Genomic DNA, 67,309 nt, shown 5'->3' on the forward strand with positions numbered 1-67,309 from the left:
TCTGGGTTCACTGGGTTCTAATATCTGGGTTCTAATGTTTTGGTTCTAAGATCTGGGATCTAATATCTGGGTTCTAATATCTGCGTTCACTGGGTTCTGATGTCTGGGTTCACTGGGTTCTAATGTCTGGGTTCTAATGTGTGGGTCCTAATATCTGGGTTCACTGGGTTCTAATGTCGGGTCCTAATATCTGGGTTCACTGGGTTCTAATGTCTGGGTTCTAATATCTGGGTTCACTGGGTTCACATATCTGGGTTCTAATGTCTGGGTTCAAATATCTAGGTTCACTGGGTTCTAATATCTGGGTTCTAATATCTGGGTTCTAATATCTGGGTTCACTGGGTTCTAATATCTGGGTTCACTGGGTTCTAATGTCTGGGTTCTAATGTCTGGGTTCTAATTTCTGGGTTCACTGGGTTCTAATATCTGCGTTCTAATGTCTGGGTTCTAATATCTGGGTTAACTGGGTTCTAATGTCTGGGTTCTAATGTCTGGGTTCTAATTTCTGGGTTCTAATGTCTGGGTTCTAATGTCTAAGTTCTAATATCTGAGGTTCTAATGTCTGAGTTCTAATATCTGGGTTCACTGGGTTCTAATATCTGGGTTCTAAAATCTGGGTTCTGATGTCTGGGTTCTCATATCTGGATTCACTGGGTTCTAATATCTGGGTTCACTTGGTTCTAATATCTGGGTTCACTGGGTTCTCATATCTCGGTTCTAATGTCTGGGTTCTAATGTCTAAGTTCTAATATCTGAGGTTCTAATATCTGGGTTGTAATATCTGGGTGCACTGGGTTCTAATGTCTCGGTTCACTGGGTTCTAATGTCTGGGTCCTAATGTCTGGGTTCTAATATCTGGGATCTAATATCTGGGTTCACTGGGTTCTAATATCTGGGTTCTAATGTCTGGGTTCTAGTATCTGGGATCTAATATCTGGGTTCACTGGGATCTAATGTCTGGGTTCTAATGTCTGGGTTGTAATGTCTGGGTTCACTGGGTTCTAATAACTGGGTTCTAATGTCTGGGTTCTAATATCTTTGATCTAATATCTGGGTTCTAATATTTGGGTTCACTGGGTTCTAATGTCTGGGTTCTAATGTCTGGGTTCTAATATCTGGGATATAATATCTGGGTTCTTATATCTGGGTTCACTGGGTTCTATTGTCTGGGTTCACTGGGTTCTAATGCCTGGGTTCTAATATGTGGGTTCACTGGGTTCAAATGTCTGGGTTCTAATGTCTGGGTTCTAATATCTGGGTTCTAATGTCTGGGTTCTAATGTCTAAGTTCTAATATCTGGGATTTAATGTCTGGATTCTAATGTCTGGGTTCTAATGTCTAGGTTCACTGGGTTCTAATATCTGGGTTCTAATGTCTGGGTTCTAAAATCTGGTTTCACTGGGTTCTAATGTCTGGGTTCACTGGGTTCTAATATCTGGGTTCTAATGTTTTGGTTCTAAGATCTGGGATCTAATATCTGGGTTCTAATATCTGCGTTCACTGGGTTCTGATGTCTGGGTTCACTGGGTTCTAATGTCTGGGTTCTAATGTGTGGGTCCTAATATCTGGGTTCACTGGGTTCTAATGTCGGGCCCTAATATCTGGGTTCACTGGGTTCTAAAGTCTGGGTTCTAATATCTGGGTTCACTGGGTTCAAATATCTGGGTTCTAATGTCTGGGTTCAAATATCTAGGTTCACTGGGTTCTAATATCTGGGTTCTAATATCTGGGTTCTAATATCTGGGTTCACTGGGTTCTAATATCTGGGTTCACTGGGTTCTAATGTCTGGGTTCTAATGTCTGGGTTCTAATTTCTGGGTTCACTGGGTTCTAATATCTGCGTTCTAATGTCTGGGTTCTAATATCTGGGTTAACTGGGTTCTAATGTCTGGGTTCTAATGTCTGGGTTCTAATTTCTGGGTTCTAATGTCTGGGTTCTAATGTCTAAGTTCTAATATCTGAGGTTCTAATGTCTGAGTTCTAATATCTGGGTTCACTGGGTTCTAATATCTGGGTTCTAAAATCTGGGTTCTGATGTCTGGGTTCTCATATCTGGATTCACTGGGTTCTAATATCTGGGTTCACTTGGTTCTAATATCTGGGTTCACTGGGTTCTAATATCTGGGTTCAAATATCTGGGTTCTAATATCTGGGTTCTAATATCTGGGTTCTAATATCTGGGTTCTAATATCTGGGTTCACTGGGTTCTAATATCTAGGTTCTAATATCTGGGTTCACTGGGTTCTAATATCTGGGTTCTAATATCTGGGTTCTAATATCTGGGTTCTAATATCTGAGTTCACTGGGTTCTAATGTCTGGGTTCTAATATCTGGAATCTAATATCTGGGTTTACTGGGTTCTAATGTCTTGGTACTAATGTCTGGGTTCTAATTTCTGGTTTCACTGGGTTCTAATATCTGGGTTCTAATGTCTGGGTTTTAATATCTGGGTTCACTGAGTTCTAATGTCTGGGTTCTAATGAGTGGGTTCTAATGTCTGGGTTCACTGGGTTCTAATGTCTGGGTTCACTGGGTTCTAATATCTGGGTTCCCTGGTTTCTAATGTCTAGGTTCTAACATCTGGGTGCTAATATCTAGGTTCTAATATCTGGGTTCTAATATCTAGGTTCTAATATCTGGGTTCACTGGGTTCAAATATCTGGGTTCTAATGTCTGGGTTCAAATATCTAGGTTCACTGGGTTCTAATATCTGGGTTCTAATATCTGGGTTCTAATATCTGGGTTCACTGGGTTCTAATATCTGGGTTCACTGGGTTCTAATGTCTGGGTTCTAATGTCTGGGTTCTAATTTCTGGGTTCACTGGGTTCTAAAATCTGCGTTCTAATGTCTGGGTTCTAATATCTGGGTTAACTGGGTTCTAATGTCTGGGTTCTAATGTCTGGGTTCTAATTTCTGGGTTCGAATGTCTGGGTTCTAATGTCTAAGTTCTAATATCTGAGGTTCTAATGTCTGAGTTCTAATATCTGGGTTGACTGGGTTCTAATATCTGGGTTCTAAAATCTGGGTTCTGATGTCTGGGTTCTCATAACTGGATTCACTGCGTTCTAATATCTGGGTTCACTTGGTTCTAATATCTGGGTTCACTGGGTTCTAATATCTGGGTTCTAATATCTGGGTTCTAATATCTGGGTTCTAATATCTGGGTTCACTGGGTTCTAATATCTAGGTTCTAATATCTGGTTCACTGGGTTCTAATATCTGGGTTCTAATATCTGGGTTCTAATATCTGAGTTCACTGGGTTCTAATGTCTGGGTTCTAATATCTGGAATCTAATATCTGGGTTTACTGGGTTCTAATGTCTTGGTACTAATGTCTGGGTTCTAATTTCTGGTTTCACTGGGTTCTAATATCTGGGTTCTAATGTCTGGGTTCTAATATCTGGGTTCACTGGGTTTTAATGTCTGGGTTCTAATGAGTGGGTTCTAATGTCTGGGTTCACTGGGTTCTAATGTCTGGGTTCACTGGGTTCTAATATCTGGGTTCCCTGGTTTCTAATGTCTGGGTTCTAACATCTGGGTGCTAATATCTAGGTTCTAATATCTGGGTTCTAATATCTGGGTTCTAATATCTGGGTTCCCTGGGTTCTAATGTCTGGGTTCACTGGGTTCTAATGTCTGGGTTCACTGGGTTCTAATATCTGGGTTCTAATATCTGGGTTCACTGGGTTCTTATGTCTGTGTTCATTGGGTTCTGAAATCTGGGTTGTAATATCTGGGTTCTAATATCTGGGTTCACTGGGTTCTAATGTCTGGCTTCACTGGTTCTAATGAATTTGGGCCTCTCAGGATTCGCCATCCGCCTACCCCCGGCCCCCTCTTCGCCAGGATGGTCGCGATTCCATTAAATAACTGATGTACGTTTTATATTGTAGCGGCTTATAGTGGCCAGTGGACTCGTCAGATTCAAGGTGCCATCGGTTCACGATGAAGAGCCACCGAGGCATCGCCATCTCTCCGGAATCTAACAATCCGAACGGCTCCGCACGCTCCGTCACCTGGCTCCTTCTCCCCGGTGGGCGTCGTTTGGGGCTCCGTCCTCTGCGTTGGCTGCCAATGTCGCTGCATCCCCGACCGATTGAGTTGGTGAGGGATTTGAAGGAGAGAGTGAGGGAACTACTGAGTGAGTGAGGGAATGATGGAGAGAGTGAGGGAATGACTGAGTGAGTGGGAGATCTGATGGAGCCTGAAACACGGGGCCGGTGGCTCGGACCAGCAGACATGGCCGTAGAGACAGGGCTGCAGTCGCTCCAGGTGGCTGCCCGGATCCTGGCCGAAGCCAAGGGGGCCTTCTCAGCGGCAGCGGGGAGAACGCCCCCCATCGGCGTTGGGGATGACGAGGCCCCTCTCGGTCCCCCTCCACCGGAGCTCTCAGTCGTGCCGCTGCATCGCCAGTGCCGACAAACGAAGACGGATCACAACCTGTGCCGGCTAGAAGACCTGCCGGAGGTGGCGTTCGCAAATGTAAAGAGGAAGGTGCTCTACTCCTACATGGTCCGGTTCCACCAACAGGACACCCTGAGGAGCCACAAGGGCCATGCCTGGAGGAAAGCCCCTGCCCTGCGTCTCTCCGGAGAGGCCTCGCTGGAGGCAACTCCACTCCAGCCCGACGTACAACCGCATCGGCGACCTCAGCTGGAGCATCGCCCACGGCACCGTCACCACCGACGCCTCCCCGGCGCGCTTCACCGACACGTCCCCGGAGTGCCGGTTCTGCGGTAAAGTGGAGACGGTGGCGAACCAATACGTGGAGTGCAAGAGCCTGGACTCGCTGTTCATGGTCCTGAGAAACATCCTCCTAAGGTTCAGCCTCCGCTTCTCCCTGACGGTCCTCATCTTTGGATACCCGAAGGGCGACGGACCCCAACATCTTCAGGGGCCGGTCAATGTGCTCGTCGGCTACACCAAGCTCGCCGTATACAGGGCGAGGAAGGTGGCCCTGGAGGGGAAACGTCCGGCCAGCAGCCTGGGCATCTTCAGCGCTCTGGTCGGAGCCAGGGTGTGGCTGGAGTTCCGCCACGCGCGGCTGACCCACGCCGTGCCGGCCTTCAAGGAGCAGTGGGCGCTGGAGGAGGCCGTGTGCTCGGTGGCAGAAGACGGAGAGCTCTGCATGCAGATCTGAGCTACCCGTCGGAGGCCGTTGGACTGCGAGAAGGGCTGCGTGCAGCTGCAGCACTTGTCGGAGTTTAAAAAAGAGAGGGAGAGAGCGAGTGAAAGGGAGAGCGAGAGAGCGAGAGAGCGAGAGAGAGCGAGAGAGTGAACGACAGGGAGTAGGAAGAGAGGGGGGGCAGAGAGAGGGGGGGCAGAGAGGGGGTAGAGAGAGAGGGAAGGGGTAAGGAGAGCAGAGCGAGAAATATTTGGTTAAATCTTTCATTTAAAAAGGGGGGGGGGGGGGGGGTTACGTAAAGCAAAGGATTAAAAAACCGAAATGATGAATGAGGCAAGGTGCCGAATACACCGAGCACCTTCCTGTTTCCTCTGATCGTAAAAAAACAAAGAGTGGGAGAGGGAATGAAGGAGAGGTGGACGGAACGACTGAGTGAGTGAGGGAATGAAGGAGAGAGTGAGGGAACGACTGAGTGAGTGAGAGAATGAAGGAGAGAGTGAGGGAACGACTGAGTGAGTGAGGAAATGAAGGAGAGAGTGAGGGAACGACTGAGTGGGTGAGGGAATGAAAGAGAGAATGAGGGAACGACTAAGTGAGTGAGGGAATGAAGGAGAGTGTGAGGGAACGACTGAATGAGTGAGGGAATGAAGTAGAGTGTGAGGGAATTACTGAATGAGTGAGGGAATGAACGAGAGTGAGGGAACGACTGAATGAGTGAGGGAATAAAGTAGAGTGTGAGGGAATTACTGAATGAGTGAGGGAATGAAGGAGAGAGTGAGGGAACGACTGAGTGTTTGAGGGAATGAAGGAGAGAGTGAGGGAACGACTGAATGAGTGAGGGAATGAAGGAGAGAGTGAGGGAACGATTGAATGAGTAAAGGGATGAAAGAGAGAGTGATGGAACGACTGAATGAGTGAGGGAATGAAGGAGAGAGTGAGGGAACGACTGAATGAGTGCGGGAATGAAGGAGAGAATGAGGGAACGACTGAGTGAGGAAATGAAGGAGAGAGTGAGGGAACGACTGAATGAGGGAGGGAATGAAGGGGAGAATGAGGGAATGAAGGAGAGAGTAAGGGAACGACTGAGTAAGGGAATGAAAGAGAAAATGAGCGAACGACTGAGTGAGGGAATGAAGGAGAGCGTGAGGGAACGACTCAATGAGTGAGGAAATGAAGGAGAGGGTGAGGGAATTACTGAATGAGTGAGGGAATGAAGGAGAGAGTAAGTGAATGAAGGTGAGAGTGAGGGAACGACTGAGTGAGGAAATGAAGGAGAGAATGAGGGAACGACTAAGTGAGTGAGGGAATGAAGGAGAGCGTGAGGGAACGACTGAATGAGTGAGGGAATGAAGTAGAGTGTGAGGGAATTATTGAATGAGTGAGGGAATTAAGGAGAGTGAGGGAACGACTGAATGAGTGAGGGAATAAAGTAGAGTGTGAGGGAATTACTGAATGAGTGAGGGAATGAAGGAGAGAGTGAGGGAACGACTGAGTGTTTGAGGGAATGAAGGAGAGAGTGAGGGAACGACTGAATGAGTGAGGGAATGAAGGAGAGAGTGAGGGAACGACTGAATGAGTGCGGGAATGAAGGAGAGAATGAGGGAACGACTGAGTGAGGAAATGAAGGAGAGAGTGAGGGAACGACTGAATGAGTGAGGGAATGAAGGGGAGAATGAGGGAATGAAGGAGAGAGTGAGGGAACGACTGAGTAAGGGAATGAAAGAGAAAATGAGCGAACGACTGAGTGAGGGAATGAAGGAGAGCGTGAGGGAACGACTCAATGAGTGAGGAAATGAAGGAGAGGGTGAGGGAATTACTGAATGAGTGAGGGAATAAAGGAGAGAGTAAGTGAATGAAGGTGAGAGTGAGGGAACGACTGAGTGAGGAAATGAAGGAGAGAATGAGGGAACGACTAAGTGAGTGAGGGAATGAAGGAGAGCGTGAGGGAACGACTGAATGAGTGAGGGAATGAAGTAGAGTGTGAGGGAATTACTGAATGAGTGAGGGAATGAAGGCGAGAGTGAGGGAACGACTGAATGAGTGAGGGATTGAAGGAGAGAGTGAAGGAACGACTGAATGAGTGAGGGAATGAAAGGGAGAATGAGGGAACGACTGAGTGAGTGAGGAGATGAAGGAGAGAGTGAGGGAACGACTGAGTGAGTGAGGGAATGAAGGAGAGAGTGAGGGAACGACTGAATGAGTGAGGGAATGAAGGAGAGAATGAGGGAACGACTGAGGAAATGAAGGAGAGAGTGAGGGAACGACTGAATGAGTGAGGGAATGAAGGAGAAAATGAGGGAATGAAGGAGAGAGTGAGGGAACGACTGAGTAAGGGAATGAAAGAGAAAATGAGCGAACGACTGAGTGAGGGAATGAAGGAGAGCGTGAGGGAATTACTGAATGAGTGAGGGAATGAAGGAGAGAGTAAGTGAATGAAGGTGAGAGTGAGGGAACGACTGAGTGAGGAAATGAAGGAAAGAATGAGGGAACGACTAAGTGAGTGAGGGAATGAAGGAAAGCGTGAGGGAACGACTGAATGAGTGAGGGAATGAAGTAGAGTGTGATGGAATTACTGAATGAGTGAGGGAATGAAGGCGAGAGTGAGGGAACGACTGAATGAGTGAGGGATTGAAGGAGAGAGTGAAGGAACGACTGAATGAGTGAGGGAATGAAAGGGAGAATGAGGGAACGACTGAGTGAGTGAGGAGATGAAGGAGAGAGTGAGGGAACGACTGAGTGAGTGAGGGAATGAAGGAGAGAGTGAGGGAACGACTGAATGAGTGAGGGAATGAAGGAGAGAATGAGGGAACGACTGAGGAAATGAAGGAGAGAGTGAGGGAACGACTTAATGAGTGAGGGAATGAAGGAGAAAATGAGGGAATGAAGGAGAGAGTGAGGGAACGACTGAGTAAGGGAATGAAAGAGAAAATGAGCGAACGACTGAGTGAGGGAATGAAGGAGAGCGTGAGGGAACGACTCAATGAGTGAGGAAATGAAGGAGAGTGTGAGGGAATTACTGAATGAGTGAGGGAATGAAGGAGAGAGTGAGGGAACGACTGAATGAGTGAGGGAATGAAGTAGAGTGTGAGGGAATTACTGAATGAGTGAGGGAATTAAGGCAGAAGTGAGGGAACGACTGAATGAGAGTGTGAGGGAATTACTGAATGAGTGAGAGAATGAAGGAGAGAGTGAGGGAACGACGGAATGAGTGAGGAAATGAAGGAGAGAATGAGGGAACGACTAAGTGAGTGAGGGAATGAAGGAGAGCGTGAGGGAACGACTGAATGAGTGAGGGAATGAAGTAGAGTGTGAGGGAATTACTGAATGAGTGAGGGAATGAAGGCGAGAGTGAGGGAACGACTGAATGAGTGAGGGATTGAAGGAGAGAGTGAAGGAACGACTGAATGAGTGAGGGAATGAAAGGGAGAATGAGGGAACGACTGAGTGAGTGAGGAGATGAAGGAGAGAGTGAGGGAACGACTGAGTGAGTGAGGGAATGAAGGAGAGAGTGAGGGAACGACTGAATGAGTGAGGGAATGAAGGAGAGAATGAGGGAACGACTGAGGAAATGAAGGAGAGAGTGAGGGAACGACTGAATGAGTGAGGGAATGAGGGATAAAATGAGGGAATGAAGGAGAGAGTGAGGGAACGACTGAGTAAGGGAATGAAAGAGAAAATGAGCGAACGACTGAGTGAGGGAATGAAGGAGAGCGTGAGGGAATTACTGAATGAGTGAGGGAATGAAGGAGAGAGTAAGTGAATGAAGGTGAGAGTGAGGGAACGACTGAGTGAGGAAATGAAGGAAAGAATGAGGGAACGACTAAGTGAGTGAGGGAATGAAGGAGAGCGTGAGGGAACGACTGAATGAGTGAGGGAATGAAGTAGAGTGTGATGGAATTACTGAATGAGTGAGGGAATGAAGGCGAGAGTGAGGGAACGACTGAATGAGTGAGGGATTGAAGGAGAGTGTGAAGGAACGACTGAATGAGTGAGGGAATGAAAGGGAGAATGAGGGAACGACTGAGTGAGTGAGGAGATGAAGGAGAGAGTGAGGGAACGACTGAGTGAGTGAGGGAATGAAGGAGAGAGTGAGGGAACGACTGAATGAGTGAGGGAATGAAGGAGAGAATGAGGGAACGACTGAGGAAATGAAGGAGAGAGTGAGGGAACGACTGAATGAGTGAGGGAATGAAGGAGAAAATGAGGGAATGAAGGAGAGAGTGAGGGAACGACTGAGTAAGGGAATGAAAGAGAAAATGAGCGAACGACTGAGTGAGGGAATGAAGGAGAGCGTGAGGGAACGACTCAATGAGTGAGGAAATGAAGGAGAGTGTGAGGGAATTACTGAATGAGTGAGGGAATGAAGGAGAGAGTGAGGGAACGACTGAATGAGTGAGGGAATGAAGTAGAGTGTGAGGGAATTACTGAATGAGTGAGGGAATTAAGGCAGAAGTGAGGGAACGACTGAATGAGAGTGTGAGGGAATTACTGAATGAGTGAGAGAATGAAGGAGAGAGTGAGGGAACGACGGAATGAGTGAGGGAATGAAGGAGAGAGTTAGGGAACGACTGAATGAGTGAGGGAATGAAGGGGAGAGTGAAGGAACGACTGAATGAGTGAAGGAATGAAGGAGAGAGGGAACGACTGAATGAGTGAGGGAATGAAGGAGAGAATGAGGGAACGACTGAGTGAGGGAATGAAGGAGAGAATGAGCGAACGACTGAGTGAGGGAATGAAGGAGAGAATGAGGGAACAACTGAATGAGTGAAGGAATGAAGGAGAGAGTGAGGGAACGACTGAATGAGTGAGGGAATGAAGGAGAGTGTGAGGGAATTACTGAATGAGTGAGGTAATGAAGGAAAGCGTGAGGGAACGACTGAATGAGTGAGAGAATGAAGGAGAGTGTGAGGGAATTACTGAATGAGTGAGGGAATGAAGGAGAGAGTGAGGGAACGACTGAATGAGTGAGGGATTGAAGGAGAGAGTGAGGGAACGACTGAATGAGTGAGGGAATGAAAGGAAGAATGAGGGAACGACTGAGTGAGTGAGGGGATGAAGGAGAGCGTGAGGGAACGACTGAATGAGTGAGGGAATGAAGGAAAATGTGAGGGAATTACTGAATGAGTGAGGTAATGACGGAAAGTGTGAGGGAACGACTGAAGGAGAGTGTGAGGGAATTACTGAATGAGTGAGGAAATGAAGGAAAGAGTGAGGGAACGACTGAATGAGTGAGGGAATGAAGGATAGAGTGAAGGAACGACTGAGTGTGTGAGGGAATGAAGGAGAGAGTGAGGGAATGACTGAATGAGTGAGGGAATGAAGGAGAGAATGAAGGCGAGAGTGAGGGAACGACTGAGTGAGGGAATGAAGGAGAGAATGCGGGAACGACTGAGTGAGTGAGGGAATGAAGGAGAGAATGAGGGAACGACTGAGTGATTGAGGGATTGAAGGAGAGAGTGAGGGAATTACTGAATGAGTGAGGGAATGAAGGCGAGAGTGAGGGAACGACTGAATGACTGAGGGATTGAAGGAGAGAGTGAGGGAATTACTGAATGAGTGAGGGAATGAAGGCGAGAGTGAGGGAACGACTGAATGAGTGAGGGATTGAAGGAGAGAGTGAGGGAACCACCGAATGAGTGAGGGAATGAAAGGGAGAATGAGGGAACGACTGAGTGAGTGAGGGGATGAAGGAGAGCGTGAGGGAACGACTGAATGAGTGAGGGAATGAAGGAGAGTGTGAGGGAATTACTGAATGAGTGAGGTAATAAAGGAAAGCGTGAGGGAACGACTGAAGGAGAGTGTGAGGGAATTACTGAATGAGTGAGAGAATGAAGGAGAGAGTGAGGGAACGACTGAATGAGTGAGGGAATGAAGGACAGAGTGAGGGAACGACTGAATGAGTGAGGGAATGAAGGAGAGAGTGAGGGAATGACTGAATGAGTGAAGGAATGAAGGAGAGAATGAGGGAACGACTGAGTGAGGGAATGAAGGAGAGAATGAGCGAACGACTGAGTGAGGGAATGAAGGAGAGAATGAGGGAACGACTGAATGAGTGAGGGAATGAAGGAGAGAGTGAGGGAACGACTGAATGAGTGAGGGAATGAAGGAGAGTGTGAGGGAATTACTGAATGAGTGAGGTAATGAAGGAAAGCGTGAGGGAACGACTGAATGAGTGAGAGAATGAAGGAGAGTGTGAGGGAATTACCGAATGAGTGAGGAAATGAAGGAGAGAATGAGGGAATGACTGAGTGAGTGAGGGAATGAAGGAGAGAGTGAGGGAACGACTGAGTGAGTGAGGGAATGAAGGAGAGAATGAGGGAACGACTGAATGAGTGAGGGAATGAAAGACAGAGTGAGGGAATGACTGAATGAGTGAGGAAATGAAGGAGAGAATGAGCGAATGACTGAGTGAGTGAGGGAATGAAGGAGAGAGTGAGGGAACGACTGAATGAGTGAGGGAATGAAGGAGAGAATGAGGGAATTACTGAATGAGTGAGGGAATGAAGGAGAGATTGAGGGAACGACTGAGTGTGTGAGAGAATGAAGGAGAGAGTGAGGGAACGACTGAATGAGTGAGGGAATGAAGGAGAGAGTGAGGGAACGACTTAATGAGTGAGGGAATGAAGGAGAGAGTGAGGGAACGACTGAGTGTGTGAGGGAATGAATGAGAGGGTGAAGGAATTACTGAATGAGTGAGGAAATGAAGGAGAGAGTGAGGGAACGACTGAATGAGTGAGGGAATGAAGGAGAGAGTGAGAAAATGACTTAATGAGTGAGGGAATGAAGGAGAGAATGAGGGTATTACTGAATGAGTGAGGTAATGAAGGAAAGCGTGAGGGAACGACTGAGTGTGTGAGAGAATGAAGTAGAGAGTGAGGGAACGACTGAATGAGTGAGTGAATGAAGGAGCGCATGTCTCCCTTTGTCAGAACACAGAGAGTCACGTGCCAGCGTTGGAAATCCCAACATGCCCATCACGGGGACCAATCTGCCCATAGCAGCGACGTCTGTGTCAGCTCCTCCGTGGTGCTTGCCACTGGCACTTCAATTGCGGAAACAAATCACGCGTCGGGTTTTCCCCGTCTCGAGGTGCTCAACAACGACAGCAAACTAAAACATCTCTGGGGGAACTCCCGGGCGGCGGGGCAGGAGGTTAACAACTCGATGAGGGGGGATTTGGTGCGCGGTGGTGCGCGTGGCGAGTGGCGCTTTTGCCAATGACAGACGGTCGTCTGTTGCAGCATGAGTGCAATCCGCTTGGCACGACGCCCCAGCAATGCCCTGCGCGGCCACCGACTCATCCACGTGGGGGCCGCCCCCCTGCCCAGCGCGGCCCTCAAACCCTCCCGCGCCGCGACGTCCCATCGGGAATCTCGACGCCTCTCGCTTTGTTGTTGATTGCTTTCAGGAGGCTCCCGTTGCCCTGGCATGTGGGGTCATGAATTCCTTACCCCCAGAGTTTAGCTCCTTGAGCGATTCTTCCGCGGGGGGGGCGAGGAGGGAGGCGAGCAGAGGGGCGAGTAGGGGGGCAAGGGGGGGCAAGGGGGGGGACACCCGGCACTGACTCCAAATGGGACACGTGACAAGCCCTGCGTGGTCGTCACCCATGCAAGTACGACACAGGGCTTAGCTTCACGGGACCTCCCTTGCCGGAATTAAAATACAAGAATATGTTTGACCCTTAATGGCAATACAACGGTTGTGTTAAGATATTAAAACACCACACTGAAACCTTTTGCAGGGAATCGTGTCTGCATCCTCTGGTCTAACACTGTTTGAGACGAGACTCTCAAGAAAGCTGTCTCTGGTGTTGACCAATTAGTTTCAAGACAATGCATACACTATGGGTGCATTTATTTCGCTTTAATGTTCACCACAAGTATAAGTGGTTCATGCAGACATTGTTCCTTGCAAAAAGGTTTCGATTTGGTGTTTAAATAACCTAGCACTTGTTTAATCGCCAGAAAGGGTCATACCTATTATTGTATTAGTCCTGCTTGGCTGCCGAGGTGGGGTGGCTAAGAGATGTTAACTACCTCGCCTGGTATGCAGGAGGTTGCGGGTTCAATCCCGACCTTGACGCCTGCTGCTGCTGCTGTATTTTTGGAGTTGGCGTGTCTCTCTCCCCGTGGCCACGTGGATTTTTCACCGGGTCCTCCGGTTTTCCCCACCACACTCAGATTCGACATCGCGCGTTTAGAGTCTTTGGCTGCTGCTATAAATGTCCACACGGCGATTAAGCCACTTCAGTGAGCTATCACTTGTGATGGTCGCTTCTGAAAAGAGCTATACGGCTCAGTGGGCTTGATCTGGTAAAAAAAAAATTAGTGGGTGTTTTTGTTTAAGGCAGCCACGCGTTCAGGGTTGTTCGCGCGTCGCGTGAGACAGCTGCTGGCACGGTTTCACTTCAACATTTAACGTTTCGGAAAATTCATGGTTCCTTATCCTGGATGAGAGCCTCCCCCACGCTGTTGCGGGTCCGTGGGCGCTTATTGACCCCGGACTTCACCACCACGCTGCTCGCTTGCGGATTGGTGAAGGCCGGGGTGGCGTGCGGGCGGGCGTGCGGGCAGGCGAAGAGAGGAGAGCACTACGCCCTCTGGGCTTGGCTTGCACTGCCCTCTGCTGCCCACGGCGTCGGAGAAGGACCCGTGGAGTGGGGACGGTGGTCGCCCCAGCACAATCCCAGCTGAACATGCCTTGAGCCAAGGTCGCGAGTAATGATCGCCCACTTGACCCGGCAGCCTGATGATGCTCGCTTAGGGGTCATCGCCGAGTAACCTCGTGCGGCACAGGGACAGCTGCCACGGCGGGGGGGGGGGGGGGTGGGCTGGGAGGTGTCCTTAGAATGTGTTGAGACGTGAGAAGTGGCTTGTCGCGTGGAGGGGGGCGCTCTTATCGAGCTGTCGTCAATGATTGGCGGCAGCGCGCGCGAACCGGGGATCGTGACACTGTGACCTGGGGTGACTGGGATATGTGTGGGGCGTGCACCTAGCCTGGCACAGGCACAGTGGCGACGTCGTCGTCACGTAATGGCGTGTGGTGGCTGTTGTTGCGTTGGGTAGGTTGTGTGGGTTGTAGGGAGCGGTGGCGCAGTGGTTAGCGCACTGCACTCAAGGAACCCGACGACCCCGAGGCATTCCAACATCTGTGACGAAGATCTCAAGCGGTCTTTTGGGGTCTCGACTCGGTCTTCAATGAGTACCTGGGTGCTGTGTTAACAAACCAAAACCCCACAAGCATTTGTGAGACACAGGCAGCCGGTCACCCAACCTCAATATTTGCTTGGCTAACAAGCCCAGGGCTCTGCAGGGAATCTGTGCGCGCGAGGGAATGTTCAATGCACGTTCAAACCGCGAGGCCGAGATGTCACGGCTCAGGCACAAAAGGCGAATTTCTTTTTTTTTAGTTATACACAACTCACAATCATCATCCGGGTCTTGGTGAAAGAATGTAAATAACAGAATAGAAAAGCGATCCCTTCACGTATCCGTCTCTCCACGCAACACACATATAAATAACAGTTGAGACATGACTTGCGAATTTGATTTATCATCATAACCGCCGATGCTCAAGATTAGAGGTTTTGTGTCGAACTGGGAACCCCATGGCGTAGAGAAAGAGAGGGAGGGCCCCTTGCCTCTGAGATCGGAAGTTGATGAGATGCTGAATGTCAAAACGGGCCCCGGAGTTCGCCCTCAGACGATGCTGCGGCCGCGGTGAAGCCCCGGTAGGTGGCGCTGCTGATGGCGGTGTGTGAAGAAACGCCGCGAGCCAGACGGATATTCGAAGACATTTATTTATTCGTATTCCATTCGACCTCGACGGCTTTGTGCACCAACACCCACTCCGCCCAGAGCCCGCCCAGCAAAGGTGGAGCAGAGCCCCAACGGTTCGGACCACACGCCAACGTAAGCCTCCACGTTGCGCGTCTACACGGCCCCCCGGGGACTGGGAGCGGCGGTGCCCAACAACGCCGCACGCGGTGTCGCCATTCCCTGCAGGGGGGGGGGGGGTGACTCCTGGCAGGGCAGGGTGGGGTGGGGGCGGGGTGGGGTGGGGTGGGGGGTGGGGGGTGACTCCTGACAGGGTGGGGCGGGGTGGGGTGGGGGGTGGGGGGTGACTCCTGACAGGGCGGGGTGGGGCAGCGGCAGGGAGCCCGCAGTGGACTTGGCCACGGGGCCCCAAGGGGGAGGGAGGGGAGGGGGTGGCGATGGGGGGAGGGGGTGGTGATGGAGGGAGGGGGTGGCGATGGGGGGAGGGGGTGGCGATGGGGGGAGGGGGTGGCGATGGGGGGAGGTGGTGGCGATGGGGGGAGGGGGTGGCGATGGGGGGAGGGGGTGGCGATGGGGGGAGGGGGTGGCGATGGGGGGAGGTGGTGGCGATGGGGGGAGGGGGTGGCGATGGGGGGAGGGGGTGGCGATGGGGGGAGGTGGTGGCGATGGGGGGAGGGGGTGGCGATGGGGGGAGGTGGTGGCGATGGGGGGAGGGGGTGGCGATGGGGGGAGGTGGTGGCGATGGGGGGAGGGGGTGGCGATGGGGGGAGGGGGTGGCGATGGGGGGAGGGGGTGGTGATGGGGGGAGGGGGTGGCGATGGAGGGAGGGGGTGGTGATGGGGGGAGGGGTGGTGATGGAGGGAGGGGGTGGCGATGGGGGGAGGGGGTGGTGATGGGGGGAGGGGGTGGCGATGGAGGGAGGGGGTGGCGATGGAGGGAGGGGGTGGTGATGGGGGGAGGGGGTGGTGATGGGGGGAGGGGGTGGTGATGGGGGGAGGGGTGGTGATGGAGGGAGGGGGTGGCGATGGGGGGAGGGGGTGGCGATGGGGGGAGGGGTGGCGATGGGGGGAGGGGGTGGCGATGGGGGGAGGGGGTGGCGATGGGGGGAGGGGGTGGTGATGGGGGGAGGGGGTGGCGATGGAGGGAGGGGGTGGTGATGGGGGGAGGGGTGGTGATGGAGGGAGGGGGTGGCGATGGGGGGAGGGGGTGGCGATGGGGGGAGGGGGTGGCGATGGGGGGAGGGGGTGGCGATGGGGGGAGGGGGTGGTGATGGAGGGAGGGGGTGGCGATGGAGGGAGGGGGTGGTGATGGAGGGAGGGGGTGGCGATGGAGGGAGGGGGTGGTGATGGAGGGAGGGGGTGGCGATGGGGGGAGGGGGTGGCGATGGAGGGAGGGGGTGGCGATGGAGGGAGGGGGTGGTAATGGGGGGAGGGGGTGGCGATGGAGGGAGGGGGTGGTGATGGGGGGAGGGGGTGGCGATGGAGGGAGGGGGTGGCGATGGAGGGAGGGGTGGTGATGGAGGGGGTGGTGATGGTAGACGGGGAAAGGGGAGAGGGGGCAGCGAGGAGGAGGAGGGGGGGGGGGACTCTGGGCCGTGTGGCGCACGGCGTGGCAGAGGTCAAGGGGGGGGGGGGGGGGTGATCCAATCAACACGGACACCGGAGCCAACGTGGACAATTAGCAGCTGTCTCGACTTGTGCACAGAGCTTGCACTTGATGCAAGGAGTCTTGAGACTCAGCGAGGCTCCCGGCCCCGCTACTCAACACGTGCTCGACGGCTCCTGATGCCACCACCAAAGACAAAGATCCCCCGTGTAGCTTTAACAGACTGTTGGGGCAAGTGCTGTGAGCGAGCACCTATGAAGGCCGCCACAGCTCACGGTGGGTGGCCCGAACCACGCCCGGCCGCCTTTGTTTACGCACCGCACTAGGTACTCATTGGAGGCTGAGTCGACCTAGGGGAGGCCCAAGACCGAAATGAAATAATCGTCACCGGTGTTGGCCGTGAGCGGGAATCGAACTCGCGTCGCCGGGTTCGTAGAGCAGCATAGCGCTAACCAACACCACGGTTACCACTTCATCCACAGAGCTGGTCATGGTGTTGATGGTGACTGTGGTGAAGCTGATGGTGACTGTGGTGAAGCTGATGGTGACTGTGGTGAATCTGATGGTGACTGTGGTCATGGTGTTGATGGTGACTGTGGTCAAGCTGATGGTGACTGTGGTGAAGCTGATGGTGACTGTGGTGAATCTGATGGTGACTGTGGTCAAGCTGATGGTGACTGTGGTCAAGCTGATGGTGACTGTGGTGAATCTGATGGTGACTGTGGTGAAGACGATGGTGACTGTGGTGAATCTGATGGTGACTGTGGTCAAGCTGATGGTGACTGTGGTGAAGCTGATGGTGACTGTGGTGAAGCTGATGGTGGCTGTGGTGAATCTGATGGTGACTGTGGTCATGGTGTTGATGGTGACTGTGGTGAATCTGATGGTGACTGTGGTGAAGCTGATGGTGGCTGTGGTGAATCTGATGGTGACTGTGGTCATGGTGTTGATGGTGACTGTGGTCAAGCTGATGGTGACTGTGGTGAAGACGATGGTGACTGTGGTGAAGCTGATGGTGACTGTGGTGAATCTGATGGTGACTGTGGTGAATCTGATGGTGACTGTGGTCAAGCTGATGGTGACTGTGGTCAAGCTGATGGTGACTGTGGTCATGGTGTTGATGGTGACTGTGGTGAAGCTGATGGTGACTGTGGTGAAGACGATGGTGACTGTGGTGAATCTGATGGTGACTGTGGTCATGGTGTTGATGGTGACTGTGGTGAAGCTGATGGTGACTGTGGTGAATCTGATGGTGACTGTGGTCAAGCTGATGGTGACTGTGGTGAATCTGATGGTGACTGTGGTGAAGCTGATGGTGGCTGTGGTGAATCTGATGGTGACTGTGGTGAATCTGATGGTGACTGTGGTGAAGCTGATGGTGACTGTGGTGAAGCTGATGGTGACTGTGGTGAAGCTGATGGTGACTGTGGTGAAGCTGATGGTGACTGTGGTGAAGCTGATGGTGGCTGTGGTGAATCTGATGGTGACTGTGGTCATGGTGTTGATGGTGACTGTGGTCAAGCTGATGGTGACTGTGGTGAAGACGATGGTGACTGTGGTGAAGCTGATGGTGACTGTGGTGAATCTGATGGTGACTGTGGTCAAGCTGATGGTGACTGTGGTCAAGCTGATGGTGACTGTGGTCATGGTGTTGATGGTGACTGTGGTGAAGCTGATGGTGACTGTGGTGAAGACGATGGTGACTGTGGTGAATCTGATGGTGACTGTGGTCATGGTGTTGATGGTGACTGTGGTGAAGCTGATGGTGAATGTGGTGAATCTGATGGTGACTGTGGTCAAGCTGATGGTGACTGTGGTGAATCTGATGGTGACTGTGGTGAAGCTGATGGTGGCTGTGGTGAATCTGATGGTGACTGTGGTGAATCTGATGGTGACTGTGGTGAATCTGATGGTGACTGTGGTGAAGCTGATGGTGACTGTGGTCAAGCTGATGGTGACTGTGGTGAAGCTGATGGTGACTGTGGTGAAGCTGATGGTGACTGTGGTGAAGCTGATGGTGGCTGTGGTGAATCTGATGGTGACTGTGGTCATGGTGTTGATGGTGACTGTGGTGAATCTGATGGTGACTGTGGTGAAGCTGATGGTGGCTGTGGTGAATCTGATGGTGACTGTGGTCATGGTGTTGATGGTGACTGTGGTCAAGCTGATGGTGACTGTGGTGAAGACGATGGTGACTGTGGTGAATCTGATGGTGACTGTGGTCAAGCTGATGGTGACTGTGGTGAAGACGATGGTGACTGTGGTGAAGCTGATGGTGACTGTGGTGAATCTGATGGTGACTGTGGTCAAGCTGATGGTGACTGTGGTCATGGTGTTGATGGTGACTGTGGTGAAGCTGATGGTGACTGTGGTGAAGACAATGGTGACTGTGGTGAATCTGATGGTGACTGTGGTCATGGTGTTGATGGTGACTGTGGTGAAGCTGATGGTGACTGTGGTGAATCTGATGGTGACTGTGGTCATGGTGTTGATGGTGACTGTGGTGAAGCTGATGGTGACTGTGGTGAATCTGATGGTGACTGTGGTGAAGATGATGGTGACTGTGGTCAAGCTGATGGTGACTGTGGTGAAGCTGATGGTGACTGTGGTGAAGCTGATGGTGGCTGTGGTGAATCTGATGGTGACTGTGGTGAATCTGATGGTGACTGTGGTGAATCTGATGGTGACTGTGGTGAAGCTGATGGTGACTGTGGTCAAGCTGCTGGTGACTGTGGTCATGGTGTTGATGGTGACTGTGGTCATGGTGTTGATGGTGACTGTGGTGAAGCTGATGGTGACTGTGGTGAAGCTGATGGTGACTGTGGTGAAGCTGATGGTGACTGTGGTGAAGCTGATGGTGACTGTGGTGAAGCTGATGGTGACTGTGGTGAAGCTGCACTTGATTCAAGGAGCCCCGTGGCCTCCTCGTGGCCGGACTACGTGCGTCGATCCACCACCGGCAGCATCACACCGCGCCGTCGCTACCTTCCTTCTGCCAGATCCCGCAGAATCCTCGTGACCTCTGAGCTCTGCTCTGACCCTCTCGTCCCGCAGCAGTGGAGTCGACACCGATTTCGTTCAGAAGTAAACAAAATGAAGGCCACTGCTGGTCAAGAGCAACGAGGGCGATGTGGGAGGCTGACATGGACCCACAGACTCACATCGAGACCCACAGATTCATACAGGAGACCCACAGACTCACATCGAGACCCACAGATTCACACAGGAGACCCACAGACTCACATTGAGACCCACAGATTCACACAGGAGACCCATAGACTCAGATCGAGACCCACAGATTCACACAGGAGACCCACAGACTCACATTGAGACCCACAGATTCACACAGGAGACCCATAGACTCAGATCGAGACCCACAGATTCACGCAGGAGACCCATAGACTCACATCGAGACCCACAGATTCACACAGGAGATTCATAGACTTACATCGAGACCCACAGATTCACACAGGAGACCCACAGACTCACATCGAGACCCACAGATTCACACAGGAGACCCACAGACTCACATTGAGACCCACAGATTCACACAGGAGACCCACAGACTCACATCGAGACCCACAGATTCACACAGGAGACCCACAGACTCACATTGAGACCCACAGATTCACACAGGAGACCCACAGACTCATATCGAGACCCACAGATTCACACAGGAGACCCACAGACTCACATCGAGACCCACAGATTCACACAGGAGACCCATAGACTCACATCGAGACCCACAGATTGACACAGGAGACCCATAGACTCACATCGAGACCCACAGATTCACACAGGAGACCCATAGACTCACATCGAGACCCACAGATTCACACAGGAGACCCATAAACTCATATCGAGACCCACAGATTCACACAGGAGACCCATAGACTCACATCGAGACCCACATATTCACACAGGAGACCCATAGACTCACATCGAGATCCACAGATTCACACAGGAGACCTATACACTCACATTGAGACCCACAGATTCACACAGGAGACTCACAGATTAGCACAGAGAACCACAGACTCACATAGTGACCCATAGAGTGACACAGGAAACCCACAGACTCGCACAGAGACCCACAGACTCACATTGAGGCCCACAGATTCACACAGGAGCCCCACAGACGAGCATAGAGTAACCCATAACTCGCAGCGAGCAGTGCACCGCCATGTGGCAGCCTCTGTGCCCAGGGTAACATGCAGGGTGTTGTGGACGAGGTCTCGTTCACAGAGCCCTGCAGCGTAGCAGACCGCTTTACTTATTTAACTCCACGCAAGCAATGCACGTGAGATAAAGGATGCACTCAGTGTTGTTGTGGGGCTGCTTGTGCAGTCATTCGTGACCGCACGGGGGGACCATTGACTCGCGTCACCTGGAGCATTCATATAGTCAATCTGTGGGAGTCTATGGGTCTCTATGTGAGTCTATGAGTCACTGTGTGAGTCTATGGGTCTCTATGTGAGTCAATGGGTCTCTGTGTGAGTCTATGGGTCTCTATGTGAGTCTATGGGTCTCTGTATGAGTCTGTGGGTCTCTATGTGAGTCTATGAGCCTCTGTGTGAGTCTATGGGTCTCTGTGTGAGTCTATGGGTCTATATGTGAGTCTATGGGTCTCTATGTGAGTCTATGGGTCTCTATGCAAGTCTGTGGGTCTCTATGCGAGTCTATGGGTCTCTATGTGAGCCTATGGGTCTCTCTGGGCATCTGTGTTTCTATGTGAGTCTATGGGTCTCTATGTGAGTCTATAGGTCTCTGTGTGAGTATATGGGTCTCTATGGGTCGTCTATGGATTTCTATGCGTCTATAGAACTCTAGACGAGTCTATGTGTCTCTATGGGAGTCTATGGGTCTCTTTGTGAGTCTATGGATATCTGTGTGAATTTATGGGTCTCTATTTGAGTCTATGGGTCTCTATGTGAGTCTATGGGTCTCTGGGCGAGTCTATGGGTCTCTATGGGAGTCTAGGGGTCTCTGTATGAGTCTATGGGTCTCTACGTGAGTCTATCGGTCTATATGTGAGTCTATGGGTCTCTATGTGAGTCTATGGGTCTCTATGTGAGTCTATGGGTCTCTACACGAGTCTATGGGTCTCTATGTGAGTCTATGGGTCTCTATGTGAGTCTATGGGTCTCTATGTGAGTTTATGGGTCTCTATGTGAGTCTATGCGTCTCTATGTGAGTCTATGGGTCCCTATGTGAGTCTATGGGTCGCTATGTGAGTCTATGGGTCTCTATGTGAGTCTATGGGTCTCTATGTGAGTCTATGGGTCGCTATGTGAGTCTATGGGTCTCTATGTGAGTCTATGGGTCTCTATGTGAGTCTATGGGTCTCTATGTGAGTTTATGGGTCTCTATGGGCATCTATGGGCCTCTATGCATCTATGGAACTCTAGGCGAGTCTATGTGTCTCTATGTGAGTCTATAGGTCTCTATGCGAGTCTATGGGTCTCTTTGTGAGTCTATGAGTCTCTATGCGAGTCTATGGGTCTCTGTGTGAGTCTATGGATCTCTATGTGAGTCTACGGGTCTCTGTGTGAGTCTATGGATCTCTTTGCGAGTCTATGGGCCTCCACGTGAGTCTATGGGTCTCGACACGAGTCTATGAGTCTCTACGTGAGTCTATGGGTCTCCACGTGAGTCTATGCGTCTCCAAGCGACTCTATGGATCTCTACACGAGTCTATGGGTCTCCAAGCGAGTCTATGGGTCTCCACGTGAGTTTATGGATCTCTACACGAGTCTATAGGACTCCACGTGAGTCTATGGATCTCCACGTGAGTCTATGGGTCTCCACGTGAGTCTATGGGTCTATTTGTGAGTCTATGGATCTCCACGTGAGTCTCTGCGTCTCCAAGCGAATCTATGGATCTCTACACGAGTCTATGGGTCTCCAAGCGAGTCTATGGGTCTCCACGTGAGTCTATGGATCTCTACACGAGTCTATAGGGCTCCACGTGAGTCTATGGATCTCCACGTGAGTCTATGGGTCTCCACGTGAGTCTATGGGTCTCTAAGCGAGTCTATGGGTCTCTACGTGAGTCTATGGGGCTCTATGCGAGTCTATGGGTCTCTGTGTGAGTCTATGGATCTCTATGTGAGTCTATGGATCTCTACACGAGCCTATGGGTCTCTACACGAGTCTATGGGTCCCCACGTGAGTCTATAGGTCTCCACGTGAGTCTATGGATCTCCACGTGAGTCTATTGGTCTCCACGTGAGTCTATGGGTCTCTATGTGAGTCTATGGGTCTCCAAGCGAGTCTATCGGTCTCTATGTGAGTATATGGGCCTCTATGTGAGTCTATGGGTCTCCACGTGAGTCTATGGGTCTCTATGTGAGTCTATGGGTCTCCAAGCGAGTCTATGGGTCTCTATATGAGTCTATGGGTCTCTATGTGAGTCTATGGGTCTCCTCGTGAGTCTATGGGTCTCTAAGCGAGTCTATGGGTCTCTATGTGAGTCTATGGGGCTCTATGCGAGTCTATGGGTCTCTGTGTGCGTCTATCGGTCTCCACGTGAGTCTATGGGTCTCTGTGTGCGTCTATCGGTCTCCACGTGAGTCTATGGGTCTCTGTGTGCGTCTATCGGTCTCCACGTGAGTCTATGGGTCTCTACGGCTGTTGCGAGCAGCTTCCCCGACACGGCCATTGTGAACCTCCCTGAGTCGCCATCCCAGTCACCTCGCGTGCGAAGAAGCAAGCGGCTCAAGGTGTCGATTCTCTCCCCCCCCCCCGCGCCCCCCATCTCTGCCTCCCGCGCCGCGTTCGTGTCGCCTCTTCACTCGCTCTCCGCCCCGGCTTCAAACGCTGTCCCTTTCATAGATGACCGGCAGTGTGGGTCGCTTTGATCTGAAGGACCTTCTGGGTAGAAAGCTGTCGCGAGGCGGCGCCCCACGGACTCCGCCTCGAAGCGGCAACGCTTCCCTCGCTGCGCTTTGAAGCTGCTGCTGATGCTGCTGCTGCTGATGATGACGACGATCGCAAATGTCAGGACAACACGATGAGTTCGCCCAACCCTTGCGTGGCAGCAGCAGCAGCAACGGCGCCGATGATGATGATGATGGCGATGATGCGTTCATGTCACCCTTCTCCTCCTCCTTCTCCTCCTCCTCCTCCTGCTGCTCATCCTCCTCCCCCTCGCTGTGCGCGCCGGGGTTGGTGGGACACACGTGGATGAGGACGCGCTCTGCGTACAGCCCCGCCTCCACGTGCGCGTCCGTGCCGCAGTCGTGCTCTGGCTCCCCGGTGGATGAAGCGGAGGGGGGTGAAGAGGAGGAGGCGGCGGCGATGTGCGGCGACTGATGCTGCTGATGGTGACTGTGGTCAAGCCGCTGCTGATGATCATGATGATGATTACTCCACTGCTGCTGCTGATGATCATGATGATGATTACTCCACTGCTGCTGCTGATGATCATGATGATGATTACTCCACTGCTGCTGCTGATGATGATCATGATGATGATTACTCCACTGCTGCTGCTGATGATGATCATGATGATGATTACTCCACTGCTGCTGCTGCTGCTGATGATCATGATGATGATTACTCCACTGCTGCTGCTGCTGATGATGACTCTGCGACTCGCAGGCGGCTCGCGGCCTCCCCGTGGCCGCGCTACGTGCGTCGAACGTGGGAGTGGCGAGCTGGCGGATGGAGAGCGTGTACGCGTCGCGCGGGTCGCCTGCGTCCCGGGGCCCCTCGGGGGGGTCCCGCGGCACGGCCCCGCTCCGAGCAGGGGTCGATCGGGGTCCCAGCCCCCACGTCATGGCCTACGAGGTGGGGGAGGGGAGGGGGTGAGGGGAGAGGTGGAGTGGTCAGTCACCTCTGGACGGTGTTGAGCGGCTTAGGCACGACGAGGAGGGATTTCTTGGTACGGCCGTCTGCCCATTCAGTGAAGCTGACCCTACGTCGTTTCGGCCCCGAAGGTCGTGGCGACCATACTTCACCCCGCTGGTCAGTGCGGATTGGCGAAGGTTTGGGAGCGGGAGGTGGTGGTGGTGGCCATGACCGGTTCAGATATCACGGGCCACTGATGCTGGCCGTGGCCGGGATTCGAACTGGGATCACCAGATCCACGATTAATTTCACCACCCCTCCACTCCATCGTTATCATCATCAACATCATCATCGTCGTCTATCGTCTTCATCGAGATGATCATCTCCGGAACATCTCAAGCCGCCCAATGGCAGGGCCGTCCCAAAATGACCTCATGAGACTGGGTGAGGACTTTTCTGGCTAAACAAGCGGAACAGTAACGACCATTGTTCCTCCTGATTCTGATTGATCGCTGTCATCATCATCATCGTCGTCGCCCTTTGCTGTTCACCCAGGAGAGCCGCGCCGAGTCTCAAGACTCATTCTTTTTTAGGAGCGTGCCGCCGCATCTGTATGTTTGGCCGATGACGTTCTCTAAAGTTTACCTTCCTGTGCACGTGGGGGGGGGGGGGGGCTGAGGGGCCCACAGGGCTGTCAGGGCTGCGCTGTCGTATTCCCGTGCCACCAAACACCTCGCGTCCTCGCACGGGGTTGGGAGGTTCACGAATCTCGACGTGATCCACCAGCCCTCGCCTCCAGCACGCTGGATTACAGGCAGGCGACATCGTCATCATCGCCGTCATCGCCACCACCGTCGCTACCATCATCGCGATCACCACCATCAACATCTTTGCCAACATCATCATCGGTACAATCACCACCATCAAAACCAACATCATCATCATTATTCCCATCGTCACCGCCATCGTTATCATCGCTATTGATTGCACGCTGTGGGTACATTTACATAAGCGACCTTGAATGCAAGAATGGAAGAGGGAAGGGGCTCATGGGGGGGGGGGGTGGATGAGGGGGGCGGTGAGTAGGTGAGTGACTCAGAGCTCAAAATAGCAACGAACACGAGCACCGCGTACCGTTATGTCTCCCGGCCACGGGAACGTGGAATTTCCACCGCTCGTTTACAGCCGCTAACGGGGCCAGCACGTTCGAACGGGCGAGCGCGCGGGCTCACACGTGCGGCCACAGTCGATATACGCAGCTCTGTCCTACGAAAGGACTGAACCCCGGCACTGCAATGTGGAATTTCATAGTCTCCGATGGACCCTTTATCCCTTTGATGTAACCTTACAGATGCACACGCCGACATCCATACCAAGAGGCGCTAAGATGCATGTTGATGCTCACCGTTCACAATCAGATAACGCGCAGCAAATCCACTGCTGGATGATGGCCTCCCCACGCCTTTGCGTGTCGTGGGGGGTGATTTCACCACAGTTCACCACTCCCGGGGGTCAATGTTGGGTTTGGTGAACAGGGCACCAAGGATCGGGTTCAGATGTCGCTCGCTACTGATGTTGGCCCACGGCGGTGGGAATCGAACTCATCTCGGCGGCTTTTTTTTTAAATGCGCGGCGCGCTGAAGAAACGGCACTACCGCTCCCCACTAATTCGCAAGTGGAGATCCCCCACCGCTCGGATTGATTTTGCGAGTCGATGGAGCGAGTTCGCCCGGTGGGCGATCGCTTCGTGGGGCGTTTTGTGATGAACGTGAGCGGGGCGCTGCTTGTAACGCAGCAGGGACGACGCTGGGGTTGGACTCCCGACTCGGTTCGCCCCTGGAGCTGTGTTTGTTCTCCCCCGATTCTGCATGAGGTTCCTCTCTGAGCTAACCCCATCAAAGGCAAAGATAAAGATCCCCCGTATAGCCTTAGCAGGATGTTGGGGCAAGTGCTGTTAGCGAGCACCTACAGTGAGGGAAAAAAGTATTTGATCCCCTGCTGATTTTGTAGGTTTGCCCACTGGCGAAGAAATGATCAGTCTTTAATTTTAATGGTAGGTTTATTTGAACAGTGAGAGACAGAATAACAACAAAAAAATCCAGAAAAACGCATGTCAAAAATGTTATAAATTGATTGGCATTTTAATGAGGGAAATAAGTATTTGATCCCCTCTCAATCAGAAAGATTTCTGGCTCCCAGATGTCTTTTATACAGGTAACGAGCTGAGATTAGGAGCACACTCTTAAAGGGAGTGCTCCTAATCTCAGCTTGTTACCTGTATAAAAGACACCTGTCCACAGAAGCAATCAATCAATCAGATTCCAAACTCTCCACCATGGCCAAGACCAAAGAGCTCTCCAAGCATGTCAAGGACAAGATTATAGACCTATACAAGGCTGGAATGGGCTACAAGACCATTGCCAAGCAGCTTGGTGAGAAGGTGACAACAGTTGGTGCGATTATTCGCAAATGAAAGAAACAAAATAACTGTCAATCTCCCTCGGCCTGGGGCTCCATGCAAGATCTCACCTCGTGGAGTTGCAATGATCATGAGAACGGTGAGGAATCAGCCCAGAACTACACGGGAGGATCTTGTCAATGATCTCAAGGCAGCTGGGACCATAGTCACAAAAAAAATTGGTAACACACTACGCCGTGAAGGAATTAAATCCTGCATCGCCCGCAAGGTCCCCCTGCTCACGAAAGCACATATACATGCCCGCCTGAAGTTTGCCAATGAACATCTGAATGATTCAGAAGACAACTGGGTGAAAGTGTTGTGGTCAGATGAGACCAGAGTGGAGCTCTTTGGCATCAACTCAACTCGCCGTTTTTGGAGGAGGAGGAATGCTGCCTATGACCCCAAGAACACCATCCCCACCGTCAAACATGGAGGTGGAAACATTATGCTTTGGGGGTGTTTTTCTGCAAAGGGGACAGGACAACTTCACCGCATCAAAGGGACGATGGAAGGGGCCATGTACCGTCAAATCTTGGGTGAGAACCTCCTTGCCTCAGCCAGGGCATTGAAAATGGGTCGTGGATGGGTATTCCAGCATGACAATCACCTAAACACACGGCGAAGGCAACAAAGGAGTGGCTCAAGAAGAAGCACATTAAGGCCCTGGAGTGGCCTAGCCATTCTCCAGACCTTAATCTCATAGAAAATCTGTGGAGGGAGCTGAAGGTTCGAGTTGCCAAACGTCAGCCTCGAAACCTTAATGACTTGGAGATCTGCAAAGAGGAGTGGGACAAAATCCCTCCTGAGATGTGTACAAACCTGGTAACCAACGACAAGAAACGTATGACCTCTGTGATTGCCAACAAGGGTTTTGCCACCAAGTACTAAGTCATGTTTTGCAGAGGAGTCAAATACTTATTTCCCTCATTAAAATGCAAATCAATCTATAACATTTTTGACATGCGTTTTTCTGGATTTTGTTGTTGTTATTCTGTCTCTCACTGTTCAAATAAACCTACCATTAAAATTATAGACTGATCATTTCTTTCTCAGTGGGCAAACGTACAAAATCAGCAGGGGATCAAATACTTTTTTTCCCTCACTGTATGATTCCGGCACGCAACACGAGGGGGTGGGTGGCCAGCACCACGCCCGGCCGCCTTTGTCTCCCCAGGGGCGATGTTAACATACCGCACCAGGTACTCATTTAAGGCTGAGTCGACCTAGGGAAGGCCCAGGACACGGTTCAAATAATCGCCCCCGGTGTTGGCCGTGAGCGGAAATCTAATTCGGCTCGCCGGGTTCGTAGCGCAGCGTAGCGCTAACCACTACACTACCGCTAACCGAATCCCACCCCCCTCACACACACACACAACGTAACCGGTGTTGGCCAAACATCCCAATGCTGAAACATTACCTGCAGGTTCCTCAATCGGGCTCACGCACAACAGCAGCAACAGAAGCAGCAGCACCCCCCCCACCCCCCGGATTCATCCCGCACCAATCCACTCCATGGCTTTAACAAAAGGCACCCGCCAAATCTCGCGATGTAAGAAGGGTCCCCCCCCCCCTTAAAACAATGACAACTTTTCTGGATGAATAACATGAAGACGATGATGACGCGAACGAGTGTAAACCTAAACACAGAGTCGATGTCCCTTGGTAATGGATGATGGCACCGATCGATAATTGTATTTATAACGGCGATTGTAGAGATTGCATTGACATTTGACATTGTTCGTCCGATGAATCACCATGAACACGTCACCAGTATAATGTATATTAGTTCATGAATTATCACCAGTATAATTATTCATCCTGAACGAGTAATTATCATTCTCACCACTCATTCACCATCACCATCCTCTCCACCCACCTTGCGCAGAAGTCGAGAGAGCCGTGAGTCTGCAGCCTTGGCTCCCACGACTCGGTGAGCCACTCCGGGCCCCCCCCCCCCTCCCACACACCGCTTCACTCATCCCTCCCTCCCTCCCACCACCTCCTCCCTCCCTCCCCTCCACTTCCCCATCACCATCTCCTCCATTCCCCACCTGCTCCCTCCCTCCCCATCCTTCCTCCCCCTTACCTCCTCCCCCACACTCCCCCCCCACCTCCTCTCTCCCTCCCACACTCCCCCCCCCCTCGTGAAGAGTCTAACCCCCGCACGGGGGCGTGATGGATGCAATGGCAGCAGCGTGAAGAGTGCTCCCCGAGCCGAGTAGCCGGCCACGCTGAGCATCACGAGGCATGGCGCGAATTGAAACATCGAGCGGAATGATCGATCGATGTTCGAGGCGTCACACCGTGGAGGGGGCCCGATGGGGGCCCGATGGGCTCCCCCCCCCCCCCCCGCAACCGGTAGCGCGGTCGCCACTCTTCGCAGAGGGCTTGCGGTTCGACTCCAGTCTCCGCCCTGGTCAATACTCCGGGTGCATCGATCGTAAAAAAATCATCCGCGCCGTCTTGCTTCGCAAGTGGACGTCACGGGTGCGGCGACGTTATTCGAGAGCTCGGACATCGTGGCGGCGTCAGGGTCCAAACTAAAAATAAAATGTGTACGCGCAAGCCACTCCTGCTGTGAAAACCTGGCAGGAGCCTCCTGAAGAAGAGTCTTGAGACTCGGTAAGCCTTCGCTGGGTCAACGAGCGGTGTGCCGACAAGACGCTTGTACAACAACCGCCATTCACCACTAAGTGGCGGTGACGTCACCACGACGCTTGTGCCAGGCTATGTGCACCCTGAGGCCACGTGAAGTGTCGAACGCCCGCTGGCAGGAGGTCACGGGGCAGACCCAGGTGCCACGGGTCGACTGACTGAGATGACTGGCTGATGCACCACCTGTGCCCCATACTGTGCCAACCTGCTGTGCTTTAGCCACTCGGCGCTCCGCTCGTTGTTGTGAGCGTCGCTCCTCCACCCTCCGTTGTTGCTAGAGGGCGACTGCCTCCAACTGCCCAGTACCGTCCTTCACGAGCCTCCTCCACAGAGGCCGATCTTGACACCGCTGGTACCAGTCATCGGCAAGTCCACTCAGCTCCACGTCCTCCTGTACCACATCACTCCATCTCTTCTCTAGCCCGTGCCGCGCCCGCTTAGCCCCCTCAATCCGGCCGAACAAAAGCTGTTTCGGCATGCGGTGGCAGGGCATGCGGGCTACATGACCCAGCCATCACAGCCTTCCCCGCCGGAGGAGCTCACCGATGGGACCTTGCCCAGATCTTTCAAGGATTTGTGAGCTCCTCACACAATCCAGTCTGGTTAAACCCAGGATGGATCGTAGGCAGGCCAGCCTAAATGTTTCTAACCGGCGAAGATGTTCCATTAGGGGGGTCCACGTTTCGCAAGCGTAGAGAAGGGAGGGAATGACCGTGGCCGAGAAGACCTGAAGCTTAGTGCGGAGCGACAGACCAGGTAGCTTCCACACAGCGTTACGCAACCGATGAAAAGATATTGCCGCTCGACTGATTCGGAGTGAGACCTCTGCTGTTAAACTGGAGCCGGTCATTAGCACACTGCCCAGGTATGGGAAACTCTCCGCTTGCATGCACGCGCACACACAGACGGAAAGAACCCAGACGCAAGCTGATGTCCCATTGTTCACCTTTATATTAAGAGTTAAATATTCACAGCGCTCGCCGTGCACGGCAGGTGGACGGGGAGGATGTTTGACCGATTTCCTTTGCATAGAAGACGAACAAACGGCCTTGCGAAATGAGAATCCCTTCCGCGCAGAGATTCCGAGGGTTTGGAGTGGCTAAAAGATGCATCCTCTTGTTTTTATTTGTAAAACTTCGCCACATCCCTAACCCCATCGACTGTTAAATCGCTCGAACATTCCTGCGATCCCGACGCGCGGAGACATCGGCGACCTCTGCGGCCTCCCGCGGAGTCGGCCCCGAACGCCCGTGACGCCGCGCGCGATGTCGCGCCTCGACCACGTGGCGGCGCCAACCACTCGGAGTGCCCAGCGCGGGTGTCGGGTGTCACGTGTCGGTGTGCGGGTGTCTCGGTGCGGGTGTCACGTGTCGGGTGTCACGGTGTGGGTGTCACGTGTCGGTGAGCTGTCACAGTGTGGGTGTCACGTGTCGTGTGGCAAAACAACCCCCGACCTCCTCGCGGTGCCAGACAGGCAACTCTGTCGTGGACAGTGCTGTGGGGGGAGGGCCAATTCCGATTGGCCCCTCCCCTCATGGCGTCTGTGACCACCACAGTGGCTAAACGGGGGCTCTGGACAGGTGCGAGGGGCTGGTAACCCCTCCACCTTCAATTAATTGCCACGAAACTACGACTTAAATATGTAACTAATAAGCTTGTGCCGGAGGCCTCGGGGGGCCAGGCGTCTATGACGTCTCCTGGCCAAACCCCAATTGGCGGAGCCAGGAGATTGAATATCTACCCTCGGGGCTCCTCCAGAAACAAAGAAAAGCCACTTCGTGTGGCGACGTGGAATGTTTGAACGCTCACTGCGGAGGAGAAGCTGTCACTCCTCTGTCGGGAGCTGGACCGGTGCCACCTGGATCTCTGTGGCATTCAGGACGTCCGGTAGACTGGTTCTGTCTTCTGCCACCATGAGGGGTGGACAGTCCTCTACTCGGGGCAGCAGACTGCCAAGCAACAGGGTGTGGCTCTTCTTTTGAACAAAAGAATGAAGGGTGCGTGGGAGCGTGGCGGTAAGGTGTGGAAAGCTGTAAGCCCAGGGTACTTTGGGCTTGCTTTCCCATCAATCGGAGGTGAGGAGTGGTGGTCGTGGTTACTTATGCCCCCACCGAAGATGAACATCCGTGGAGGGATGCAGGCAAAGCCGATGAGTCAGATGCCTTCTATGACCTCCTGTCACAGGTGCTGGCTGAAGTGGCCCCTCGAGATAGAGTCATCTTGTTGGGTGACTTCAATGCCCGAGTTGGTCATGATGCTGGCACCTGGTCTGGAGTGATTGGAGGGCATGGGCCAGATCAGCTCAATAACAACAGTAGGAGGCTGCTAGATTTTTGTGCAGCCCATGGGTTTGTAATTACCAACACGCTGTTCCGGCATCGGCGTATCCACACAACATCATGGATGCATGCCGGGTCCAAGCAAGAACATCTGCTGGACTACATAATGATGGACCAGCGGATGCGAGCCCAAGTCCTTGACACCAGGACCTACCGTGAAGCTGATCTGCCCTCTGACCATCGACTAGTCATCTGTAAGATGCGCTTGCCATTCTTCCACTCCAGTGGTGGGTGTACACCCAGGACCCCATTCCAACCTAAAGTGGCCTGGTCTCAGTTACCTGATGAAAGTTGCAAGCGAGAATTTCATCATCGCGTGCGGCTGGGGTTGGCATCGTCCCCCACTCCTCCTGATGTCGAGGGTAAATGGGCGAGGTTTAGGACTGTGACTCATGCAGCTGCAATGGCTGCTTTGGGTACGCGGTCCAGACCTCTCCAGAGACCCTGGCTGACAAGAGGTGTTCAGGATGGTTGAGAAAAAGCGCCAGGCCCACTGTCATCGGCTACAGAATCCCACGTCAGAGAATGAGGAGGCATACCGCAGCCTTCGCTCGGAGGTTCGGAGAGCCGTGAGGCGCTGCAAGGATGGGTGGTGGTCGTGGGTTGCTGAGGAGATGGAGTCTGCCTCAGTGGCCCGCGACCATAAATCTCAATTTAACTCCATCAAAAAAGTAACCTGCAGCGCCACACCTATTACCATAATTAGGGGAAAGAACGGTGATCTAATCTCCGACCCCCAGGAACAGGTTTGCATATTTGCTGAGCATTTCTGAGGTCCTGGGGGAGGGGAACTCCCTCAGTCAGGAAAACATCGGGGCGCAAACTGGGGATGACCATGCTGAGGCTGTAGTGCCTCAAATATTGGAAGAAGTCACCCCCTGCGAGTGGCTGGCTGAGGTGCCATCTGTTGAGGAAGTACTATTGTGATCCGGAGTCTCAGACCAGGAAAGGCACCGGGTAGAGATGATCTCCCAAGCGAAATGCTGAGGGAGGGTGGCGTTTGTGCACAGACTGCCCTATATGACATCATAACAAAAGTCTGGACCACTGGACAGGTTCCGCAGAATGGGAAGGATGCCCTGGTGGTCCCCCTCTTTAAGAAGGGAGACCGCACAGACTGTAACAACTACAGGGCATCTCACTCCTCAGTGTGCCGGGAAAGGTCCTGCTAATGATTATTCAACATCGCCTTGCCAGGCACGCTGAGGAGAGGCTTGCGGAACCCCAATGCAGTTTCAGGAAAGGGCGGTCCTGCACAGATGCCATATTTTCTGTCCGTCTGCTACAGCAGAGGTATAGGGAATTCCAGCAAGACCTACATCTCTGCTTTATTGACCTGGTCAAGGCCTATGATACCATCAGTAGGCCTGGGCTCTGGGTTGTTCTTCGTGCTTTTGGAGTCCCTGACCCTCTGCTCACGATCAATAAGGACCTTCATGATGGTGAGCGGGCCCGGGTAAAACTACGTGGCTGGGAATCAGAGCCATTCCCTGTACACCTTGGGGTGTGACAGGGATGTCGTCTGGCTCCCACATTATTTAACATCTATTTTGACCACGTAATTCGTGAAGCCTTCAATAGCTGTACCGGGGGAATCTCCATATTGTACAGATATAATGGGAGGCTGATCAATGCCCGGGTGCGGTCAAGGGATGGCTCCCTATTGCTCAACCACATTATGTATGCCGATGATTTGGTAATAGTTGCTCATTCAGAGGCGGAGTTGGAGACGCTGCTGCTGAGACTGGAGCGTGCCGCTAAGAGATGGAGCCTTACCATCAGCCCCACCAAAACTAAGCACCTGCCTGGGTATTTTGTACCATCGGACACTCCACCCCCACAACTCCCATACCTGGGCAGTGTGCTTATGACCGCTCCAGTTTAACAGCAGAGATCTCACTCCGAAACAGTCGAGCAGCAATATCTTTTCATCAGTTGCGTAACGTTGTGTGGAAGTTTCCTGGTCTGTCGCTCCGCACTAAGCTTCAGGTCTTCTCGGCCACGGTCATTCCCTCACTTCTCTACGCTTGCGAAACGTGGACCCCCCTAATGGAACATCTTCGCCGGTTAGAAACATTTAGGCTAGCCAGCCTACGATCCATCATGGGTTTAACCAGGCTGGATTGTGTGAGGAGCTCACAAATCTTTGAAAGATCTGGGCATGGTCCCATCGGTGAGCTCCTCCGGCAGGCAAGGCTGCGATGGCTGGGTCATGTAGCCCGCATGCCCAGCCACCGCATGCCGAAACAGCCTTTGTTTGGCCGGATCGAGGGGGATAAACGGGCGCGGCACGGGCTAGAGAAGAGATGGAGTGATGTGGTACAGGAGGACGTGGAGCTGAGTGGACTTGCCGATGACTGGTACCAGCGGTGTGAAGATCGGCCTCTGTGGAGGAGGCTCGTGAAGGACGCTACTGGGCAGTTGGAGGTAGTCGCCCTCCAACAACAACGGAGGGCGGCGGAGCGACGCTCACAACAACGAGCAGAGCGCCGTGTGGCTAAAGCACAGCAGGTTGACACAGTAGGGGGCACAGGTGGTGCATCAGCCACTCATCTCAGTCAGTCGACCCGTGGCACCTGGGTCTGCCCCGTGACCTCCTGCCAGTGGGCGTTCGAAACTTCACGTAGCCTCAAGGTGCACATGGCCTGGCACAAGCGTCGTGGTGACGTCACCGCCACTTAGTGGTTAATGACGGTTGTGTAACGTGTCGGTGTGGTGTCCCAGTACGTGTCAAAGTGTGGGTGTCACGTGTCGTTGTGCTGTCTCAGTGTGGGTGTCACAGTGCGGGTGTCACAGTGTGGGTGTCACAGTGTGGGTGTCACAGTGTGGGTGTCACAGTGTGGGTGTCACAGTGTGAGTGTCCCAGTGTGGGTGTCACAGTGCGGGTGTCACAGTGTGAGTGTCCCAGTGTGGGTGTCACAGTGTGGGTGTCACAGTGTGGGTGTCACAGTGTGAGTGTCCCAGTGTGGGTGTCACAGTGCGGGTGTCACAGTGTGAGTGTCCCAGTGTGGGTGTCACAGTGTGGGTGTCACAGTGCGGGTGTCACAGTGTGGGTGTCCCAGTGTGGGTGTCACAGTGTGGATGTCACGTGTCAGTGTGGGTGTCACATCTCGGTGTGCTCTCTCGACAGCGGCGTGACGTCTCGTTGTGCCGCCCCCTGGGCGCCACAGTCGCGCTGGCACAGCCACGGCGCCAGCCCCTGGCCCGGCGGCGCTGCCGAGCGGAACGCGGCGTAGATCTCCTCCTCGCCCAGCTCGCCCAGCAGCGCGTGGCACATCTGCAGCAGCCTGCGCAAGGAGACACACCACGTGGCTGAGTGACAGAGTGGCTGAGTGACCACGTGGCTGAGTGACCACGTGGCTGAGTGACCGCGTGGCTGAGTGACAGAGTGGCTGAGTGACAGCGTGGCTGAGTGACCACGTGGCTGAGTTACAGAGTGGCTGAGTGACAGAGTGGCTGAGTGACCACGTGGCTGAGTGACAGAGTGGCTGAGTGACCACGTGGCTGAGTGACCACGTGGCTGAGTGACAGAGTGGCTGAGTGACAGCGTGGCTGAGTGACCACGTGGCTGAGTGACCACGTGGCTGAGTGACAGAGTAGCTGAGTGACCATGTGGCTGAGTGACCGTGTGGCTGAGTGACAGAGTGGCTGAGTGACCACGTGGCTGAGTGACCACGTGGCTGAGTGACCACGTGGCTGAGTGACCGTGTGGCTGAGTGACAGCGTGGCTGAGTGAAAACGTGGCTAAGTGACAGAGTGGCTGAGTGACAGAGTGGCTGAGTGACAGCGTGGCTTAGTGACCACGTGGCTGAGTGAAAACGTGGCTGAGTGACAGAGTGGCTGAGTGACAGAGTGGTTGCGTGACCACGTGGCTAAGTGACAGAGTGGCTGAGTGACAGAGTGGCTGAGTGACAGCGTGGCTGAGTGACCACGTGGCTGAGTGACCACGTGGCTGAGTGACCACGTGGCTGAGTGACCACGTGGCTGAGTGACCACGTGGCTAAGTGACAGAGTGGCTGAGTGACAGAGTGGCTGAGTGACAGCGTGGCTGAGTGACCACGTGGCTGAGTGAAAACGTGGCTGAGTGACAGAGTGGCTGAGTGACAGAGTGGTTGCGTGACCACGTGGCTAAGTGACAGAGTGGCTGAGTGACAGAGTGGCTGAGTGACAGCGTGGCTGAGTGACAGAGTGGCTGAGTGACCACGTGGCTGAGTGACCACGTGGCTGAGTGACCACGTGGCTGAGTGACAGCGTGACGGCGGAAGTGACAATGCGACGACAGGGGAGTTTCAATCGAAGTTAAAAAATTCAGTCGAGTGATTCTGATGAACGAGCGATTCGTGAACTCGAAAGGGGAAACACAAAGCCTCACACGGGTCGGTTAGCACACGAGCTCCTAAAACAACGAAGCAACGTGCAACGTGCAATGAATATCACGTCGTGATAGACTTACCTTTTGTTGGACGTGCCAAAGAAATAGATAAAGACATCAAATGCACTGTGATGCGGCGTGTAATTATTTATTGCCTTCACTTTCTACAAAGATATGTAAAAATTGAAAGCGAATTTGCGTAAAAAAATTATCATAGCCGCTCGACCTTCTTCTGCGTTCGTCAAAAACTCCAGGCACACGTGAATAATAATGAGGGGGAGCGCATGTGGAGTGACGTCATTTTTACTTTGATGTCTCAACAACAGCGTGACGGAGATCACGTGATGACGTGAGGGTTCTGCCTTTGTAGTGAGGGTTGTCACTTGACGCCGAGGAGGGGGGAGGAGGCGCCTCGCCCCCCCCCGTGTGGAGTGACGTCACCCGATAATTATTATTAATGAGGGGGAGGGGTTCTTCATGCGGAGTGACGTCACCCGCTCATGATTATTAATGAGGGGGAGGGGTTCTTCATGCGGAGCGACGTCACCCGCTCATGATTATTAATGAGGGGGAGGGGTTCTTCATGCGGACTGACGTCACCCGCTCATGATTATTAATGAGGTGGGAGTCCATGTGGAGGACGTAACCCGTTCATGATTATTAATGAGGGGGGGCTGGCCGACGTGGAGTGACGTCACGCGCGGGACACACAGACATTCATCATCGTAGTGAATATCAAGGTGTTCCGCGTGGTCACGAAGCTGCAGTTGTAACGCTTCTGCGCTCCTCGTTGAGAGACCAACGAGGACAGGGAGGAGGAGGAGGATAGACCGATGGCCGTGCCGCTCGCCACTCACCTGAACGGCCACTTCCCACCGCCCATCATCATCCCCATCGCGTCCTGCGCCTCCAGGCCGGGTCCCGACAAGCGCTTCTGCCCGCTCAGCTCCTTCACCCCGTAGCTGCACGCACACAAAGACAACGATTCCCCTCCCTCGTGTAGCCTGTGACAGACTGTTGGGGCAAGTGCTGTCAGCGAACAGCGATGAAGACCCGGAACGGCCAGCAGCAGCAGCAGCATGCCCGGCCGCCTTAGTCACACGATAACTAGTTTGTACATGCACAAACTGCTCTATATGCGTATATACACATACAACACTATGTACATACACGCGAGTGGTGATACATGCGCACGTGCCGGCACGGTGGCACACGAGGGGGTGGGTGGCCAGCACCACGCCCGGCCGCCTTTGTCTCCCCAGTGGCGATGTTTACTACACACCGCACCAGGTACTCATTTGAAGCTGAGTCGACCTAGGGGAGGCCCATGTCCGATTCTGATAATCGTCACTGGGTGTTGGAATCGAACCCGGGTCGCCGGGTTCGTAGTGCAGCGTAGCGTTAACAGCGACACTACGACATGCACACACAGAATCAGAATATGTATTTAGACTGCAGGAATCCGATGAGCTATAAAGCTCTTTTTTTACAGATGCCCAGTCGGCGCCGGTAAGAACGTGACACCAACAAACGTGTTCAAAAACACACGGCAGGAGTGCAAAGTACAAGACAGGTAAACAACAAAGACAAATAAAACACGACACCGTCCCGATCCTGCCACGCAAAGTCCACCGAGCTATTTACACACAAAACACGCGCACACCGCGATATTAGCGTGCAATGTCTCACCAGCTGTAACGCAACACTGGTGGGGACCTCACGATGTCGAGAGACAATGAGGCTCCCTCCCTCCCCTCCCCGTGTCGCCCCGTGTAGGATCATGGGTGCCCGGGTTTGTGACGCAACGCGACGGGACACGTGACACGGCGCCCGCCACCGCCGTCTGAGGGTCACGAGACCGAGCGCGTGACACGCGCGTGCCTGCAAGGGTCACGACTAGCGCCTGTCCAGCCTGGCCTGTAACGCGAGCAACGTTTCACCCCCCCCCCCCCACAACATTCATTGTTGGCTAACGCGGCGTGCAAGCAGTGGCGATAACTGCTGCCCGTGGGCGTTCTGCTGCTGCCGCTGCTGGTGGTGGTGGTTGTGGTGGTGGTGTGGGGTGTCCATGGCGAACATCTGCAACGTGACACGGCCACGTTGGCCCAAACACCACCACCGCACGCCTGTCCGTCTTCAATGTCTCCCCAACGTCGTCTTTGGTTCTTTCGGTGGAGTCACGTAGATAGAATTATTTTATTTTAAATATATGATTATTGTTTTTTTTAATCTACGTGACTTTACCGAAAGAACCCAAGAATATGAATTCCTGCAGTCCCGGAAGTTTAAAGTCAAAATCTCCCCGACGCTTCACGACGGCACCCAATACAAACGACCCCCCCCCTGGCCACTCGCCGTCACCACGTGACTCACGGGCGGTGTCACTACGGCGCCCGTGGCCTGACCTGGCCCACCAAAGACAAAGCTCCCCCGTGTAGCCTTGACAGACTGTAGGGGCGAGTGCTGTTAGCGAGCAGCTATGAAGGCCGGAACAGCACACGAGGGGGTGGGTGGCCGGCACCACGCACGTCCGCCTTTGTCTCTCCAGTGGCGATGTTTACACACCGCCCCAGGTACTCAAATGAGGCTGAGTCGACCTAGGGGAGGCCCAAGACCGTTTCAGATCATCGTCACTGGTGTTGGCCATGAGCGGGAATCAAACTCGGGTGGCCCAGGTTCATGGCGCAGCACGCTAACCGCTTCACCACCGCTCCCCACCACCACCACCAACCACCACCAGCAACGCAGGGGTTGTGCCGCGTGCCGCGTGCCACGTGCCACGTGCGTGTTTTATATTGCGGAGCCAAGGATCTGGGAAGGAGGCGAATGACTGCTTCGTTATTGTGTCACTTATATTGTCCGCAACGAGGTTAATGGTTATGTTGTGTTGCTCAGCATTACATTTATGGCGTTTATACCTCGAGCGTCCGGCAGTTCAACGGGCGTTGGTTCAAGCGAGCCTGACTTTCAATGCGAGTTGCTGGAAAGCGCGGAGATGATGGAGATGATTTATGTGATGGAGATGGTGTAGGTGATGATGGTGGAGATGGTGTAGGTGATGGAGATGGTGGAGGTGATGGAGATGGTGTAGGTTATGGCGATAGTGGAGATGGTGTAGGTGATGGAGATGGTGGAGAGGGTGTACAGTGAGGGAAAAAAGTAGTTGATCCCCTGCTGATTTTGTACGTTTGCCCACTGACAAAGAAATGATCAGTATTTAATTTTAATGGTAGGTTTATTTGAACAGTGAGAGACAGAATAACAACAAAATAATCCAGAAAAACGCATGTCAAAAATGTTATAAATTGATTTGCATTTTAATGAGGGAAATAAGTATTTAACCCCCTCTCAATCAGAAAGATTTCTGGCTCCCAGGTGTCTTTTATACAGGTAACGAGCTGAGATTAGGAGCACACTCTTAAAGGGAGTGATCCTAATCTCAGCTTGTTACCTGTATAAAAGACACCTGTCCACAGAAGCAATCAATCAATCAGATTCCAAACTCTCCACCATGGCCAAGACCAAAGAGCTCTCCAAGGATGTCAGGGACAAGATTGTAGACCTACACAAGGCTGGAATGGGCTACAAGACTATTGCCAAGCAGCTTGGTGAGAAGGTGACAACAGTTGGTGCGATTATTCGCAAATGGAAGAAACACTGTCAATATCCCTCGGCCTGGGGCTCCATGCAAGATCTCACCTCGTGGAGTTGCAATAATCATGAGAACGGTGAGGAATCAGCCCAGAACTACATGGGAGGATCTTGTCAATGATCTCAAGGCAGCTGGGACCATATTCACCAAGAAAACAATTGGCAACACACTACGCCATGAAGGACTGAAATCCTGCAGCGCACATATACATGCCCGTCTGAAGTTTGCCAATGAACATCTGAATGATTCAGAGGACAACTGGGTGAAAGTGTTGTGGTCAGATGAGACTAAAATGGAGCTCTTTGGCATCAACTCAACTCGCCGTGTTTGGAGGAGGAGGAATGCTGCCTATGACCCCAAGAACACCATCCCCACCGTCAAACATGGAGGTGGAAACATTATGCTTTGGGGGTGTTTTTCTGCTAAGGGGACAGGACAACTTCACCGCATCAAAGGGACGATGGACGGGGCCATGTACCGTCAAATATTGGGTGAGAACCTCCTTCCCTCAGCCAGGGCATTGAAAATAGGTCGTGAATGGGTATTCCAGCATGACAATGACCCAAAACACACGGCCATGGCAACAAAGGAGTGGCTCAAGAAGAAGCACATTAAGGTCCTGGGGTGACCTAGCCAGTCTCCAGACCTTAATCCCATATTAAATCTGTGGAGGGAGCTGAAGGTTCGCGTTACCAAACATCATCCTCGAAACCTGAATGACTTGGAGAAGATCTGCAAAGAGGAGTGGAGGTGACGGAGGTGGTGGAGGTGATGGAGGTGGTGGAGGTGATGGAGGTGGTGGAGGTGGTGGAGGTGACGGAGGTGGTGGAGGTGACGGAGGTGGTGGAGGTGGCGGAGGTGGTGGAGGTGATGGAGGTGGTGGAGGTGACGGAGAGTGGTGGAGGTGAGAGAGGTGGTGGAGGTGACGGAGGTGGTGGAGGTGATGGAAGTGGTGGAGGTGACGGAGGTGGTGGAGGTGGTGGAGGTGGTGGAGGTGACGGAGGTGGTGGAGGTGACGGAGGTGGTGGAGGTGATGGAGGTGGTGGAGGTGGTGGAGGTGATGGAGGTGGTGGAGGTGACGGAGGTGGTGGAGGTGGCGGAGATGGTGGAGGTGACGGAGATGGTGGAGGTGACGGAGGTGGTTGAGGTGGCAGAGATGGTGGAGGTGATGGAGGTGGTGGAGGTGACGGAGGTGGTGGAGGTGACGGAGATGGTGGAGGTGATGGAGGTGGTGGATGTGACGGAGGTGGTGGAGGTGATGGAGGTGGTGGAGGTGATGGAGGTGGTGGAGGTGGCGGAGGTTGTGGAGGTGATGGAGGTGGTGGAGGTGATGGAGATGGTGGAGGTGACGGAGGTTGTGGAGGTGATGGAGGTGGTGGAGGTGATGGAGGTAGTGGAGGTGATGGAGGTGGTGGAGGTGATGGAGGTTGTGGAGGTAATGGAGGTGATGGAGGTTGTGGAGGTGATGGAGGTGGTGGAGGTGACGGAGGTGGTGGAGGTGGCGGAGGTGGTGGAGGTGACGGAGGTTGTGGAGGTGGTGGAGGTGGTGGAGGTGGTGGAGGTGATGGAGGTAGTAGAGGTGGTGGAGGTGGTGGAGGTGGTGGAGGTGATGGAGGTGGTGGAGGTGGTGGAGGTGGTGGAGGTGACGGAGGTGGTGGAGGTGATGGAGGTGGTGGAGGTGACGGAGGTTGTGGAGGTGATGAAGGTGGTGGAGGTGGTGCAGGTGGTGGAGGTGATGGAGGTAGTAGAGGTGGTGGAGGTGATGGAGGTGGTGGAGGTGGTGGAGGTGGTGGAGGTGACGGAGGTGGTGGAGGTGATGGAGGTGGTGGAGGTGACGGAGGTTGTGGAGGTGATGAGGTGGTGGAGGTGGTGGAGGTGGTGGAGGTGATGGAGGTAGTAGAGGTGGTGGAGGTGGTGGAGGTGGTGGAGGTGACGGAGGTGGTGGAGGTGATGGAGGTGGTGGAGGTGGTGGAGGTGGTGGAGGTGACGGAGGTGGTGGAGGTGATGGAGGTGGTGGAGGTGATGGAGGTGGTGGAGGTGTTGGTGGAGGTGGTGGAGGTGGTAGAGGTGTTGGTGGAGGTGGTGGAGGTGGTGGAGGTGTTGTGGAGGTGGGAGGGGTGGAGGTGGTGGAGGTGTTGGTGGAGGTGGTGGAGGTGGTGGAGGTGTTGGTGGAGGTGGTGGAGGTGGTGGAGGTAGAGGTGGTGGAAGTGGTGGAGGTGGTGGAGGTGGTGGAGGTGTTGGTGGAGGTGGTGGAGGTGTTGGTGGAGGTGGAGGTGGTGGAGGTGGTGGAGGTAGAGGTGGTGGAGGTGATGGAGGTGGTGGAGTGTTGGTGGAGGTGGTGGAGGTGGAGGTGAGGTGGTGGAGGTGGGTGGAGGTGGAGGAGGTGGTGGAGGTGGTAGAGGTGTTGGTGGAGGTGGTGGAGGTGGAGGTGGTGGAGGTGATGGTGGAGGTGGTGGAGGTGGTGGAGGTGGAGGTGGTGGAGGAGGTGTTGGTGGAGGTGGTGGAGGTGGTGGAGGTGTTGGTGGAGGTGGTGGAGGTGGTGGAGGTGATGTAGGTGGTGGAGGTGATGGAGGTAGTAGAGGTGGTGGAGGTGGTGGAGGTGGTGGAGGTGATGGAGGTGGTGGAGGTGGTGGAGGTGATGGAGGTAGTAGAGGTGGTGGAGGTGGTGGAGGTGGTGGAGGTGATGGAGGTGGTGGAGGTGGTGGAGGTGGTGGAGGTGATGGAGGTGGTGGAGGTGACGGAGGTTGTGGAGGTGATGAAGGTGGTGGAGGTGGTGGAGGTGGTGGAGGTGATGGAGGTAGTAGAGGTGGTGGAGGTGATGGAGGTGATGGAGGTGGTGGAGGTGGTGGAGGTGGTGGAGGTGACGGAGATGGTGGAGGTGATGGAGGTGGTGGAGGTGACGGAGGTTGTGGAGGTGATGAAGGTGGTGGAGGTGGTGGAGGTGGTGGAGGTGATGGAGGTGGTGGAGGTGGTGGAGGTGGTGGAGGTGACGCAGGTGGTGGAGGTGGTGGAGGTGGTGGAGGTGACGGAGGTGGTGGAAGTGATGGAGGTGGTGGAGGTGATGGACGTGGTGGAGGTGATGGAGATGGTGGAGGTGGTGGAGGTGTTAGTGGAGGTGGAGGTGGTGGAGGTGGTGGAGGTGTTGGTGTAGGTGGAGGTGGTGGAGGTGGTGGAGGTGTTGGTGGAGGTGGTGGAGGTGGTGGAGGTGTTGGTGGAGGTGGTGGAGGTGGTGGAAATAGAGGTGGTGGAGGTGGTGGAGGTGGTGGAGGTGTTGGTGGAGGTGGAGGTGTTGGAGGTGGTGGAGGTGTTGGTGGAGGTGGTGGAGGTGGTGGAGGTGGTGGAGGTAGAGGTGGTGGAGGTGATGGAGGTGGTGGAGGTGTTGGTGGAGGTGGTGGAGGTGGTGGAGGTGGTGGAGGTGATGGTGGAGGTGGTGGAGGTGGTGAAGGTGGTGGAGGTGATGGAGGTGGTGGAGGTGATGGAGGTGGTGGAGGTGGTGGAGGTGGTGGAGATGGTGGAGGTGGAGGTGGTGGAGGTGGAGGTGGTGGAGGTGTTGGTGGAGGTGGTGTAGGTGGTGGAGGTGATGGAGGTGGTGGAGGTGGTGGAGGTGGTGGAGATGGTGGAGGTGGAAGTGGTGGAGGTGGTGGTGGTGGTGGAGGTGTTGGAGGTGGTGGAGATGGTGGAGGTGGTGGAGATGGAGGTAGTGGAGGTGGTGGAGGTGGTGGAGGTGGAGGTGGTGGAGGTGGTAGAGGTGGTGGAGGTGGTGGAGGTGGTGGAGGTGGAGGTGTTGGTGGAGGTGGAGGTGGTTGGGTTGATGGAGGTGGTGGAGTTGGTGGAGGTGGTGGAGGTGTTGGAGGTGGTGGAGATGGTGGAGGTGGTGGAGGTGGAGGTGGTGGAGGTGGAGGTGGTGGTGGAGGTGGTGGAGGTGTTGGTGGAGGTGGAGGTGGTGGAGGTAGTGGAGGTGGTGGAGGTGTTGGTGGAGGTGGTGGAGGTGGTGGAGGTAGTAGAGGTGGTGGAGGTGGTGGAGATGATGGAGGTGGTGGAGGTGGTGGAGGTGGTGGAGGTGACGGAGGTGGTGGAGGTGATGGAGGTGGTGGAGGTCACGGAGGTTGTGGAGGTGATGAAGGTGGTGGAGTTGGTGGAGGTGATGGAGGTGGTGAGGTGGTGGAGGTGGTGGAGGTGACGGAGGTGGTGGAGGTGGTGGAGGTGATGGAGGTGGTGGAGGTGGTGGAGGTGGTGGAGGTGACGGAGGTGGTGGAGGTGACGGAGGTGGTGGAGGTGATGGAGGTGGTGGAGGTGATGGACGTGGTGGAGGTGGTGGAGATGGTGGAGGTGGTGGAGGTGTTGGTGGAGGTGGAGGTGGTGGAGGTGGTGGAGGTGTTGGTGGAGGTGGAGGTGGTGGAGGTGGTGGAGGTGTTGGTGGAGGTGGTGGAGGTGGTGGAGGTGTTGGTGGAGGTGGTGGAGGTGGTGGAGGTGTTGGTGGAGGTGGTGGAGGTGGTGGAGGTAGAGGTGGTCGAGGTGGTGGAGGTGGTGGAGGTGTTGGTGGAGGTGGTGGAGGTGGTGGAAGTGTTGGTGGAGGTGGAGGTGGTGGAGGTGGTGGAGGTAGAGGTGGTGGAGGTGATGGAGGTGGTGGAGGTGTTGGTGGAGGTGGAGGTGGTGGAGGTGGTGGAGGTGATGGTGGAGGTGGTGGAGGTGGTGGAGGTGATGGAGGTGGTGGAGGTGATGGAGGTGGTGGAGGTGGTGGAGGTGGTGGAGATGGTGGAGGTGGAGGTGGTGGAGGTGGTGGAGGTGGTGGAGGTGTTGGTGGAGGTGGTGGAGGTGGTGGAGGTGATGGAGGTGGTGGAGGTGATGGAGGTGGTGGAGGTGGTGGAGATGGTGGAGGTGGAGGTGGTGGAGGTGGTGGAGGTGGTGGAGGTGTTGGTGGAGGTGGTGGAGGTGTTGGTGGAGGTGGTGGAGGTGGTGGAGGTAGAGGTGGTGGAGGTGGTGGAGGTGGTGGAGGTGTTGGTGGAGGTGGTGGAGGTGGTGGAGGTGTTGGTGGAGGTGGTGGAGGTGGTGGAGGTAGAGGTGGTGGAGGTGATGGAGGTGGTGGAGGTGTTGGTGGAGGTGGTGGAGGTGGTGGAGGTGGAGGTGATGGTGGAGGTGGTGGAGGTGGTGGAGGTGATGGAGGTGGTGGAGGTGGTGGAGGTGGAGGTGGTGGAGGTGGTGGAGGTGGAGGTGGTGTTGGTGGAGGTGGTGGAGGTGGTGGAGGTGATGGAGGTGGTGGAGGTGATGGAGGTGGTGGAGGTGGTGGAGGTGGTGGAGATGGTGGAGGTGGAGGTGGTGGAGGTGGTGGAGGTGGTGGAGGTGATGGTGGAGGTGGTGGAGGTGGTGGAGGTGGTGGTGGAGGTGGTGGAGGTGGTGGAGGTTTTGATGGAGGTGGTGGAGGTGGAGGTGGTGGAGGTGTTGGTGGAGGTGGAGGTGGTGGAGGTGGTGGAGGTGGTGGAGGTGTTGGTGGAGGTGGTGGAGGTGGTGGAGGAGGTGGAGGAGGTGGAGGTGGTGGAGGTGATGGAGGTGGTGGAGGTGGTGGAGGTGTTGGTGGAGGAGGTGGAGGTGGTGGAGGTGTTGGTGGAGGTGTTGGTGGAGGTGGTGGAGGTGGTGGAGGAGGTGGAGGTGGTGGAGGTGGTGGAGGTGTTGGTGGAGGTGGTGGAGGTGGTGGAGGTGTTGGTGGAGGTGGTGGAGGTGCGTCTCACTCGTTCCAGGACTGCGAGCAGCATTGCTCCATGGTGTCGAGCAGTTCGGACTCGGGCAGCTCGGCCTCTTCTGCACGGCCCTGCTCAGGTGCTCCTGCATCTGGGGGCGGGCGGGGGGGGCAAGGTTGAATGAGTCCGACTCTCCCACGTGGGTAGGCGAAGACACGTGGTCGGTGACACGAGGGTAACGTGGTCCACTAGGTAGGGTAACCTGGGTGGTTGAATCTGTGCGGGTCGTTAACATCGGGCTTTTTCATGACAAGGTAACCAAATTTAAAATAAAACGGTTATCAGTTGTCAACAGTGCATAAAGGAAACATGTCTAGATCAGTAAGCGTGGCGCTGCTTATCCACGGTGGCATAAACGGTGAGCGCACTGGACCTGCAAGCGCACTGGACCTGCAAGCCAGAGGTCGCCGGTTCGATTCCATCTCCCGGCGCGGCACCTCTGTCCACCCGGCACAGTTGACGCGCAGGTGCGGTGTGGTGCGGTGTGGTGTGGTGTGGTGCGGTGTGGTGTGGTGCGGTGTGGTGTGGTGCGGTGTGGTGCGGTGTGGTGTGGTGTGGTGTGGTGCGGTGTGGTGTGGTGCGGTGTGGTGCGGTGTGGTGTGGTGTGGTGCGGTGTGGTTCGGTGTGGTGTGGTGCGGTGTGGTGTGGTGTGGTGCGGTGTGGTTCGGTGTGGTGTGGTGCGGTGTGGTGTGGTGTGGTGTAGTGTGGTGTGGTGCGGTGTGGTGTGGTGTGGTGCGGTGTGGTGTGGTGCGGTGTGGTGCGGTGTGGTGCGGTGTGGTGTGGTGTGGTGCGGTGTGGTTCGGTGTGGTGTGGTGTGGTGTGGTGCGGCGTGGTGCGGTGTGGTGCGGTGTGGTGTGGTGTGGGGCGGTGTGGTGTGGTGTGGGCTCTCCCTTTCCAACACGTCCGGTCTGCGTGGAGGAGTAGGCCAAACGCCCTCTCTGAGAGCTCGCTCAAGCGGCGTGAGCGAGCAGCTCCAGGGCCCACCCCCCCATCACCTCTCAAACTGACCACGATGGTAAAACGAACCGCGCCAGACAATCGGTGAGTTCGCATCATCACCACTGGAATCGGTTACCGGCTCCAAACTTTCTTCACCAATTTCACAACCCTCGCGGGCACTACGTGTGTGGGACCTATACAGGGGACCCCCCTATACAGGGCTCCCCTATGCAGAGGTCACCTATACAGGGCTCCCCTATCCAGGGGGCGTCCTCTATGCAGAAGTCCCCTATACAGGGGGTCTTCTGTACAAGGGGCTCCCCTATGCAGGTCCCCTATCTAGGGGGGTCCCCTATACAATGGTCCACTATCTAGGGGGGACCCCTATCCAGGGGGGTTCTCTATGCAGAGGTCCCCTATACAGGGGGGGTCCTCTGTACAAGGGGGGTCCCTATCCAAGGGGTCCTCTGTACAAGGGGGTACCTGGTAGGCGATGGCTCGGCACGCGTCACAGCGGAGGTGCTGGGGCATGTGCTGGGAGTGTCCTTCCTCGTCGCTCAGCTCGGGCGTCTGGAAACTCAGCGTTCCCCCGGCGGTGCCAAGTCCATCCGCCGCGTCCTTGCTCGCGGCGGCCCCGCAGGGCGACAGCAGCGCGCAGACCGCGAGGCACCAGCAGCAGCAGCACCACGCGGTCATCTTCATCGTCATCTTCATCGTTGTCGTGATGGTGACGACGATTATACTGCTGCTGATGATGATACTGATGATGACACTGTTGCTGGTACTGTTGATGCTGCTGCTGATGATGCTACTACTGCTGCTGCTGATGATACTGATGATGATACTGATGATGATGATACTGATGATACTGATGATGATGATGATACTGATGATGATACTGATGATGATACTGATGATTATGATGATACTGATGATGATACTGATGATGATGATACTGATGATGATGATACTGATGATGATGATACTGAATGATGATACTGATGATGATGATACTGATGATGATGATGAGTGGCGGCTGCACGGGCGGATGTTGGCAGCCCCCTGACCACGGACGTTCCCTTCACGGTGAATCGATCCGCGCGGCTCGCACGAAGCCGTCTTGCGAATCGAAGGATCGATTCCTCGCGTGCGCGCAAAAGGCGGGCGGAGTGGTGGTGGTGATGGTGGGGATGGTGATGATGGTGGTGGTGATGGTGACGATGGTGGTGGTGATGGTGATGATGGTGGGGATGGTGGTGATGGTGGGGATGGTGGTGATGGTGGGGATGGTGATGATGGTGGTGGTGATGGTGGTGATGGTGGGGATGGTGATGATGGTGGTGATGGTGATGATGGTGGTGGTGATGGTGGTGATGGTGGTGGTGGTGTTGATGGTGGTGATGATGGTGGTGATGGTGGTGATGGTGATGATGGTGGTGGTGATGATGGTGATGGTGGTGATGGTGGTGATGGTGGTGGTGATGGTGGTGGTGGGGATGGTGATGGTGGTGGTGGGGATGGTGGTGATGGCAATGGTGATGGTGGGGATGGTGATGGTGGTGATGATGGTGGTGATGGAGGAGAAGGCTCGTGGAGGACGCCGCTTGCTGCTGTTGCTGCTTCGCTGCTTCGCTGCTGGGTTGTTGGAGGCAGTCGCCCCTCCAGCAACAACGGAGGGCAGCGGAGCGCCGGGTGGTTACAGTGCGGCAAGGTGGCACAGTCGTGGGTACAGCTGGTGGTGCATCTACCCGGTCATCTCAGTCGGTCTACCGGTGGCACCTGCTGGGTCTGTCCCGAGACCTCCTGCACCTAGCCTGGCACAGTAGGGGGTACAGGTGGTGGTGCATCTACCCGGTCATCTCCGTCGGTCAACCCGTGGCACCACCTGGGTCTCTCCCGAGACCTCCTGCACCTAGCCTGGCACAGTAGGGGGTACAGGTGGTGGTGCATCAACCCGGTCATCTCAGTCGGTCAACCGGTGGCACCACCTGGGTCTGTCCCGAGACCTCCTGCACCTAGCCTGGCACAGTCGTGGGTACAGGTGGTGGTGCATCTACCCGGTCATCTCAGTCGGTCAACCGGTGGCACCACCTGGGTCTGTCCCGAGACCTCCTGCACCTAGCCTGGCACAGTCGTGGGTACAGGTGGCGGTGCATCTACCCGGTCATCTCAGTCGGTCAACCCGTGGCACCTGCTGGGTCTGTCCCGAGACCTCCTGCACCTAGCCTGGCACAGTAGGGGGTACAGGTGGTGGTGCATCAACCCGGTCATCTCAGTCGGTCAACCCGTGGCACCACCTGGGTCTGTCCCGAGACCTCCTGCACCTAGCCTGGCACAGTCGTGGGTACAGGTGGTGGTGCATCTACCCGGTCATCTCAGTCGGTCAACCGGTGGCACCACCTGGGTCTGTCCCGAGACCTCCTGCACCTAGCCTGGCACAGTCGTGGGTACAGGTGGCGGTGCATCTACCCGGTCATCTCAGTCGGTCAACCCGTGGCACCTGCTGGGTCTGTCCCGAGACCTCCTGCACCTAGCCTGGCACAGTAGGGGGTACAGGTGGTGGTGCATCAACCCGGTCATCTCAGTCGGTCAACCCGTGGCACCACCTGGGTCTGTCCCGAGACCTCCTGCACCTAGCCTGGCACAGTAGGGGGTACAGCTGCTGGTGCATCAACCCGGTCATCTCAGTCGGTCAACCCGTGGCACCACCTGGGTCTGTCCCGAGACCCTCCTCCTGTCAGCGAGCCTTCGACACTCCACGTGGTAGCCTCAAAGTGCACCTAGCCTGGCACAGGCGCCGTGGTGACGCCACCATCACTGAGTGGAGAATGGTGCTGGGTGTTGGCGATTGGGTGGCGATGGGGCTGGCCACGACACGCGCTCTCCTCTCTCTCCGCTCTCTCCTCTCTCTCCGCTCTCTCCTCTCTCTCCGCTCTCTCCTCTCTCTCCTCTCTCTCCGCTCTCTCCTCTATCTCTCTCTTCGCTCTCTCCGCTCTCTCCTCTCTCTCCGCTCTCTCCTCTCTCTCCGCTCTCTCCTCTCTCTCCGCTATCTCTCTCTTCGCTCTCTCCGCTCTCTCCTCTCTCTCCGCTATCTCTCTCTTCGCCCTCTGTACCAGCGTGGACGGCACCCTCCACGTGTTCACCTTCTGAAGCGCTCGCTCGTCACCGTGGCGTGCGCGATGACCACCACCACAACCACCGCCACGTGACTTTTCTTTCGTGTTGTGCGCGGTGCTTTTAGCGCCACAGCGCGTGGATTTGTAGCGTTTATTTTCATTTGTGTTGCTGGTGACTTTGTGTATTTCATGTCGAAATCGCCTCCAGTGCTTTTGCTCCTGGCGGCAATAAAAGTTGTTTAAAAGTCAAGTCTCCTCTCTCCTCTCTCTCTCTCCGCTCTCTTCTCTCTCAGAGACGGGCGAGGGAGCAGCAGCAAGAGAGCCAGGATCCACAAGCGGGGAAGGCGGCAGGAACTGGCGCCAGCAACCATTGCCCCAAGCTCTGTGGCCCAATATTCGGAATGTATGGCCAACTCAAATTCAGAATGAGTGTTTGTGTGTGTGTGCGTTGAACTTCTTTCGCACCGTACGTAGCCCAGCCGCGATAATCGGAGGTGCGGGAGAGGGAAAACAAACTCAACAACCAAAAGCAGTTCTAAAGAAATGAGTTTTCAATCTGGGCGATGATTTATAAGTGCACGGCTCTCAGTGGCTTCCGAGTTTTGGAAGGAAGAGCGTTCCAGACGGCCGCAAAAGCGCGCGATGCGGCGACCACCGTCTTTGTTCGAAGGCAATAGCCAAAAGCCGCTGCTGCGAGGATGACCGCGTGATGGTTCATGCTCCTTGACAAGATCAGCGAGGTATCGTGGTTCATTTGTAGAGTACCTGGAGAGTGGAAACAATCCACGCGTGCGACAGCGTAACATTCCCCGTACAGGTAGAAATGAACCCCGCTTGTTGTACACCCTGGCAAGCTGGAGGACGGTGACCTTAGCGCCCACGTGCAGGAGGGAGTCTCACGGGTCCGCGTGTGATCCACCAACCCCGCCTGTCCCCCCCCCCCCCTCCCGCCCTACTGCCTGGACGGTGCCGCACCACCGGTCACGTGCAGCAGAGCCGCCAAACATCAAGCGGTCAGCAATAAACAGCATTGTCACAGATGTAATAGATCAAGAGTTGATGTTACTCTTGAATCGAAGGGAGGGGATGGGAGGAGGAGATGGCAAGAGACGCGAAGGGAGGGAATTCAAAAGTGGAGCAATGCGAGGGAAGAAGCAGAGAGACGTTGTGACCAGCAGTGTGGTGGTTGTGGTGTTGTGGTGGTTGTGGTGTTGTGGTGTTGTGACCGGCAGTGTGGTGGTTGTGGTGTTGTGACCGGCAGTGTGGTGGTTGTGGTGTTGTGGTGTGGTGGTTGTGGTGTTGTGACCTGCAGTGTGGTGGTTGTGGTGTTGTGGCCTGCAGTGTGGTGGTTGTGGTGTTGTGGCCTGCAGTGTGGTGGGTGTGGTGTTGTGACCTGCGGTGTGATGGTTGTAGTGGTTGTGGTGTGGTGGTTGTGGTGTTGTGACCTGCAGTGTGGTGGGTGTGGTGTTGTGGTGTTGTGGTGGTTGTGGTGTGGTGGTTGTGGTGTTGTGACCTGCAGTGTGGTGGTTGTGGCGTTGTGAGCTGCGGCGTGGCGCTGCTCCGTGTGTCTATTCCCAATTTATTTTCAGATCACATTTCAACATTCGGATGTTTTGACCGATACCAGTATCATCCAGAGCAAACCCCACACGCACGAACTCCACAGAGAGAGGTGCCCCGAGTCTTGAGTGTTACCACTGTGCCACCAGAGAATAAAGAGAGGAGGCACAACTCACGAGCAGTACGATTCACTTGACCTGGCTTCTTTAATTGACATCAATTTTCTACAACCAAAATCCGTACGCAATGTTTGAAGTCGCATTAATGAGGATTTCGCAAGAAATGATGAACGATGGGAGGCAACATCAGCCCGGCCGTTCCGCCGCCGCTGCCTCCCGCGATCCTGCCATGAGTTGATCCACCTGCCACGTGCAGGATGCTCATTTCATCGCTCCATCTCCTGACGACGCCCAGTGGCAGTGCCTACGCCGCTTGCTGCAGAGGTTCACGGTTGGAATCCTGCAGGCCAGCCTGGTTATTATTGCGGGCGTATTAACCGTAACAACACGTGCCGCCTGCTTTACAGTAGACGCCCACGATCCCATCGCGTCATTCAAAGCGAGTCGGCCATTGTTGTGCTCGTGTCGCGGTCCGAATTTTCCAAATTAAAAAATTACCCGCAGATTACTCGGTTGGGATTACGTATCGCAACATCGCCCCCCTAATGGCAGACCAATACCCGCTTTTCAGGCCAGGTGCTGAGTCACCTTATGCCCACAGGTAACAGCTGCCACTGCGGGTATCCTTTCAAAAACATTGTTGAGACGTGATGCAAGTCGCTTATCACGTGTAAAGCACTGGTGATGCACCGTGGCGTAGAAAGCTCTAGAAAAAAATCATGATTGGTGGAAACTCCATTTATCTAAAAATGGAATGCTTACCTTTTAGAAAAACCACCCGACTGCGATTGCGCGTTACTACTGGAAATTGCACGGGTGAATTCCAATTCAATTGCGGCAAAACTGTCACTGGAAGTGAGTCCGCGATGGAGCATGAATCGACGCAAGATGCTCAGGGCGTTCTGAGTCTCTGCGTTTGAGGGCAGGGGCAGAGCTTCATCCTTATCATCATCATCAGCATCATCACCATTATCGTCCTCGCCAGCATCTGGCTGCTCATCCCATTCACACTTTGGTTCCTTGCCTGCACACGCAGCGGCCAAGTGCTCAGCATCACAAAACTCCTCCGACGACTGCACGTCAGTGTCATCGTACTCTCTGAGCTCTTCAGCGATCGGGACGTTGGGCACCGGGACGTCGTGCGAGTCGCCCGTCGGCTCACCGCCGACCCCTGGGCCTGCTGGGCGAACGTGGACCGCGAGGTTTGGTGGTGGTGGTGGTGGAAGGAGGAAGACCAACTTGATGTTGGTCAGCTGGATATCGGTCTGACGGAGAGAGCCGCTGTCGAGCAAGAGGGCGATCTTGCGGTTGCTGTGCCGCAGCTCCCCGTCCCAGCTCAGCAGGTGCTCGTCCAAGACGGCCGCAGTCATCCAGGCACTGGCAGAGCTGCGGTAAAGCGCGGGCAGCTGGCTCAGGTCGTTCGAGGCGTTTCTCCGTTTCTCCGACTTCCCGAGCACCACGAGAGGCCGCTTCTCGCTGCGCGACGCGTTGACGCACTCCAGGACCGTGACTCGCTCCTTCGCCTTCTTACGGCCGTGGGGGGCCTCGGCCATCGTCGCGAGCCCTCGATCGACGAATCCGCGGGGAAAGAGCGCCGTTTCGTCGGCGGCGAAGACGTCGTCGGGCGGGAACTGCTGCAGCAGCTCCCGCAGGACGCTCGCTCGCCGCTGCTCAGCCGATTCCAGCACGGCATGCTGTGGCCGCCGCTGCCGCAGCTGCGGTGTCTCCGCGCGATCCCGTCTCAACGCGATGCTGTGCCGCGCTTTGAACCGATTGAACCAGCCGTCGGACGGCTCGAACTCTCGGCCAAGCTCAGCCGCGAGCTGGCGAGCCTTCTCCTTCATGACGGGCCCGCTGAGGCGAGCGCCTAGGGCCAACTTGTGCTGGAACCAGACGAAGAGAGCCTCGTCGATAGCCGCCTCCTTGCAGTTGCGCTTTCGCTTGCGGTCGGAATTGTAGGACGATGACCGGCGTAAAATCTCCTCTCGGTTCTGGAAAACGGGGAGACAGCGCGACATTCTAGAACGCTACAGCAGCTCGGCCGACTGCAACATCATCGCAAGCCATGGTCATATCCACTGCTGGATGAAGGGCTCCCTAAGCCGCTGCCATCTCCCACAAATTTGCCATGCGATATCCACCCAGAACCGGCACACAAGCCGATCTGTTTAACACGTACAGTAAAACCTTGCATTGCGAGCATCATTCGTTCCGGAAACGTGTTTGTAATCCAGAGCACTCCTATATCAAAGCACTCGTACATCAGTTGTGATCACGTGACGCTCGGCAGACAAAGTGTATACGTACTACTCGTATTGCAAGACCCTCGCTCGTTTATCAAATTAATATTTATTTACAACTTTTGCTCGTCTTGCAAAACACTCGCAGACCAAGTTACTCGCAATCCAAGGTTTTACTGTAGTAGGCTTTCGCGACCAATGTCATCCATAAGTTTTTTTTTCTGGGCTAGATCGCGTGAGTAACTAAATGTGCCGATCTCATCGCTCCGGCTCTCCTCCAGGACACGTTCCTTGGCTGCCACTCGCTCCACAAGCGCCAATACAAGCCCACTGACCCTTCTGAACACGTTTCAAACGAGTCCCTAATTTGCACGTGCTCTCTACTCCGTGCCATCGACCAAACAACGTGTTCGAGAAACATGATCCACAACGAAACGAATGGGACGAAAACACAAAACGCACAATCGCTGGGATGACTCTGAATTCGCGTTGTGAACCGGTAACCGTTTTCAGACTCGAATTCCGGCTATGAAAGGCGGCTACCGGTAACCGTTTCCAATGCGGTGTTAAGTAACGCACCAATTGGCTCTTGCGAGCAAACCGCACGGCGCCCCGAGGTCACCACGTGATTCATTTGCCCACGTGTCACAATTAAAAAACAAGGATGTGGTCTGTAATAGAGGACTTTGTGGGTTTTTTTTTGGGGGGGGGGGGGGGGGTGGATCACTTAACGATGTGTCGTTAAACCCGCCACCACCCGACGCAGCCAATTAGTGAGGGGTTTGTCACGTGAAGGTGCAGCACTGAAACTGTTCACGACACTGCCTGTGGAAGGGTCTCCACGCCCACTCGAGTTGGCCCTGGCGGGGTTTGGTCTACTCTTCCGTGTCACGACCAGACGTCTTGGAAGTGTAGGGGGGGGGGTGTGTGGGGGGTGTGTGGGGGAGTGTGTGGGGGGGTGTGTGGGGGAGTGTGTGGGGGGGTGTGTGGGGGTGTGTGTGGGGTGTGTGGGGGGGGGCTGTGGTGGGGGTGTGTGTGGTGGGGGGTGCCCACCACTTCACCCCACCACACGTGACCTGCCATGCCAACCAGTGCAGCACGACATCTCCCGGCGTTTCCGAGTTTGTAGAAACACTTTGGTTGGTTTGCTGCTGCTGCACGTACGGGGTAAACACCGCGCGTGGTAGACACCGCGCGTGGTAAACACCGCGCGGGGTAAACACCGTACGTGGTAGACGCCGCTTCTTCTTCTTGTTTGTCACGCAAGGTACCGGCAAATTCTCAAAAAGCAACCCCAGTTGATGAACGCCGCTTCTGCTGCTGCTACTTTCCGAGATGGACTTATACATCAACAACATCATGAACATCAATAACAACATCACCTTGAGGGTCCTGTTGACCACGCTCCGCGACACCCCGAAGTCTGCAGCCACACGCGACTGGTTGGGGTTCCCGTCCAGGGCCCTCAGCATCGCCATCTTGGTGGCGAATGAGACGGTGACGCGGCGCGGGGCCGACACGACACCACCACCACCACCAGCAGCACCATCATCGTCACCACCACCACCACCATCGCCACCACCAGCATTGTCACCACCACCATCACCATTGTCACCACCACCATCGCCGTCACCGGCCATCATCGATCCACTGCTGGATGAAGAGCTCTCACAGCACCACCAACAAATCCGTCGAGGTGCAGAAATCCACACCTGGCCACGATTCGGACCACCACCACCTACCCACCACCAACCCACCACCACCACCCCAACCCCCACCACCAACCCACCACCACCACCCCAACCCCCACCCCACCACCACCTACCCACCACCACCACCTACCCACCACCACCACCTACCCACCACCACCACCCCACCACCACCACCACCTACCCACCACGCAACGTTAACAGCGGCTCCGGGCCCGTGAGAACGCTGGGAGCGGTGGCGCTTTGGTTAGCGCACTGCGCTAAGGCCCGCGGCCAACATCGGCGGCGAGTGACACTTGAAGCGGTCTTGACCCTCCTCACCTTCACCTAACACGTCCTGACCCAATGGTGGTGGTGGTGAAGTGTGGTGAAGTATGGTCAAAGAACCCCCACGCATCGATTGGGCCTTCGTGCATTGGAGGAGGGAGGGGAGCTTTGTCGTTAAAATCAACATCCGGCTTCCACTGTCGAATCCAACCGAGGAATCGTCCCGGGAATCGATTCCCTACCGTACGCATCGCCAACACGGGAATGCGGGAATCGGTAAACTGTGGAATCGGTAAACTGTTGGATCGATATATCGATTATTCGCAAAGTGTCGCAGCTTTCGTTTCGCAGTGACGTCACGTTCCTGCTCCTCCCCCTCTGCTGGCCCCTCCTCCCCTTCTACCCCCCCTTCTCCCTCCTCCCCCCCTTCTCCCCCCTCCTCTCCACCTCCTTCCCCCTCTTCCCCCCTCCTCCCCTCCTCCCCCCCACACCTCCCCCCCTCCTCCCCACCTCAAAATATGAACTAAATAAGAGAGGAGGTTTTACCCTTTCTGGAAATAAAACAGGGGCCTGTAAAGATGTCCCAACACCAAATAGAAATCTTCTTGCAAGGAATCAAGTCTGCATCGACCACGCACAGTCCTGGTGGTGAACATGCAAACAAACAAGCGCTCAGATATTGAAATTGACAGACCTACATCAGAGACACTTCCTATGATCACTGTTACATTGTTTTTATAGATTTATTTTGGTGAGTTTGAAAACGTTTTGGTTTAGCCATGTTTGTTTGTTGTAGTGCAGAGTTAGCCTGATAACTTTAACCTACATTGTCTTATGGTTGTTATTGTTTGACTTGCATCCCACTGGGAATTTTGCACACAGCGTTGAAATGCGGTGTTTTTTCCGGAAGACTTTTGCTGTTTTTTTCCAGGATTTCTCTGTTGCGCGTAGTCACTTTAAGATGTTTCTTGTTCATGTTTTTGTTTTGTTGCGGTTGCACCCGAGTCAAGAGCCGCATGGCTCACAGGGTGACACCTAATACATGAAAACTGAAAAAGGACCTCGTCTCACAAGTGCCGGGCCAGTATCAGGTGGAACAGTCACAGCAAGATCGCTGCCTCCGAAACGTCGTGATTTAATTGTTTTATTTAATTTTCATTTTACCTACATGACTTTACCGAAAAAAAACAAAGTATGAAACCTTGCAGTCACGAAAGCTTCAAATCTGGAATGAATGTCGTGACATTATGGGTCACTACGACGCCTAGCGCCATCTACCGACAGAGAGGGAGGAGTTGTGTGAGTAGTGGCCCTCTCTGGCAGCAGAGTACAACGATGTCATGAAGAGCCCCCTAGGGGGCACGGTTCTGGTGGCTGGCAGAGCGGGGGCATCTGAGGACGGAGCAGCCTGGTTGGCTGGCAAGGGCACGTGACAGGACATGGTAAGGACGTGGACCAAAGGTGACAGGAGGGACACGTGGTGTATGGCCCAGAATCTTCTGGGGAGTTCCAGAAGGGGGCGTGGCCGAGGGCAGAGCCAGGCCACGCTGGGGGGTATAAAAGGGAGGTCCCGGGGTCCCATCGGGGCTGTCTGCTGGAATGGAACTCGTCGTGCTGCGTCTTCTCCTCGGTCTCCGCTCTTCGTGCTCGGCATCGTGGGTCAGGCAGTGTACCTGACCCGTTTATATAGTTACCCCGTGGTGGTTACCGGTTATGTAGTTACCCCGTGGTGGTTACCAGTTATGTAGTTACCCCGTGGTGGTTACCGGTTATGTAGTTACCCCTTTGTGGTTACCGGTTATGTAGTTACCCCATTGTGGTTACCGGTTATGTAGTTACCCCGTGGTGGTCGTAGAATGAACGTGTTGCCTCCTGAATTAGTGTGTCTCTAAAGTGATCTCACTACAAAAGTCTGAAAGAATAAGAAGAGGTTTTACCCTATCTGGCAATAACACAGGTGTCGTCAAGATGTTCAACCGCCAGATAGAAACCTTCTACAAGGAATCACGTCTGCAAGAACCACACGAAGCACGTGTTTGTTTTGCATGTTCACCACAAGTAACGCGTCTGGTTATTGCAGACTTGATTCCCGGTAAAAGGTTTCTGTTTGGTGTTTGAACATTTGGACACAACTCCTGCCTTATTGCCAGAAATGAGTAAAGCCTCTTCTTATTTTTCAAACTTGTGACACTGCTGAGCTTGAGGTCTGCCAATGTTTCCACATTAGTGTGCTGGCCTAAAATGTCGCCGCCTTCCCACATCTGTTCCGTCACCTAATACGCGATGGCCTTTTTTTAACACATCCCATCAGTCACATGGCCTCCTGGGAGCGCATGTGTTGTGACCGATAAGGTTGAGAATTGAAATGCGATGGGTAGAATGTTGGTGGTGTGTCTGGGAGAGGTTGGCGCACCGCGCTAAGAACCCTTCTCCCGCTCACGGCAAACACCAGTAGACGATTATCTGAACCGGTCTTGGGCCTCCCCTTTATCGATTCAGCCTCAAACGAGTACCTGGTGCGGTGTCTAAACATCGCCACAGGGGAGACAAAGGCGACCGGGCGTGGTGCTGGCCACCTATCCCTCGTGGGCCGTGCCGGCCTTCATAGGTGCTGCTCGCTAACATCACTTGCCCCAACAGTCTAGTTAAGGCTACGAGGGAGATCTTTGTCTTTGCTGCCCGGATCATCTTCAATCTTCCTTAGCAGTCCCACACAACAACTCTCCTTATCTAGGCGCACTGGGTTCACGTCGCCTGTTCAAGTTCCTCACTCGAGTTGACAACTCGATCCACGGTTCGGGCCCCAATGCGTCTCGTCGACTTCCCACGTTCCGAACACTCCTCCTCGCCCCCTGCGTTCACAATCCCGGCTGTCTCTGCCCCCTCTCCCCCTTGTGCCCAATCACCATTCCGTTCGTTCTGTCTCGCTTCTGCACCCCCCCCCCCCCCCTCTTATCCTGGAACAAACTTCCCCCGACACGTAAATCAGCATCACTGTCCATGTTTCGTTCTTAAAACACTCTGCCTTGCCCCATCATTAACATCAACTTCGCTAGCAACCCATCACACTCATCATGAACCACACATTGTCACTTTCATCGATTTACTTTACGCACCATCACCATCATCCCATTCACGTACCACCTACCAACCTTCTCATCAACTCACCTCATCACCCCCCGCTGTATGAACAACGCATTGACTTGTTCAGCCTCTTGCTTGGTGAAGGCGCTTTCACTAATGACAATAATAGGATCGTGGTGTGTGGACGTGACGAGGTGCCACCGCGTGTGTGAAGTGTGTGACGGTGTGTGTGTGTGACGGTGTGTGTGTGTGTGACGGTGTGTGTGTGTGACGGTGTGTGTGTGTGACGGTGTGTGTGTGTGTGACGGTGTGTGTGTGTGACGGCGTGTGTGTGTGACGGTGTGTGTGTGTGTGTGACGGTGCGTGTGTGTGAAGGCGTGTGTGTGTGACGGTGTGTGTGTGACGGTGTGTGTATGTGACGGTGTGTGTAACGGTGTGTGTGTGTGACGGTGTGTGTGTGTGACGGCGTGTGTGTGTGTGTGTGAAGGCGTGTGTGTGTGTGACGGTGTGTGTGTATGACGGCGTGTGTGTGTGTGACGGTGTGTGTGTGTGACGGCGTGTGTGTGTGTGTGACGGTGTGTGTGTGTGACGGTGTGTGTTGGAGACGCTGCTGCTGAGACTGGAGCGTGCCACTAAGAGGTGGGGCCTTACCATCAGCCCCACCAGAACTAAGCACCTGCCTGAGTATTTTGTACCATCGGACACTCCACCCCCACAACTCCCAATCGGTGATGGGGCAGTTGTGGAGAGAGTGGAGAGTTTCCCATACCTGGGCAGTGTGCTTATGACCGGCTCCAGTTTAACAGCAGAGGTCTCACTCCGAATCAGTCGAGCGGCAATATCTTTTTGATCGGTTGCGTAACGCTGTGTGGAAGCTACCTGGTCTTTCGCTCCGCACTAAGCTTCAGGTCTTCTCGGCCACGGTCATTCCCTCCCTTCTCTACGCTTGCGAAACGTGAACCCCCCTAATGGAACATCTTCGCCGGTTAGAAACATTTAGGCTGGCCTGCCTACGATCCATCCTGTGTTTAACCAGACTGGATTGTGTGAGGAGCTCACAAATCCTTGAAAGATCTGGGCAAGGCCCCATCGGTGAGCTCCTCCGGCGGGGAAGGCTGCGATGGCTGGGTCATGTAGCCCGCATGCCCAGCCACCGCATGCCGAAACAGCTTTTGTTCGGCCGGATTGAGGGGGCTAAGCGGGCGCGGCACGGGCTAGAGAAGAGATGGAGTGATGTGGTACAGGAGGACGTGGAGCTGAGTGGACTTGCCGATGACTGGTACCAGCGGTGTCAAGATCGGCCTCTGTAGAGGAGGCTCGTGAAGGACGCTACTGGGCAGTTGGAGGTAGTCGCCCTCCAACAACAACGGAGGGCGGAGGAGCGACGCTCAGAACAACGAGCGGAGCGCCTGGTGGCTAAAGCACAGCAAGTTGGCACAGTAGGGGGCACAGGTGGTGCATCAGCCAGTCATCTCAGTCAGTCGACCCGTGGCACCTGGGTCTGCCCCGTGACCTCCTGCCAGCGGGCGTTCGACACTCCACGTGGCCTCAAGGTGCACATGGCCTGGCACAAGCGTCGTGGTGACGTCACCGCCACTTAGTGGCGAATGGCGGTTGTTGTTGTTGTGTGTGTGTGACGGTGTGTGTGTGTGTGTGTGACGGTGTGTGGGTGTGTGTGTGTGGGAGACGGTGTGTGTGTGTGACAGTGTGTGTGTGTATGACGGTGTGTGTGTGTGTGACGGTGTGTGTGTGTATGACGGTGTGTGTGTGACGGTGTGTGTGTGTGACGGTGTGTGTGTGTGAAGGTGTGTGTGTGTGAAGGTGTGTGTGTGTGACAGTGTGTGTGTGTGTGACGGCGCGGGGAAGGGGATCCGGGGGGAGCAGCTGTGGAGAGGGTTCGAGTCCCACGCGCACAAGTCACAGGCTGGAGTTGAATCACGAGACGCTGATGCCATCGTCTGGTGAACGCAAACGAATTCGCAATTAGCGCGGGTTGTGACGCGCACGTCATTGCGTTCGAGAAGATTATCAGACTTGAGCTACGCTCTCAATCTCTATTATGGATATTGGTGGCAAAAGCCTACGCCTTGAACTCTCAACCCATTAATAGTCGTGAGTTTATCGTAAGCAAATTCAAATGTTAGAAGTGTGAACGTGTGCGTGCGCCCCTGAGATTGTTGTTGGTGCTGGAATCGTGGGCGCGCGTCACGGGCGCACTTCGCCATCCACCCCAGGACAAGCGGAGACGGCGGCAGCACGTGGCGACGAGGGAGCCGCTGACTCCGCGCGCTGCCGTGGAGATCCACGGGGAAGCAGAATGGAGATGAGGAGGACGACATCGAGACTGTTGGGAGGGCGGAGAGGGAGAGTCGGCCGAGTCGTCCCGTGCCGAGGGGGGGGGGGGGGTCCCTGTCAGGAGCCCCCCCCCCCCCCTTAGGCCGTTGCAGTCGTCAGCAACGCGGCTCCCCAGGTCCGGTGAGAGGAAGACGACGAGGAAGGAGACGAGGAAGGAGACGAGGGCAAGAGGTCCAGGGGAGTCGCGGCGGTGTTGGGTGGTGGAGGGGGGTGCTGGAGGGGGGTGCTGGAGGCCGCTAACCCAACGTCAGTGATGAATCTGCACATCGCTCTGCGAACACGCCCGTGGTTTGATGCTCACTGTTGGTTTGGCGTCCTGCGTCGAATCTGATTTTGTTTTAGAGCGGGCGTGCCGCTATCACGACGGAGACCAGAGGGTGAACCTGGGGGTAGAGGCCTCGAGAGGCGTCTCACGCCACCGCCGCTGAGAACGTCATTGACAAGAGAGCACGTGTCTCAACATTGGCGCTTCGCAGCCACCGCCTGCTTATAGGAGGACCCCCGTTATTGCTGAGAAGTTACCAACAGCGTCGAAGTGTGATCGGATAACCCCCGCAATCCGCACGGCGCGTGGCAGGGGGCGCTCATCCAGCAGCGGATTTGCCAAAATGGTTCCACGATCGTAGACTCGCAACAATTTGTGTCCATCCGCCACGGTGCGATTCGTCGTCGTCAAGGATGTCCGGTAACTTGTGGCGTTTGTGACGTCTGCAGCGTACGTCCTGTGTGGGGTCACGTGCGTACTGGTTGCGCGTGTACCTCTGTGCGTCGCGAAGGGGCTTCCCTGGGGTCGGTCATGCGGTCTGTTTGACCATACTTCACCACCCTGGTCGCTGCACGTTGGTGAAGGAGTGGGCAAAAGTCCCAGGGCTTGTTATTACGCGCCACTGACGCGAGCCGTGGGTCGGGAATGCAACTCAGGTCGTCGGGTTTTGTGGAGTGTCACGCAATCACATGAGCTGAAATGTATTTGTTTTACACACTCGTGTGAATATAAATCGATGTATGATTAATTGCGATCGATTACTCGTTCCGCACGACGCGTCTGAAGTCGGGCATGGTGGCTATCTATTGCTATCTATTGCTATCTGTTGGTATCTGTTGCTATCTATTGCTATCTGTTGCTATCTATTGCTATATGTTGCTATCTGTTGCTATATATTGCTATCTGTTGCTATCTGTTCCTATCTATCGCTATCTGTTGCTATCTGTCGCTATCTGTTGCTATCTGTTGCTATATATTGCTATCTGTTGGTATCTGTTGCTATCTATTGCTATCTATTGCTATCTGTTGCTATCTATTGCTATCTCATTGCTATCTATTGCTATCTGTTGCTATCTATTGCTATCTGTTGCTATCTATTGCTATCTCATTGCTATCTATTGCTATCTATTGCTATCTGTTGCTATCTGTTGCTATCTATTGCTATCTATTGCTATATATTGCTATCTGATGCTATCTATTGCTATTTATTGCTATCTATTGCTATCTGTTGCTATCTGTTGCTATCTATTGCTATATGTTGCTATCTGATGCTATCTATTGCTATCTATTGCTATCTGTTGCTATATGTTACTATCTGTTGCTATCTATTGCTATCTGTTGCTATCTGATGCTATCTATTGCTATCTATTGCTATCTATTGCTATCTGATGCTATCTCATTGCTATCTGTTGCTATATATTGCTATCTGTTGCTATCTGATGCTATCTATTGTTATCTATTGCTATCTCATTGCTATCTGTTGCTATCTATTGCTATCTATTGCTATCTGTTGCTATCTATTGCTATCTATTGCTATATGTTGCTATCTGTTGCTATCTGTTGCTATCTATTGCTATCTGTTGCTATCTGTTGCTATCTATTGCTATATGTTGCTATCTGTTGCTATCTATTGCTATCTCATTGCTATCTGTTGCTATCTGTTGCTATCTGTTGCTATCTGTTGCTATCTGTTGCTATCTGTTGCTATCTATTGTTATCTGTTACTATATATTGCTATCTGTTGCTATCTATTGCTATCTCATTGCTATCTGTTGCTATCTATTGCTATCTATTGCTATCTATTGCTATCTATTGCTATCTGTTGCTATCTGTTGCTATCTATTGCTATCTGTTGCTATCTGTTGCTATCTATTGCTATATGTTGCTATCTGTTGCTATCTATTGCTATCTATTGCTATCTGTTACTATATATTGCTATCTATTGCTATCTGTTGCTATCTGTTGCTATCTGTTGCTATCTATTGCTATCTGTTGCTATCTGTTGCTATCTATTGCTATTGCTATCTGTTGCTATCTATTGCTATATGTTGCTATCTGTTGCTATCTATTGCTATTGCTATCTGTTGCTATCTATTGCTATATGTTGCTATCTGTTGCTATCTATTGCTATTGCTATCTGTTGCTATCTATTGCTATATGTTGCTATCTGTTGCTATCTATTGCTATTGCTATCTGTCGCTATCTATTGCTAACTCATTGCTATCTATTGCTATCTATTGCTATCTGTTGCTATCTATTGCTATCTGTCGCTATCTATTGCTAACTCATTGCTATCTATTGCTATCTGTTGCTATCTATTGCTATCTGTTGCTATCTGTTGCTATCTGTTGCTATCTGTTGCTATCTATTGCTATCTGTTGCTATCTGTTGCTATCTATTGTTATCTATTGCTATTGCTATCTGTTGCTATCTATTGCTATCTATTGCTATCTCATTGCTATCTGTTGCTATCTGTTGCTATCTGTTGCTATCTGTTGCTATCTATTGTTATCTGTTACTATATATTGCTATCTGTTGCTATCTATTGCTATCTCATTGCTATCTGTTGCTATCTGTTGCTATCTATTGCTATCTATTGCTATCTGTTGCTATCTATTGCTATCTATTGCTATATGTTGCTATCTGTTGCTATCTGTTGCTATCTATTGCTATCTGTTGCTATCTGTTGCTATCTATTGCTATATGTTGCTATCTGTTGCTATCTATTGCTATCTATTGCTATCTGTTACTATATATTGCTATCTATTGCTATCTGTTGCTATCTGTTGCTATCTGTTGCTATCTATTGCTATCTGTTGCTATCTGTTGCTATCTATTGCTATTGCTATCTGTTGCTATCTATTGCTATATGTTGCTATCTGTTGCTATCTATTGCTATTGCTATCTGTTGCTATCTATTGCTATATGTTGCTATCTGTTGCTATCTATTGCTATTGCTATCTGTTGCTATCTATTGCTATATGTTGCTATCTGTTGCTATCTATTGCTATTGCTATCTGTCGCTATCTATTGCTAACTCATTGCTATCTATTGCTATCTATTGCTATCTGTTGCTATCTGTTGCTATCTATTGCTATCTGTCGCTATCTATTGCTAACTCATTGCTATCTATTGCTATCTGTTGCTATCTATTGCTATCTGTTGCTATCTGTTGCTATCTGTTGCTATCTATTGCTGTCTGTTGCTATCTATTGCTATATGTTGCTGTCTGTTGCTATCTGTTGCTATCTGTTGCTATCTGTTGCTATCTGTTGCTATCTATTGCTATATGTTGCTGTCTGTTGCTATCTGTTGCTATATGTTGCTATCTGTTGCTATATGTTGCTATCTGTTGCTATATGTTGCTATCTGTTGCTATCTGTTGCTATCTGTTGCTATCTATTGCTATATATTGCTATCTGTAGCTATCTATTGCTATCTGTTGCTATATGTTGCTATCTATTGCTATCTGTTGCTATCTATTGCTATTGCTATCTGTTGCTATCTATTGCTATCTGTTGCTATCTATTGCTATATGTTGCTATCTGTTGCTATCTATTGCTATTGCTATCTGTTGCTATCTATTGCTATATGTTGCTATCTGATGCTATCTATTGCTGTCTATTGCTATCTATTGCTATCTCATTGCTATCTGTTGCTATCTATCACTATCTGTTGCTATCTGTTGCTATCTATTGCTATCGCTATCTGTCGCTACATGCTGATGACGGCGCACACAGTTGCAGCAGCTCAGTGTCTACCCGGTCGGTGCCTTGTTTGGTTGTTTATGTTCGCATTGTGCCTTGTATGGTTGTTTATGTACGCATTGCGTCTTGTATGGTTGTTTATGTACGCATTGTGCCTTGTATGGTTGTTTATGTACGCATTGTGCCTTGTATGGTTGTTTATGTACGCATTGTGCCTTGTATGGTTGTTTATGTACCCATTATGTCTTGTTTTGTGTACATATTGTCGGACGAGTAACACCTTTAGCCGGCACGATCTCCTTAAGATCGGACTGTGTTACGAACGGAGTGTTGCAAGCGAGTTTCTCCGTCTTCACAAGATTCCGGTGGCGTTGGCGAGGAGCCCCGGCTCTCCGTGGATTATCATCCCGGCGGGGAGGAGGCGAAGGCGGTGTAGAGAGAGAGAAGGCAGAAGCGAGGCTGCAGGGCCGGTGTGCTAGCCAGGCTACGGAGGCAGACACTCAAACCACCGCTACCCAGCCTATTTCTCACGAATGCCAGATCCCTCACGAACAGAATGGATGAACTGAGGCTACAGACTACAGCGAACAACGTAGTGAAGGACAGCTGCATTCTGCTCTTCACAGAAACCTGGCTTCATTCATCCATCCCGGACTCTGCTATTGAGCTAGCAGGCTACACAGCACAGCAGCGCCATGACAGAACAGCAGACTTCAGTAAGAGCAGAGGAGGGGGTTTCTGTGTGTACGTGAATAACAGCTGGTGTACTAACACAGTGACTGTAGACAGCCACTGCTCCCCAGATCTGGAGTTATGTGACTGTTACATGCAGGCCCATTTACCTCCCAAGAGAGTTTACTGTGGTCATGATAACTCCTGTTTACATCCCACCGGATACTAATGCTAACTCAGCTATTGGACTTTTACATGGCAGCATTAGCATTCAGCAGAGCAAGTATCCTGACGCTGTGCAGATTATAGCAGGGGATTTCAACCGTGCAGACTTAAAGGCAGCACTCCCTAAATCCCACCAGCATGTTAAGTGTGCTACTAGGGGAACTAAGACTCTGGACAAGGTCTACACTAACATAAAACTAGGCCACAGGGCAAGACCACTACCACACCTGGGCCAGTCTGACCATTTGTCCCTGCTTTTGATCCCTGCATACGCCCCCATCAAGAAAACGGCTCCTACCATCACAAAAACTGTCGCCACCTGGCCTGAAGGTGCCAACCAGCAGCTGCAGGACTGCTTTGATAGGACTGACTGGGGGGTCTTCGAACATCAGGACCTGGAGGTGTTCACAGATAGTGTATTGTGCTACATTAAAAACTGCATAGACACTGTCACTGTGGACAAACACATTCGGGTCTACTCCAACCAGAAGCCCTGGATGACCCGGGAGGTCCAGCAGCGGCTGAAGGAGAGGAACATCGCCTTCAAATCCCGAGACAAAGCTCTCTACAGCACAGCCCGAGCTAACCTGAAGAGAGGCATCCGTGAGGCCAAAGCAGACTACAGGAGGATTGAGGAACGCCTGGACGGCAACGACAGCAGGCAGGTGTGGCAGGGAGTCCAGCACCTCACCAACTACAGGGCCAACCTCGGAGCTGCTGATGGTGACACCGCTCTGGCAGAGGAGTTGAACCTCTTCTTTGTCCGCTTTGAGGTGACACCACCAGGGACAGCATCACCAAACCCCACGGTCCACAGCAGCTTGAACCTCACAGTAGAGGAGCACGAGGTGAGGCGCACGCTGCGGGCAGTCAACCCAAGGCTGTGGGACCTGACGGCGTCCCGGGATGTGTGCTGAGGGACTGTGCTGACGAGCTGGCTGGAGTCTTCACAAGGATTTTCAACCTGTCTCTGGAACAGTCCACGGTACCACCCTGCCTAAAGTCCTCCACCATAGTCCCCCTGCCGAAAAAACCCCACATTTCCAGCCTCGACGACTACCGGCCAGTAGCACTGACGCCAGTGGTGATGAAGTGCTTTGAAAAACTGGTCCGGAGTCACATCATTGCAACATTGCCCCGAAGCCTGGACCCCCACCAGTTTGCCTACAGAGCGAACCGATCCACGGAGGACGCCGTGGCCACAGCACTGCATGCTGCACTGTCACACCTGGAGCAGCAGGGGAGCTATGTGCGGATGCTCTTCGTGGATTACAGTTCTGCGTTCAACACCATCCTCCCACACAAACCGGTGGTAAAACTGGGCGACCTGGGGCTTCCACATTCCACCTGCATGTGGATACATAGCTTCCTCTCGGACCGCAGACAGAGGGTCAGAGTGGGCCGTCATACATCCACAGCCCTGAGCCTCAGTACTGGCTCACTACACGTGTAGTAGCTACTACTACACGTGTAGTACGCGTAGTAGCTACTACACGTGTAGTAGCACAAGTAGCTACAAATGCTACGGGCCCCGCACTT

General features: G+C 53.6%; 2 protein-coding genes and 1 long non-coding RNA gene across 3 annotated transcripts; all 3 read right to left on the reverse strand.

Annotated features, from left to right (window-relative positions):
* Window positions 1–23,319: 23,319 nt before the first annotated feature.
* LOC142930561 (uncharacterized) lies at window positions 23,320–28,709 on the reverse strand. The gene is made up of 3 exons (XM_076073381.1): window positions 28,636–28,709; window positions 24,944–25,101; window positions 23,320–24,291 (listed from the first exon to the last, which is right to left on the reverse strand). The coding sequence occupies exon 3, from the start codon at window positions 24,286–24,288 to the stop codon at window positions 23,320–23,322; it is 969 nt and encodes a 322-aa protein (XP_075929496.1). The 5' UTR covers window positions 24,289–24,291; window positions 24,944–25,101; window positions 28,636–28,709.
* Window positions 28,710–30,347: 1,638 nt separating this feature from the next.
* MZB1 (marginal zone B and B1 cell specific protein) lies at window positions 30,348–47,575 on the reverse strand. Its single transcript, XM_032969409.2, is given in 5 exon segments — window positions 30,348–35,040; window positions 36,983–37,087; window positions 45,504–45,565; window positions 45,568–45,603; window positions 46,935–47,575. Coding segments are annotated over 5 exon segments (618 nt in total). The 5' UTR covers window positions 47,166–47,575; the 3' UTR covers window positions 30,348–34,856.
* LOC142930562 (uncharacterized) lies at window positions 30,348–59,931 on the reverse strand. Its single transcript, XR_012946523.1, has 2 exons — window positions 59,316–59,931; window positions 30,348–33,605 (listed from the first exon to the last, which is right to left on the reverse strand). It is a non-coding gene; the product is annotated as an uncharacterized LOC142930562 (long non-coding RNA).
* Between the last annotated feature and the right edge of the window lie 7,378 nt (window positions 59,932–67,309).

The sequence above is a fragment of the Petromyzon marinus genome, chromosome 41, assembly GCF_048934315.1.
Source record: "Petromyzon marinus isolate PM22_M1 ecotype Great Lakes invasive population chromosome 41, UKy_Petmar_22M1.pri1.0, whole genome shotgun sequence".
NCBI classification, from domain to species: Eukaryota; Metazoa; Chordata; class Hyperoartia; order Petromyzontiformes; family Petromyzontidae; genus Petromyzon; species Petromyzon marinus.

Bases quoted from the DNA above. Each gene is read 5' to 3' on its own strand.
- LOC142930561 (XM_076073381.1), bottom strand. From the start codon at position 24,288: ATGACGTGGGGGCTGGGACCCCGATCGACCCCTGCTCGGAGCGGGGCC.